Genomic DNA, 72,089 nt, shown 5'->3' on the forward strand with positions numbered 1-72,089 from the left:
AATCCTCTCCAGAAGCGGAAGACATCGCTGTCTCAGGACGAGTACTAGAGGCCCAAAGCTCCTTCGGACACAAGTTGAGGACGTCATGAGGAGTCAAGGGTCTGGTCTCAAGAGGAACACCGGGGTAAGTGGAGCTCCAGGTAGTCTGAATCAACTTGAAGATGAAGGGAGCATAAATTGGGCAATGAACTCCATAGGTAGCATTCACTAGCTCCTTCCACATGACACGAGAGACATCCAAACCCGCATCTGTGCCCTTCTCAGAGTGGCGCAATAGGAGCATATCCACAAGGTGCCCATGCACCATGTCCAAGTTGCCAAAGGGAGGAAAGAGAGTGTGCCGGAAGATGTGATGCATAATGTCAAAGAATGGCTTCAACTCCTTCTTGACTCCTTTATCTGTCTTAGTGATAATCATATGAGGCTTCAGCTCATCCTTGTGAGTAGGCCCCTCCTCATGGTGAGGACAAAGGCCAAGAGGCTTCCTCAGCCCCTCATCAGGATATCCCAGAAGCGCCATAAAAGCACTCCAAGTGGTCCACTACTGCCTGCCATTGGTCATCCAGATCAAAGTGCGCTCTGGGTTTGTGCCATACCATATGGTTGCAAATAACTGTGCAACCAACTCTACATCGAAATCATAGTGGAAGGTCATGAGGGGCACGATGTTGAGCTGATCACAGAGGGCACAAGCTTCTCCAAAGTATGCCAGGTACTTCTCCATGTGATCAAGGTTGATTGTCTTGGTCTTCAAAAACAGGTTCTACCTTCCCTTGATCCGATCAAATTACACTAGTGATTGGTCCTTGTTACAGAATGGTGATCCAACAAGAGAAGGATCCTGAGGAATGATATAGGGGTTTTGCTCACGGTATTGCCAATTAATACTCATTTTTCTTCAATTCAGCGGCCTCTTGATCGGTTCCTTCTTGACTTGGCATTGGATTTGCCCTTGTTCCTGGCAGACTAACGATGAGCAGGCGGTAGTGTGGGGGCAACTGATGACCCACAAGTATATGGTGTCAATTGTAGCCTTTTTGATAAGTAAGAGTGTCGAACCCAACGAGGATCAGAAGGAAATGACAAGTGGTTTTTAGCAAGGTAATGTCTGCAAGTGCAAAAATTGTAAGTAGCGGAGTAGTTTGATAGCAAGATAATTTGGAACGAGCAAGTAACGATAGTAGTAACAAAAGTGCAGCAAGGTAGCCCAATACTTTTGAAGCAAAGGACAGACCAAAACGATCTCTTATGATAAGCAAAGTGTTCTTGAGGGTAGATGGGAATTTCATCTAGTCACTTTCATCATGTTGGCTTTATTCGTGTTCACTACTTTGATAATTTGATATGTAGGTGGACCGGTGCTTAGGTGCTGTTCTTACTTGCAAAAACCTCCTACTTATGATTAACCCTCTCTCAAGCATCCGCAAGTACGAGAAAAGTATTAAGAATAAATTCTAACCATAGCATTAAACATTTGGATCCAATCGGTCCCTTACGGAATAGCGCATAAACTGGGGTTTAAGATTCTGTCACTCTCGCAACCCACCATCTAATAACTACTCCACAATGCATTCTCTTAGGCCCAAATATGGTGAAGTGTTGACGTTCACATGACACCACTAAGAGAATGACAACATACATATCATCAAAATATCGCACACATATCAAGTTCACATGATTACTTGCAACACGATTTCTCCCTTGACCTCAAGAACGAAAGTAACTACTCACAAATGATAATCATGCTCAAGATTAGAGGGGTATTAAATAGCATAATGGATCTGAACATATAATCTTCCACCAAATAAACCATATAGTAATCAACTACAAGATGTAATCAACACTACTAGTCACCCACAAGCACCAATCTATAGTTCCTGTACGAAGATTGAACACAAGAGATGAAATAGGGTTTGAGAGGAGTTCGTGCCGTTGAAGATGTTGATGAAGATAGCCCTCCCCAAGATGCAAGCGTTGTTGGTGATGATGATGATGATGATTTCCCCCTCCGGGAAGGAAGTTCCCCCGGCGGAATTGCTCTGCGGGAGGGAAAAAATGCTCCTGCCCAAGATCCGCCTCGAGGCGGCGGCACTTCGTCCCAAAAGTCCTCTCCTTATTTTTTTTTCTAGGTCAAAATGACTTATATACCAGAAGAGGGGCACTGGAGGTGGGCCGAGGAGGGCAGCACCCACCAGGGCGCGCCTGGGCCTCCTGGCGTTCCCAGGTGGGTTGTGCCCTCCTGGTGGCCCCCCTCTGGTACTTATTTGCTCCAATAATTTTAAATATTCCATAAAAAATCCTCGGGAAGTTTCAGCTCATTTGGAGTTGTATAGAATAGGTAGCTTGACATAGCTTTCTTAGGTCTAGATTTCCAGCTACCAGAATTCTCCCCCTTTGTGCATACCTTGCATATTATGACAGAAAAGGCATTAGAATTACTACAAAAATCATTATTATACAATAAAACAGCATAAATAACAGTAGGAAAACATGATGCAAAATGGAAGTATAAACTCCCCCAAGCTTAGACCTGCTTGTCCTCAAGCTAAAACCGAAATCAAAAAACATGACCACATGCATAGAGAGAGAGGTGTCAATAAAAACAATAATACGGACATAGCAGCATCACGTAACTTATTATAACAGCAACAAACTTTAACATAAAACTTTTATCATAGACTTATCATGTACAAGTGACAATTCATCATAGCATCGAAGTATAAAGCATAAACACTATTGGAAACCAACAAACTATGTTCTTAATCAACTTTGCAACTACAATTCGTCGCCTTTTCAGGAAGGGTCATGTATCGGGGACTTTAGGCAAGTACACATACTCAACCATCATTTAGTCTTCTATGATTGCTAACACTCACTGCGTACACATGAGCAAAATGTTTCAACCGGACACATAGAAAGATAGGGGCTTATAGTTTCGCCTCTCAACGCATTCACCTCAAGGGTGATGTCAACAATAATAACTCTTGCTACCCATATTCAACTGGACATATGTTCCTAGATCCTTCCTCACCACATGATGCTTGCCAAAGGAGAAAAATAGAAGGAATAGAGAGAAAAACTTTGACTCTTGCATGAAAGTAAATACATGAAAGTAAAAGATAGGCCCTTCGTAGAGGGAAGCAGAGGTTGCCATGCACTTTTTGTTTGTATGCTCAACCTCTTAGTGCAAGAGAACATCATGTTATATTGCCCATTGTGATGGCAACCTTTATTCTTCACCATTGCAAGTTCGTACTACGCTCAAGTTTCCCTTACACTAAATGATCTCACACTTTTAGAAGCAATTTTTATTGCCCTTTTTCACCGATGACAACTTACTTGAAGGATCTTACTCAATCCATAGGTAGGTATGGTGGACTCTCAAACAAGATTTGGGTTTAAGGGTTTTGGATGCACAAGTAGTATATCTACTTAGTGCGGAGTTTTTGGCTAGGAAAGATAGGGGCAAGCACCACATGTTGAAAGATCTATGACCATATAACTTCTATGTGAATATGAACAAACATGAATCATTAAGTTGTCTTGATACGTCTCCAACGTATCTATAATTTTTGATTGTTCCATGCTATTATATTACCCCTTTTGGATGTTTATGGGCTTTATTTTACACATTTATATCATTTTTGGGACTAACCTACTAACCGGAGGCCCAGCCCGTATTGATGTCTTTTTGCCTATTTCAGTATTTCGAAGAAAAGGAATATCAAACAGAGTCCAAATGGAATGAAACCTTCGGGGGCGTGATTTTTTGAATGAACGTGATCCGGAGAGCTTGGAGTGCAAGTCAAGAAGCAGCCGAGGGCTCCACGAGATAGGACGCTGCGCCCCCCTGTAGGGCGCGCCCCCTGTCTCGTGGGCCCCTCGGGCGGCCACCGACGTACTTCTTCCTCCTATATATACCTACGTACCCCGAAAACATCGAGGGGCACCACGAAACACAATTTCCACCACCGTAACCTTCTGTATCCACGAGATCCCATCTTGGAGCCTTCGTCGGCACTCTGCCGGAGGGGGAATCAACCACGGAGGGCCTCTACATCAACATCCTTGCCCCTCGGATGAGTTGTGAGTAGTTTACAACAGACCTACGGGTCCATATTTATTAGCTAGATGGCTTCTACTCTCTTTTTGGATCTCAATACAATGTTCTCCCCCTCTCTTGTGGAGATCTATTCGATGTAAACTCTTTTTGCCGTGTGTTTGTCGAGATCCGATGAATTGTGGGTTTATGGTCAAGTTTATCTATGAATAATATTTGAATCTTCTCTGAATTCTTTTATGTATGATTGAGTTATCTTTGCCAGTCTCTTCGAATTATCAGTTTGGTTTGGCCTACTAGATTGGTCTTCGTTGCCATGGGAGAAGTGCTTAGCTTTGGGTTCAGTCTTGCGGTGTCCTTACCCAGTGACAGAAAGGGTTGCAAGGCATGTATTGTATTGTTGCCATCGAGGATAGCAAGATGGGGTTTATACCATATTGCATTAGTTTATCCCTCTACATCATGTCATCTTGCTTAATGCGTTACTCTGTTCTTATGAACTTAATACTCTAGATGCATGCTGGATAGCGGTCGATGTGTGGAGTAATAGTAGTAGATGCAGGCAGGAGTCGGTCTACTTGTTATGGACATGATGCCTATATACACGATCATGCCTAGATAATCTCATAACTATGCACTTTTCTATCAATTGCTTGACAGTAATTTGTTCACCCACCGTAATACTTATGCTATCTTGAGAGAAGCCACTAGTTAAACCTATGGCCCCCGGGTCTATCTCTTATCATATTTGCTTTCAATCTACTTTTATTTGCATCTTTACTTTTTGCATCTATATTATAAAATACCAAAAATATATTTATCTTATCTTACTTCTTTATTAGATCTCACTTCCACAAGTGGTCGTAAAGGGATTGACAACCCCTTTATTGCGTTGGTTGCGAGTTCTCAGTTTGTTTGTGTAGGTGCGTGGGACTTTTGAGGAGCCTCCTATTGGATTGATACCTTGGTTCTCAAAACTAAGGGAAATACTTATGCTACACTTGCTGCATCACCCTCTCCTCTTCGAGGAAAACCAACGCAAGCTCCAGACTTAGCAAGAAGGATTTCTGGCGCCGTTGCCGGGGAGGTCTTCTCTCAAGTCAAGACATAACAAGTACCCATCACAAACCCATCTCCCTCGCATTTACATTATTTGCCATTTGCCTCTCGTTTTCCTCTCCCCCACTTCACCCCTGCCGTTTTATTTGCCCTCTCTTTCCCAATCTCCTTCTCTCTTTGCCTTTGCCTTTGTTTGCCGTTATGACTGAAATTGGGGAGATTATTGTCAATATGGACAACCATGATAACATGGAAAATTCTGATGCTCCGGCTGAAGAACCCCCTATCTTGCATACTAAAAAGTTTCGAATCGGTAGTGGTAACATCATTGGAAAAGGTGTTATTCAATATTTCTTTACTTGTGCCGGTGCTTTACCTTCCATGGGTGGTTCTATTCTTCATAAAACTAGTAGTCTTGTAGATGTCATTGCTATGCTAGTGGTTGAACTTGAAAGAAAAATTATGCATATGCATCCTTGCATACAAAGAATTTTCCTAGAATTCTCTAATATTGAGCATTCTTATGTTAAGCATGCTGTTACTATCTTTTTGGCTGACGAGTTTAGATTTATCATAAGAGAGGCCAAAGAAATCTTTGCGCACTATAGGGTGGACGCCGGTCTTCCTCCCATAGAGGTGATACTCTATGATCAAGAGGAATTTAGACGTTTTCAATCTTCGGACTATGTTGCTTTTAATGAAAACCTTAGAAAAAAGGTTCCTACCAATGTCTTGGTTGATTGCATTAACGAGCTTAATAATGATTTTTCCCTTCGAAACAATGAGCTAGGATACTCTCTTGAGTATAGGCTCACAAGATTTTGCCAAAAGAATGCTTTTAGTGATGAAGGGCCAAAGGAGGAACCCGTTCCTCCTGTGATTGATCTTGGGGACCTTTGTCCCACTAAATTTAGCCCTTTTGATTAATTTTTCTTGCCTCAAAGAAAACTTGCTGCCGAATGTAGAGAATATGAGATGAGCTTTCAAGATCTATCTTATTAGGGATAATTAATTTGGTGCCCTTAGTTGTGTCCCACTCGGCAGGTTTACCCCTAGTTTCCGAAAACACTTGTTCCTGCCCAAACCACTTTGCTCCTCTTATGCTTTTGCCCTTTGACCGTTTGACCATCACTTTGAAAACTTCATAAAAAATTCATACTAACTCAAAAAAATTCAAATAAGATATCAAAATGTTCAGAAAAGCATCACCTATATGTGCATGTCATTTTCATTCATGAAAAAAGTGTTGGCCAGTCCCCATCTTAGTTTTAGCTCAAATGATCTTAGCTTGAATAGTAAAATCTAAAAAAATTCTAAAAATTCTTAAAAAATTGGTGTGAAACTTTGACCAATGTTTTGAGTGCTTGCCAAGTTTCATGAGGGAATGAAATTCGTGGAAGTCGTGGCAAAAAAACAAAAATTAATGCTCCAAAATTTCATTTTTTTGCCATGACTTCCATGAATGTCATTTCCTTATGAAACTTGGCAAGCGCTCAAAATATTGGTCAAAGTTTGCCACCAAATTTTTTTAGAATTTTTAGAATTTTTTTAGATTTTAAATTTCATGCTAAGATCCTATGAGCTAAAACCGAGATGGGGACTGGCCACCACTTTTTTCATGAATGCAAATGACATGCACATATAGGTGATGCTTTTCTGAACATTTTGATATCTTATTTGAATTTTTTTTTGAGTTAGTATGAATTTTTTATGAAGTTTTCAAAGTGATGGTCAAACGGTCAAAGGGCAAAAGCATAAGAGGAGCAAAGTGGTTTGGGCAGGAACAAGTGTTTCCGGAAACTAGGGGTAAACCTGCCGAGTGTGACCCAACTAGGGGCATAAAATCAATTATCCCATCTTATTATTATGCCACTACTTAGATCTATCTTTGCTTTTATGCCTAGCTAGGGGCGTTAAACGACAGCGCTAGTTGGGACGCAACCCAATTTTCTTTATGTTTTTTTGTTTTTGCTCCTGTTTAGTAATAAATCTTGCATCTACCTTCTGTTTAGATGTGTTTTTATCTTTTAATTAGTGTTTGTGCCAAGTAGAACCTATAGGATAACCTACGATGATAGTTGATTTGATTCTGCTGGAAAACAGAAACTTTGCACGCACGAATATAATTTTGTTAAATCACATGAACGTGCTTTTGCGTTGATTCTTTTTGATGTTGTTCAATAAACAAATTGTCCAGGACTTCCTATTTTGGTAGGAATTTTAGAGTTACAGAAGTTTGTGTTAGTTACAGATTGCTACAGACTGTTCTGTTTTTGACAGATTCTATTTTTCGTGTGTTGTTTGCTTATTTCAATGCATCTATTCCTAGTAAATTAGTTTATAAACCATAAGGAAGTTGGAATACAGTAGGTTTAACACCAAAATGAATAAATAATGAGTTCATTGCAGTACCTTATGTGGTGGTTTCATTTTCTTTCACTAACGGAGCTTATAAGATTTCCTGTTGAGTTTTGTGTTGTGAAGTTTTCATGTTTTGGGTAAAGCTTTTATGGACTATGGAATAAGGAGTGGCAAGAGCCTAAGCTTGTGGATTCCCAAGGCACCCCAAGATATTCAAGAATATCCAAAAGCCTAAGCTTGGGGATGCCCCGGGAAGGCACTCCCTCTTTCGTCCTCGTCCATTGGTAACTTTACTTGGGGCTATATTTTTATTCGTCACATGATATGTGTTTTGCTTGGAGCGTCGTGTTTTATATTAGTCTTTGCTTTTTAGTTTACCACAATCATCCTTGCTGTACACACCTTTTGGTTAGAATTTTCTAGAATACTCTATGTGCTTCACTTATATGTTTTGAGCTTGATAGTTTTTGCTCTAGTGCTTCACTCATATCTTTTAGAGCACGGTGGTGTCTTAATTTTGAAGAAATTTCTCGTCTCTCATGATTCACTTATATTATTTTGAGAGTCTTTTAGAACAGCATGGTATTTGTTATGGTCATAAAGTTGGTCCTAGAATGATGAGCATCCAAGTTGAGTATAATAAAAACTATCATAGAAGGTGAATTGGATGATATGATCAATTTGATGCTTGATAATTGTTTTGAGATATGGAGGTAGTGATATTAAAGTTATGCTAGTTGAGTGATTATGAATTTAAAGAATACTTGTGTTGAAGTTTGTGATTCCCGTAGCATGCACGTATGGTGAACCGCTTTGTGATGAAGTTGGAGCACAATTTTATTTATTGATTGTCTTCCTTATGAGTGGCAGTTAGGGACGAGCGATGGTATTTTCCTACCAATCTATCCCCCTAAGAGCATGCGTGTAGTGCTTTGGTTTTTGATGACTTCTAAATTTTTGCAATAAGTGCATGAGTTCTTTTGATTAATGTTGAGTCCATGGATTATACGCACCCTTTCACCCTTCCATCATTGCTAGCCTCTCTCTTGTACTGTGCAACTTTCGCCGGTACCATACACCCACCATATACCTTCCTCAAAACAGCCACCATACCTACCTATTATGGCATTCCCATAGCCATTCCGAGATATATTGCCATGCAACTTTCTACCATTCCGTTCATATGACACGCATTACTTTTGTCATATTGCTCTATGCATGATCATGTAGTTGACATTGTATTTGTGGCAAGGCCACCTTCATAATTTCCATACATGTCACTCTTGATTCATTGTCGGTACACCGCCGGAGGCATTCATATAGAGTCATATCTTGTTCTAGCTTGTAGTTGTAAATCCATAAAAGTGTGATGATCTTCATTATGAGAGCATTGTCCTAGTGAGGAAAGGATGATGAAGACTATGATTCCCCCATAAGTCGGGATGAGACTTCGGACTTCAAAAAAAAGGCCAAAAAAGAAAAAAGGAATGCCAAAGAAAAAAAGGAAAAGAAAGAAAAAAATAAAATGAGAGAAAAAGAGAGAAGGGACAATGCTACTATCTCTTTTTCCACACTTGTGCTTCAAAATAGCACCACGATCTTCATGATAGAGAGTCTCATATGTGTCACTTTCATATACTAGTGGGAATTTTTCATTATAGAACTTGGCTTTTATATTCCAATGATGGGCTTCCTCAAAAGTGCCCTAGGTCATCGTGAGCAAGAAAGTTGGATGCACACCCACTTAGTTTCTTTTGCTGAGCTTTCATATATTTATAGCTCTGGTGCATCCGTTGCATGGCAATCCCTACTCACTCACATTGATATCTATTAATGGGCATCTCCATAGCCAGTTGATACGCCTAGTTGATGTGAGACTATCTTCTCCTTTTTTTGTCTTCTCCACAACCACCATTCTATTCCACATATAGTGCTATGACCATGGCTCACGCTCATGTATTGCATGCAAGTTGAAAAAGTTTGAGATTATTAAAGTATGAAACAATTGATTGGCTTGTCATCGGGGTTGTGCATGATTAAATACTTTGTGTGATGAAGATAGAGCAACAACCAGACTATATGATTTTGTAGGGATAACTTTCTTTGGCCATGTTATTTTGAGAAGACATGATTACTTTGATTAGTATGCTTGAAGTGTTACTATTTCTCTCATGTCAATATGAACTTTTATTTTGTATTCATTTGTATCTGAACATTCATGCCACAATAAAGAAAATTACATTATGAATTATGCTAGGTAGCATTCCACATCAAAAATTCTCTTTTTCTCATTTACCTACTCGAGGACGAGCAGGAATTAAGCTTGGGGATGCTTGATACGTCTCCAACGTATCTATAATTTTTTATTGTTCCATGCTATTATATTACCCTTTTTGGATGTTTATGGGATTTATTTTACACATTTATATCATTTTTGGGACTAACCTACTAACCGGAGGCCCAAGCTGTATTGCTGTTTTTTTTGCCTATTTCAGTATTTCGAAGAAAAGGAATATCAAACGGAGTCCAAACCGAATGAAACCTTCGGGAGCGTGATTTTTGGAACGAACATGATCCGGAGAGCTTGGAGTGCAAGTCAAGAAGTAGCCGAGGGCTCCACGAGATAGGAGGCCGCCCCCCCTAACCGTAACCTTCTGTATCCGTGAGATCCCATCTTGGAGCCTTCGCCGGCACTCCGCGGGAGGGGGAATCAACCACGGAGGGCCTCTACATCAACATCCTTGCCCCTCCTATGAGTTGTGAGTAGTTTACCACAGACCTATGGGTCCATAGTTATTAGCTAGATGGCTTCTTCTCTCTTTTTGGATCTGAATACAATGTTCTCCCCCTCTCTTGTGGAGATCTATTCGACGTAAACTCTTTCTGTGGTCTGTTTGTCAAGATCCGATGAATTGTGGGTTTATGATCAAGTTTATCTATGAATAATATTTGAATCTTCTCTGAATTCTTTTATGTATGATTGAGTTATCTTTGCAAGTCTCTTTGAATTATCAGTTTGGTTTGGCCTACTAGATTGGTCTTTCTTGCCATGGGAGAAGTGCTTAGCTTTGGGTTCAATCTTGCGGTGTCCTTACCAAGTGACAGAAAGGGTTGCAAGGCACGTATTGTATTGTTGCCATCGAGGATAACAAGATGGGGTTTATATCATATTGCATGAGTTTATCCCTCTATATCATGTCATCTTGCTTACTGCGTTACTCTGTTCTAATGAACTTAATACTCTAGATGCATGCTGGATAGCGGTCGATGTGTGGAGTAATAGTAGTAGACGCAGGTAGGAGTCGGTCTAGTTGTTATGGACGTGATGCCTATATACATGATCATGCCTAGATAATCTCATAACTATGCGTTTTTCTTTCAATTGCTCGACAGTAATTTGTTCACCCACCGTAATACTTATGCTATCTTGAGAGAAGCCACTAGTGAAACCTATGGCCCCCGGGTCTATCTCTTATCATATTTGCTTTCAATCTACTTTTAATTGCATCTTTACTTTTTGCATCTATATTATAAAATACCAAAAATATATTTATCTTATCTTACTATCTTTATTAGATCTCACTTTCGCAACTGGCCATGAAGGGATTGACAACCCCTTTATTGCGTTGGTTGTGAGTTCTCAGTTTGTTCGTGTAGGTGCGTGGGCCTTTTGAGGAGCCTCCTACTGGATTGATACCTTGGTTCTGAAAACTGAGGGAAATACTTACGCTACACTTGCTGCATCACCCTCTCCTCTTCGAGGAAAACCAACGCAAGCTCAAGACGTAACATGTCTTCCTTGTCCAACATCAACAATTTTGGCATATATATTTTGATGAGTGCTCACAATCATAAAAGATTTCCAGGATAGTATATTTATATGTGAATCTTCTCTTACCTTATTAATTATTTCATGAGTTGCATCATTGACTAATGCTATGTTTGTCAATCTACAATAAAATTTTCTACTTATACTTTTCCTTGTGAAATGTTATCACTTACCATAAGATTAGCATTTGATCTTTTTCTTTTATTTCCTTTCTTTTATTGAAACAAGGAAGTAAAGAAGGCAAAACTCAAACTAAACTTTATTATATATCTCGCACACGATTACAAAGATTGATCACTAAGCAAACTATTGAAAAGAAAGGATCGAACTAAACTTTTATTCATCTAATAGCAAAAGATAACCATGGATTGAACTAAGAAAGTAAAGGCAAAAGATAGTGGAGATGATACGATACCGGGGCACCTCCCCCAAGCTTGGCGAAAGACAAGGGGAGTGCCCATACCCGATACTCAGTTTTCTTTTGGTGGTGAAGAAGGAGGCGGAGGTGATGAAGTAGAAGGCTTGTCTTTCTTCCTTAGCTTACGCTTGAGGATGGAATTCTCATCTTTAAGTTCACGGATCTCCCACTCAAGCTCCAACACCTTTTTGCATAAATCTTGCTTATTTTCCTACAAGAGACGAAAAGGGATAAACTGGATCTTAGGCCTCTTTGCTTTGTTGGGGAGACTTGACTTCTTAAATTCAACGTGCATGTCCCTAGGTTGGGGCAATGGAACTTCACCCTCCTCCGAGCTCATCTCCTCCTTCCTCTCAGGATCATGGTCTTCTTCTTCCTCTGAAGTCCAGTCATAGTGCTCCACATCCCCATAATCCTTGGAGTTTGTGATATAATCTACAATGTAGCTCTCACCCTCTAAGTCTTGGGACGACATAATTCCAGATCTGACAGGAAAATAGAGAGAAAAAAACAGGAGATTTCTCTGCAATACGGAGGTCAACAGGTTCGGGACATATATAAAGATTTTTTTTATCTTGGGGAACAAGCATAATGGAAGAAAACGGAGTTCAAAAAGTACCCGAGGTGGTCACAACCCACCTGGCGCGCCATGCCAGGTGCGCGCTGGTGTGTCGTGCCCACCAGGTTCACTTTCCTGGAAGTTTCTTATTTTCCTAATTTTCTAATTATTCCCAAACTAACAAATAATATTTTTGTGGATTTTTCGGAGTCCGTTTACTTACCGTATAACATACCTCAATTTTTCATGATTCTGGAGTGTTCCAGAAGGTTTCCTTTATGTGTTCTTCCAGTGTCAAAGTTTGGATAATATTGCTTTCAACATTAATGGGTGCCCATTGACAACCTTCAGGTTAGTAACTTCGGCATTATTTATTTTGATAGATCCGGACCGGTAGACCTCCGTGATGACATATGGTCCTTCCCATTTGAAGAGGAGTTTTCCTGCAAAGAATCTGAAACGAGAGTTGTACAAAAGAACATATTCTCCAACTTTGAACTCACGCTTTTGGATTCTTTTGCCATGCCATCTTTTAACTTTTTCTTTGAATAACTTTGCATTTTCATAAGCCTAGGTTCTCCATTCATGTAATGAGCTAATATCAAATAGCCTCTTTTCACTAGCAAGTTTGAAATCATAATTGAGTTCTTTAATTGCCCAATATACTTTATGTTCTAACACAAGAGGCAAATGACAAGCTTCTCCATAGACCATTTTATATGGAGACATACCCATAGGATTTTTATAAGTTGTTCTATAAGCCCAGAGTGCATCATCTAATTTCTTAAACCAATTCTTCCGGGACCTATTGATAGTCTTTTGTAAGATTAGTTTTATTTCTCTATTGCTAAGTTCAACTTGACCACTAGACTGAGCATGATAAGGTGATGCAATTATATGGTTAACATCATACTTAGCAAGCATTTTACGGAAAGCACCATGAATTAAGTGTGAACCACCATCAATCATTAAATATCTAGGGATTCCAAACCTTGGGAAAATAACTTCCTTAAGCATTTCAATAGAGGTGTTGTGATCAGCACTACTGATTGGAATAGCTTCTACCCACTTTGTAACATAATTAACAGCAACCAAAATATGTGTATACCCATTAGAGGAAGGAAAATGTTCCATGAAATCAAATCCCCAAGCATCAAATTGTTCAACAGCAAGTGAATAATTCATAGGCATTTCTTGACTCTTACCAATATTACCTATTCTTTGTCATTAATCACAAGACGAGACAAACTTACGGACATCTTTGCAGAGAGTAGGCCAATAAAAACCAGATTGCAATACCTTATGAGCGGTTCTGTCTCCCGCGTGATGTCCTCCATCAGCTTTATATTGACATTTCCATAGGATTTGTTCCTGTTCATGCTCAGGTACACAACGTCTAATAATTCCAACTACTCCTTCTCTACAAAGATGTGGGTCATCCCAAAAGTAATGTCTTAAATCATAGAAGAATTTATTCTTTTGTTGGTATGCGAAGCTAGGTGGTATGTATTTAGCAACAATATAATTAGCATAGTCAGCATACCAAGGTGTACTATTAGAAACTTTTATTGCAGCTAGTTGTTCATCAGGAAAGCTATCATTAATAGGTTGTGGGTTATCAAGAATATTTTCAAGCCTAGACAAGTTATCAGCTACGTGGTACTCTGCTCCTTTCCTGTCAGTGATACGCAAGTCATATTCTTGTAGAAGAAGAACCCACCTAATGAGTCTAGGTTTAGCATCTTTCATTTCCATAAGATATTTTATAGCAGCATGATCAGTGTGAACAGTCACTATTGAATCAACAATGTAAAATCTGAATTTATCACAAGCAAACACCACTGCTAAGAATTCTTTTTTAGTAGTAGCATAGTTTCGTTGAGCACTGTCTAGAGTTTTACTAGCATAATGAATAACATTCAGTTTCTTATCAACTCTTTGTCCTAGAACAGCACCAACAACATAATCACTAGCATCACACATAATCTCAAAAGGCAAGTTCCAATCAGGTGGTTGAACACCATTGGAGTTTTGATTGGATCCTTCAATTTAAAAATAAGTTTGTATGAGTAAATACAGTGATACAAGAGCAAAGCAGTATGCGCGGTAGCAATGGAATCTTAAATTAAAACAGTTGTTCTTCAGGTTTAGGCACTTGTTCTACATGAAAAGAGTACAGTAAGACACAAGAATATAGTACTTAAAAATAGAAAATGAGCTCATAGACCATATTACATTCTTGGTTCGGGACCAGTACAGAACAAGGCGTTCCCAGTCATCGTCCAGTAAATGTGTCTCAGGAGAACGTAAGGGAATTTGATGAGTTTCTTTGCCGGTGAAGTACGTTTTCTTAAGGTAATTCTGATACTACCACCAAGCATTCTTGAAGATAGCAAAGGTATTAGCACAGGTTATCTCATCTTGAGTTTCCAAGTCGGTCCTTCTCTATAGAGAAAAATGGGAAAATTTGCTGTATTATAACCATCATGGAGGTAGGATGTATGGGACAAAGCAAAGTAATTGCAAGGAATAACATTACTTACACATAACTCCTGGACAAACACCTGCACCTGGCATTTTCCTTCATCTTTAGTATAATATTTCCAAGATGGGAAGATACGCACATAGGATTTAACAACAACAAATGTGATAGAAGCTAAACTATGACTAGCTAGTTGTGCTTCCTCCACAGGAATATGTGTACTAACTGGTGGAGTTGGGGTTCGCCGTGGTAGTACTGGCCCTTTGGGCACTGGAGCTGCCTTACTAACTGCTCTTGTTTGGGAGCTCTTTGGTGGAGATGGTGCTGTGTCAACAGGAATTGGTTTACTATCCGCTCGGGTTGGGGTTAGATTGTGTGTAGCTGGTTCTCTGTCCATCCCAGTAGGGGTATAATCCGTGAGAGTTTGGGTTATGTGTGGTATGGCTGGTTCTTGTGCATGTACAACCGGGGTGCTATCTCCACCAAGAGGTAGTACTGTTTTATTTGAAGACCGTGTTTTTAGTCCGCTAGATACTAGCATCACCTGCTCCAATTCAAATGGCTGATAAACAAGAAACATAGTTGAATGTACAGACATTGTATGAGAGAAAGATGCAATAGATAGTGTGGAATAAAGAGGGCATGAAATAGTTGACATGTATATTGTTTAACTAAAATGGATAGCATGACATAATTTCACATATATGATGTCTATCTAAACTGAATAGCATAGTATAACATAATTCAAAGATATGATGAATAACTAAACAGGATCGGATGACATAATTCACCTACATGTTATCTAAGTAATCAAGATCGCATGATTTAATTCACATATGTGATTTATATGCTAAACAGAGGGCATTCGATATGATGTCTGAACTAAGAACATGGTGTTGAATATTGTGTATATGATGTCTAAACTATGCAATGCAAGACACCATGTGCATGATATGAGCAGTATAACCATGCCAAGTTAGAGCATACACCTTGGTGGTGGAATAGGACTAGTCATCTGTCTCTAAATCCATCTCCGAGGAGCTATCGGGACCCAACAAGAGATCTGCTTTGACATGTAGCACTGTCTGCTCTGAAGGCCTTATTTTCACTCCAGATTTTTCCATCTCCCACCCAAATGGCTGATTCACAAGAAGAGTAGTTTAATGTACAAACATTGTCGAAAAATGGAAATGTAATGATGAAAAGGATGGGCAAGATATCATTAAAATATATGATGCCTGGTTAAACAGGATGGCATTGCACATTTCACATCTATTAGGGCTGGCTAAAAGACATGAGAGTGCTTAATTCCCATATATGATATAGAAACTAAACATGTGGCATTACAGAACATGTCTAAACTGAGAAGATGACATATATGATGTCAAAAGTAGGCACTGCAAGGCAACATATGCATGATATTACTAACATCGTCATGCCAAGGTAGATCAAACACCTTGGGGGTAAATAGGAGTGCTCAGCGGCGTGTGAATCTTCCTCAGAACAGATATCTTCCTCTGGATTAGAATCTCGAGAGGGGTGGGGAGGGTTTCCCATTGAACCCACCATGGAGCGATGTCTGCATGACATTGTATTGTGGCGCAAAACTCTTCTTTTTCTCTACATGTTCAGCATGACTGTGTACAATATCTGACATGCATACAAAAAAAATATGGTGAGATTATTTAAGGAGAGTATGCAGAAATTTAGAGTGATGGTAACAACCAGTGGATGGATCCAAAAATAATGATAGTAGGTTGATGATTGCTTTAATTTAATAAGAAGACAGATGATGATTGCTTTACTATTTGTTTACCACCCAAGATGAACAACATAGGCATACCCTAGGTGAACCAGATATTAGATAGAGATACTATTCATTGTTGCCTCGATATGTGCCCCACAACTAATTTAGAACACAAGTTTGAACATTAATTTGGACCCGACTTGGAGTCCAAGAGGTGAACATGATGATTTAGTAGCAGGTTATTTTAAGCAATGCATAACATAAGCAGAAACAAAAGAGTGTGACCTCTCTTGTGGACCCATGTACTCCTCAGGTTCATCTGCTGAATTGATGATGGTGATGTCATTGCGGTGGGTGCTAGCGGCAGGGAAGGAGATCTGAGGCGGCAAAAGACGGTCAGGAGTCGTGATGTTTGGTTTGGTGGATGCTTTTGTCAATGGAGCATCGCAGGTGAGGTGGACGACGTCGCAGTAGGAGCAGGACAAACCACACAAAGTTCCCTTCGACACCTACCTATAACTGAAGTAATTCTGTAAGGGCTCATTTGGCTTGCATGATTCTAAAAACACAGGGATAGGAAAAACATCGGAATAGGATAGTAATGCACATGGTAAACAGAGCATTTGTAAACACATGATTTCTGCCAACTTGGGTGTTTGGTTCACGTGAATTGGAAGAGCAGAGGAATGCAAAGAAACATGGCCAAAATAAAGTGAAACCATATGAAAGCGTGTACAGTTAGAATGTTATTCTGCCACTAATGCACTTGGTCTTGTTTTCATGCATAGGATTTTGAAAAGTAGGTCCAGATGGATGTTTTGCTCCATTCCTTTCAACAAAATGCATGAATAATTTAATAGTAGAGTGCCATAGGAAAATTCCCTATTGCTATGTTTTTCCGTTGAACCAAAATAGCCCTAATGGATCGACATGAATGTATAGTAATAAGTGATGCAACAAGTGTACAACCTCTTTGTCGTAGCCGTGCCGACCTCAGCATCATTGGGTTGGTCGCTGAAGCAGTTGAGGCAGAGGTGGCTGTCAGAGGTGTGGAGGAAGATCTGAGGAATCTGTAGACGGCGTCCAGGGCACTGCTCTATTGTGATGGATCATTCTGTCGTTGGAGCAGCTCCGGTGAGCCATAAGATGTCAAGGCTGAAGCAACACAAGATAGACATCGTCAATCTCAAGTGGGATTCTAATAGCATCTCCAATAGATGATGTAAAATAGATGTAAAATTTATATCACCAAAAACCACCTGACTACAACAGATGAGGTAAAAACTTTTGACTCTGAACTTAACTGTTGAAACTGAAATTTACTATGGAATTTGAATGTTACTTTCAAAACTGAACGCAATGGTAGCAGAGAGGCACTTGACATGTAGTTTAGGGAGAGCCTATAGTTCATCTTCTACCTGCACCCCTGAGCTGCCAGCCACCACCGGCCCCAGCGCAGCCTCGCCGCCCCAAAACAACTCCCCACCGCTGGTCCGCCGCCGCCCCGCCGCCCCGACCAGCCCTCTAGCCCCCCCACCCCCACCCTGAACCCTAAGATAGATAGTGGGGTACATCTCCGGCGAGCCCCCCTCCCCGCTACGGGTGGTTCTTCCTTAACTCTGGCGAGCCCCCCCCCCCACCCCCTGAAAATTGAATGACCCAAAGGTCGATTCAGTCGACTGAAGTGTAGCTAAATTGGAGCAGATCAGTAGCACGAACAAGGGGGAGAGCAGTAGCAGCAGCGCAAGCGAGCGAGCGAGAGCTGGAGCAGCAGCAGCTACGCGAGCGAGCGAGGGCCGGAGCAGCAGCAGCTAGGCGAGTGAGCGAGCGAGCGAGAGCCGGAACAGCAGCAGCAGTGCAAGCGAGCGAGCAAGAGCCGGAGCAGCAGCAGTAGATCCGACTGGTATGGACGCCGCTGCCGAAGGGGCCTCGCAGTGGGGGAGAGCCGCTATGGAGAAGTCGCACGCGGCGCCGACTTCAAGGTAGCCGCTCCATGGGGGTGCGGGATGGAGCATGATACGTCTTTGTCGTATCTATAATTTTTGATTGTTTCATGCCAATATTATTCAACTTCCATATACTTTTGGCAACTTTTCATACTATTTTTTGGGACTAACCTATTGATCCAGTGCCCAGTGCCAGTTCTTGTTTGTTGCATGTTTTATGTTTCGCAGAAACTCAATATTAAACGTAGTCGAAACAGGATAAAAACGGACGGAGAATTATTTTGGAATATTTGTGATTTTTGGGAGGAAGAATCAAAGCGAGATGATACCCTAGGTAGCCATGAGGGTGGCCCACACCACCACTCCAGGTGGGCATGCCCCCACCCTCGTGGGCCCCTCGTAAGGCGGTTGATGCTCTACTTTGGCCGCAAGAAAGCTATTTTTGGAAAAATGTATGGGCGAAGGTTTCAATCCAACCGGAGTTACGGATCTCCGGATATAAAAGAAACGGTGCGAGGGCAGAATCTGAGAACGGAGAAACAGAGAGAGATAGAGAGATAGATCCAATCTCGGAGGGGCTCTCGCCCCTCCCACGCCATGGGAGCCAAGTACCAGAAGGGAAACCCTTCTCCCATCTAGGGAGAAGGTCAAGGAAGAAGAAGAAGAAGGGGGGCTCTCTCCTCCTTGCTTCCGGTGGCGCCAGAATGCCGCCGGGGGCCCTCATCATCACCGCGATCTTCACCAACACCTCCATCAGCTTCACCAACATCTCCATCACCTTCCCCCATCTATATCTAGCGGTCCACTCTCCCGCAACCCGCTGTACCCTCTACTTGAACATGGTGCTTTATGCTTCATATTATTATCCAATGATGTGTTGCCATCCTATGATGTCTGAGTAGATTTCCGTTGTCCTATCGGTGATTGATGAATTGCTATGATTGGTTTAATTTGCTTCTGGTTATGTTGCTGTCCTATTGTGCCCTCCGTGTCGCGCAAGCATGAGGGATTCCCACTGTAGGGTGTTGCAATATGTTCATGATTCGCTTATAGTGGGTTGCTTGAGTGACAGAAGCATAAACCCGAGTAAGGGGGTTGTGCCGTATGGGATAAAGGGGACTTGATGCTTTAATGCTATGGTTGGGTTTTACCTTAATGATCTTTAGTAGTTGCGGATGCTTGCTAGAGTTCCAATAATAAGTGCATAAGATCCAAGAAGAGAAAGTATGTTAGCTCATGCCTCTAACACATAAAACTTGCTATCAGTCTAGTAAAGTAGTCAATTGCTTATGGACAATTTCACAACTCCTACCACCACTTTTCCACACTCGCTATATTTACTTTATTGCTTCTTTATCTAAACATCCCCTAGCTTTCATTTACGTGCTCTTTAATATCTTGCAAACATATCCAACAACACCTACAAAGTACTTCTAGTTTCATACTTGTTCTAGGTAAAGCGAACACTAAGCATGCGTAGAGTAGTATCAGTGGCAGATAGGACTTGGGAGAATATTTGTTCTACCTTTAGCTCCTCGTTGGGTTCGACACTCTTACAAATCAAAAGAGGCTACAATTATCCCTACACTTGTGGGTTATCAAGACCTTTTTCTGGCGCCGTTGCCGAGGAGTCATAGTGTGGGGTGAATATTCTCGTGTGTGCTTGTTTGATTTATCACTAAGTATTTTTTTTTATTTGCTGTTCTTAGTTGTTTTCTATCTTTAGTTATGGGTAGGAAACGCAAAATACGAAAAAATGGTTGTACCTTCTACACCAATGGTTGAAGAACCACTCAAAATCTATCACACTCCTGAAGCTTTTTACTTGGATCATCTTCGATCCCTTTGTGCTTGTGCTAAAACCCCAACTAGCTTAGTTGAGGGCAAATATTTAGATGAGCATGCTTGTTATGTGCAACACCATATATCTGAAAAAGGGAAACTTTTACTGGATCAAATGCATTGTTATTCTGGAAACCCTATGAAACACCTTCCCTACCAATGTGAGTTTATTGATAATCCAATCGTATCAACAAATTGAAGAATTTGTTGCTTTTAAGGGTGCTTATGAAATTGCTCCTTTGATTGAAAACTATGATGCCACTCTTTACAAATCTGAAAATTTTGCCATACTTGAATATTGTTATGATAATTATGCTTCTAATGCCTATGTTAAACCATATATTGAGGACTCCTCCGCTGTCCAAGAAGAGACTAATATTTTGTAGGAAGCTATGGAAGAAGAAATTGATGAAACTGTGAGCTCATTGGATGAAAAAGATGATGAGGAGAGCGAAGAACAAAAGGAGGAAGAGCGGATTAGCTACCCATGGCCACCTTCTAATGAGAGTAACCCTCCAACTCATACATTATTTAATGTCCCTTAATTCTTACCGAAGGATGATTGCTATGATGATTGTTATGATCCCATTGATTCTCTTGAAATATCCCTTTTTGATGATACTTGCTATGCTTGTGGCCAAGATGCCAATATGAATTATGCTTATGGAGATGAACTTGCTATAGTTCCTTATGTTAAACATGAAATTGTTGCTATTGCACCCACACATGATAGTCCTATTATCTTTTTGAATTCTCCCAACTACACTATATTGGAGAAGTTTGTGCTTATTAAGGATTATATTGATGGGTTGCCTTTTATCATTGCACATGATAATATTGATGAATATAATATGCATGTGCTTGCTGCCCCTACTTGCAATTATTATGAGAGAGGAACTATATCTCCACCTCTCTATGTTTCCAATATGATAAAATTGCAAGAAACTGCTTATACTATGCATTGGACTTTACTTGGTGTGCATGAATTGTTCTTTTATGACATGCTGATGCATAGGAAGAGAGTTAGACTTCGTTGTTGCTTGATATATGTTACTTTGTGCTCACTACTAAATTACAAATCATTGTTAATCAAAATTGGCTTTGATATACCTTGGGATCCGGGTGGATCCATTACTTGAGCACTATATGCCTAGCTTAATGGCTTTAAAGAAAGCGCTGCCAGGGAGACAACCCGGAAGTTTTAGAGAGTCATTTATTTCTGTTGTGTGCTTTCATATAGTTTAAAAATAAAAAATAAATAAAGAGGGGAACCCAAAACTTTTCAATAAGGAAAGTGAAAGTGAGAAAGACAAGCATTGTTCAAGTGGGAGCTAGCCTTGAACTTTGTTCATGCTCACAGAAACTTTGTGAATCTTGATTACAGAAACTTTTATTCAAAAATAATTATCCCCTTGTACAATTCCATTGTATTATAAAAATAATGTGCTAAGGTTTGCCTTTAGGATGTTTACAATGCTTGTTGGTTTGTACGGTGCAGGACAGAAACTTTGGCTGTAGTGCACGATTTTACGTTTTTTACTAGAACGTCAAATGGTTCTGATTCTTTTGGAATTGTCTTTATGTAAAATTGTTTATTTTTACTAATTTTTGTAGAATTGTTGGGGTAACAGAAGTATGGTGAATGTTCAGATTGCTACAGACTGTTCTGTTTTTGATGCATAGTTTGCTTGTTTAGATGAAACTATCAATTCCTATCAGTGGATTAAGCCATGAAAAAGTTATATTACAGTAGACACAATGAAAAAACAAAACATGAATTGGTTTGATACAGTACTTAGAGTAGTGATTTGCTTTATTATACTAACGGATCTTACCGAGTTTTCTGTTGAAGTTTTGTGTGGATGAAGTGTTTGATCGAGGAAGTCTCGATATGAGGAAAAGGAACAGAGGCAAGAGCTCAAGCTTGGGGATGCCCAAGGTACCCCAAGTAAATATTCAAGGAGAATCAAGCGTCTAAGCTTGGGGATGCCCCGGAAGGCATCCCCTCTTTCTTCAACATGTATCGGTACATTTTCATATTCGTCTCGTTCATGCGATATGTGCAAGTCTTGGAGCGTCTTTTGCATTTAGTTTTCATTTTTCTTTTGTGCACCATGCTGGTATGAGATAGTCCTTTGTTGATTTATAGAATGCTCATTGCACTTCACTTATATGTTTTGAATATGGCTTTATAGAATGCTTCATGTGCTTCACTTATATCATTTGAAGTTTGGATTGCCTGTTTTGCTTCACATAGAAAACCGCCATTTGTAGAATGCTCTTTTGCTTTACTTATATTTGTTAGAGTGTGGGAATATATTTTATAGAAAGAATTAATCTCTCTTGCTTCACTTATATCTATTTAGAGAGATGACAGGAATTGGTCATTCACATGGTTAGTCATAAAATCCTACATAAACTTATAGATCGCTGAATATGATATGTTTGATTCCTTGCAATAGTTTGCGATATAAAGGTGGTGACATTAGAGTCGTGCTAGTGGGTGACTGTGGATTAGTAGAAATACTTGTGTTGAGGTTTGTGATTCCCATAGCATGCACGTATGGTGAACCGTTTTGTGATGAAGTTGGAGCACAATTTTATTTATTGATTGTCTTCCTTATGAGTGGCGGTCAGAGACGAGCGATGGTATTTTCCTACCAATCTATCCCCCTAGGAGCATGTGCGTAGTACTTTGTTTCGATGGCTAATAGATTTTTGCAATAAGTATGTGAGTTCTTTATGACTAATGCTGAGTCCATGGATTATACGCACTCTCACCATTCCATCATTGCTAGCCTCTTTGGTATCGTGCATTGCCCTTTCTCACCTCAAGAGTTGGTGCAAACTTCGCCGGTGCATCCAAACCCCGTGATACGATACGCTCTATCACACATAAGCCTCCTTATATCTTCCTCAAAAGAGCCACCATACCTACCTATCATGGCTTTTCCATAGCCATTCCTAGATATATTGCCATGCAACTTCCATCATCCTCATATACATGACTTGAGTATTCATTATCATATTGCTTTGCATGATCGTAAGATAGATAGCATGATGTTTTCATGGCTTGTCCGTTTTTTGATGTCATTGCTACGCTAGATCATTGCACATCCCGGTACACCGCCGGAGGCATTCATATAGAGTCATATCTTTGTTCTAGATATCGAGTTGTAATATTGAGTTGTAAGTAAATAAAAGTGTGATGATCATCATTATTAGAGCATTGCCCCAGTGAGGAAAGGATGATGGAGACTATGATTCCCCAATAAGTCGGGATGAGACTTCGGACTTAATGAAAAAAGGCCAAAGAAGCCCAAATAAAAAAAAGGGGGCCAAAGAAGCCCACCAAAAAAGAGAGAGAAAATAAAAAAAATGAGAGAAAAAGAGAGAAGGGGCAATGTTACTATCCTTTTACCACACTTGTGCTTCACAGTAGCACCATGTTCTTCATAGAGAGAGTCTCCTATGCTTTCACTTTCATATACTAGTGGGAATTTTCATTATAGAACTTGGCTTGTATATTCCGATGATGGGCTTCCTCAAATGCCCGAGGTCTTCATGAGCAAGCAAGTTGGATGCACACCCACTTAGTTTTCAGTTTGAGCTTTCATACACTTATAGCTCTTAGTGCATCTGTTGCATGGAAATCCCTACTCAGTCACATTGATATCTATTGTAGGCATCTCCATAGCCCGTTGATACACCTAGTTGATGTGGGACTATCTTCTCCTTTTTGTCTTCTCCACAACCACTATTCTATTCCACATATAGTGCTATGTCCATAGCTAACGCTCATGTATTGCATGAAAGTTGAAAAAGTTTGAGATTACTAAAGTATGAAACAATTGCTTGGCTTCTCATCGGGTTTGTGCATGATAAAATACTTTGTGTGATGAAGATAAAGCAACAGCCAGACTATATGATTTATTAGGGATAATTTCTTCGGCCATGTCGTTTTGAAAAGACATGATTGCTTTATTGGTACGCTCGAAGTATTATTGTTTTTATGTCAAATGATAGACTATTGCTTTGAATCACTCATGTATTAATATTCATGCCATGATTAGATATATGATCAAGATTATGCTAGGTAGCATTCCACATCAAAAATTATCTTTTTTATCATTTACATACTCGAGGACGAGCAGGAATTAAGCTTGGGGATGCTGATTTGTCTCCGTCATATCTAGAATTTTTGATTGTTTCATGCCAATATTATTCAGCTTCCATATACTTTTGGCAACTTTTTATACTATTTTTTGGGACTAACATATTGATCCAGTGCCCAGTGCCAGTTCTTGTTTGTTGCATGATTTATGTTTCGCAAAAATCCAATATCAAATGGAGTCCAAACTGGACAAAAACGGCGGAGAATTATTTTGGAATATTTGTGATTTTTGGGTGGAAGAATCAACGCGAGACGGTGCCCGAGGTGCCCATGAGGGTGGCCCATGCCACAACTCCAGGTGGGCGCGCCCCCCACCCTCGTGGGCCCCTCGTAAGGCGGTTGATGCTCTACTTTGGCTGCAAGAAAGCTAATTTTTGGAAAAATATCTGGGCGAAGGTTTCAATCCAATCGGAGTTACGGATCTCCGGATATAAAAGAAACGGTGCCAGGGCAGAATCTGAGAACGTAGAAGCAGAGAGAGACAGAGAGATAGATCAAATCTCGGAGGGGCTCTCGCCCCTCCCACGCCATGGGAGCCAAGGACCAGAGGGGAAACCCTTCTCCCATCTAGGGAGAAAGTAAAGGAAGAAGAAGAAGAAGGGGGGCTCTCTCCCCCTTGCTTCCGGTGGTGCCGGAACGCCGTCGGGGGCCATCATCATCACTGCGATCTTCACCAACACCTCCATCATCTTCACCAACATCTCCATCACTGTCGGGGAAACTGATCCACCAACACCTATGGGGACCGGGCCCCTTTCGGTTCAGAGGGGGGCGAGGCCGCACAAAGAGCGGATCGAGGCAGTACACGTGAGCAGTTTTACCCAGCTTCGGGCCGCACGGATGCGTAAAACCCTACTGCTGCTTATTTGTGTGTATTGAATTCTTGCTCAGGAGCGATGGACGCTGCCAGACCGAGCGTGAGAGTGTTCCTGATGTTTCGAATGAGCCGAACCCCTTCTACGTTGCGCTTGGGCCTCCTTTTATACTTTCAAGGGGTCACCGACAGGTGGCAACGTAGACTAGAAGGGTAAAAATGGAAAAGGATGCGGTAGGTGCAGCTACCGCTACTGTGGACACAGTGCACCCTACCTAACTCTGACGGCAGGGGACAAGGTCATTGAATGCCCGTCTAAGTTGCCTAAACAGTGCAAAAAGTGACCGTTAGGAGCGCCGCCGTTTGCCACGATGGCCTTCTCTTCATCTCCGCTTGCCACCGCGTACCCCTGGCTGCACAGGCTCCCGCCACGCGCCCCTGAGGAAGCCTCATGGCGACACGCGGGTGGGTGCGCTGGAGCGTGGGTACAGAGTGGCAGCGGGCCCCCGGCAAGTACCTTGTCGGGGTCGTCGTCTTGTCGAGTCCAGAAGCTTGTCGCTCACCGGACCTTGCCGGGACGTGCGGTGCGTCGCGGCAAGTTTCTTGAAGTGCCGTGGTTGGCCTTCCCGGCAAGCTCCTCTTGCCGGGGCCTTGTCTCTTCCCGGCAAGATCCTCTTGCCGGGGCCTTGTCTCTTCATATTGAATACTTTGTTCTTGAATGGCTCCAAAGGAGCCCACGGAGGACTCTGGTGGTCGTACGGCAAGCCTTGCCGCGCGGCGCTGCAACTGCCCGTGCACAAGTTCGGGATACTAGGGTACCCCTACTCTAGTACACCGACAGGAGCCCCCGGGCCTGGGCCACACACGGTGCCGAGCGCTGTTGGGCCAGGCCCAAAACAGGGCAGGGCTCGTGCGGAGCCTGGATTATGTCGAATCTAACTCCGTATCCACCGCGCCCCCCGTAACGGCACGCGTCAATCGCGGGGTCGTGGGAGAGATCGTGGGTGGTTGTTTATTTGGAAGGCCGAAATGCCCGCCCCGTCCCTCTTTATAAGCAGGGGAAATAGGGGCACTTCCCCCACCTTCGCCCTTCGCTGCTGCAATCTTAGAAATCTCGGCCGCCCTCCTCCGCTTGCAGAGTTGAAAGAGGGCAGCGCTCCGCCCCCGTCGCTGCTGCCACCACCAGCACCGTCGATCTCCCCCACCGCCTCCGCCATGCCTCCGAAGCCCGGGAAGGGGAAGGCCACGAAGGCCGCGGCCGCGAAAGCTATGAAGTCGACCGAAGCGCAGCGGCTTGAGGCGCTGCGGAAGGAGCGGGCCACTTCCCCCCCCCCCCCCCCGCCCCCGAGCTCTCCGCGAAGGAGCTGAGGGAGTGGTACTATCTCTTCTGGTCGACGGAGATGCGGGCGCATCCGTGCACGAAGGTACTCTCCGCCGTCGCCTCGCAAGCAGCTCCAGTTGGCGGATATCCTTTCTTCGCCGTGTTCTTCTACTGCGGGCTCTGCCCGCCATTTTCTGATTTCTTTTGCGACATCATGAACACCTATGGACTCCATCTTCTTGACTTCACCCCCAACGCCGTTCTGACCATGGCAGTTTTCGCCCATGTATGCGAGAACTTTGTCGGAGTCCACCCCAATTAGCTCTCTTCCGCCATTTCTTTATGCCTCGTGTCGAGAGAGGGGAACCTCTTGCCGGCGGGATCGCCTGGATCTCGCGGGCTGGCAAGAAGGAGACCTATCTGGAGGGGGAGCTCCGCAGCAAGTGGGATGAGTGGAGAGCAGATTGGTGCTGGGTTGTAGAAGAGAGTCCGCAGCCGTTCACCGCCCTGCGCCAAGCCCCAGCAGTGCGTGGCAATGACTGGAGCGCTCTGTCCGTGGACGACGACAAGCTGAAGATCGCCACCACTCGGATATTGCGTCTCAGGCTTGCCGGGCTGACTGTAGGAGCTGTCGGCGCAGATTTCCTTTGCCGGCGCATCGCCCCTCTGTAGGCGAGGGGGAGACCCGCCTGGGAATTTGGAGGCCCGGCAGATATCATGAGGTTGCGCCCAGGCCTCAACTTCAATTTCACCGTCATAGAGTTGGACGGGATACTCAAGGAGATATTCAAGCACGACCCACAGCATCCCGAGTGGTTCAGGTTGCCGGCAGGTGTCGTTCCTCTGTGCAACAACTCCTAGCGCGACCGCATCTGCGCCATGATGCCGTTGTGTGATTCGCACGGGATCGCTCCAACTTGGCAAGAGCCTGCCGAAGACGTTGTGCAGCAGTTCTTTGACAGCCTAGTGGAAGTAGCGGTCAATGCTGACGACAAGAAGCTCCTCAGCCGCGACACCACCGATCAAGAGATGGAACGCATCGCCACCAGGGCGGAACAGGCGGCGGCAGCCGCAGCCGCGGGTGAATTTGGGTTCACGGTGGAGGAAGCGGACGCGGCATCTGCGATGAGTCTTGCTGAGCGGGAGTGGCCCCAAGACGAAGAAGAGCTTGCCGCGCCCAACGCCGAGTTGAGCGAGCCCGCCGAGGGTACGAGCGGCCCGCCATCTCCGGGGAGCTTGCCGGGAACAGGGCCCGGAACGCAGCCCCCAGTGCAGCCAAGAAGGCGCCTCCGCAGGGTCGGGGACGCAGCAGGGCGGCAAGCGGGTCAACAGCCGCAGCGCCGCGCGACGCGCTCCACCGCGGCAAGTACGGTTGCCGCGGGTGCGCCTCCCGCCGCAGTGGCAACTGGGGTGGGGTCATCTCGGGCTGGCGCCGCAATCCCCGCCAAGCGGACAAGGGATCCCACCCCTCCACCTTGTCGCGCCGGAGGTGGGCCGAGCTTCGACCTCTTCGCGCTCAGCTCGGACGAGGAAGAGGAAGAAGAGTAAGATTCCCTTGTTGTTCTTGTAGTTCTTCAACTTGCCATTCCTGGCCCAGAGGGCGGCGAAGAGGGCCAAGGCTCAGGTGGTGGTCATCGAGGACGAGCCCACTGCAACGACAGGAGGCGCGCCCGAGACCACTGTGACGCCCCCGATTTAATCGTACACTAATCAAGCACGCAAATGTGTACGATCAAGATCAGGGACTCACGGGAAGATATCACAACACAACTCTACAAATAAGATAAGTCATACAAGCATCATAATACAAGCCAGGGGCCTCGAGGGCTCGAATACAAGTGCTCGATCATAGACGAGTCAGCGGAAGCAATAATATCTGAGTACAGACATAAGTTAAACAAGTTGCCATAAGATGGCTAGCACAAACTGGGATACAGATCGAAAGAGGCGCAGGCCTCCTGCCTGGGATCCTCCTAACTTCTCCTGGACGTCATCAGCGGGAGCACGTAGTAGGCACCTCCAGTGAAGTAGGGGTCGTCGTCGACGGTGGCGTCTGGCTCCTGGACTCCATCATCTGGTTGCGACAACCAGAAAGAAGGGAAAGGGGAAAAAGGGGGGAGAAAGCAACCGTGAGTACTCATCCAAAGTACTCGCAAGCAAGGAACTACACTACATATGCAAGGGTATATGTGTAAGGAGGCATATCAGTGGACTGAACTGCAGAATGCCGGAATAAGAGGGGGATAGCTAATCCTGTCGAAGACTACGCTTCTGGCAGCCTCCGTCTTGCAGCATGTAGTAGAGAGTAGATTGAAGTCCTCCAAGTAGCATCTCCAAGTAGCAACTTCAAGTAGCATCGCATAGCATAATCCTACCCGGCGATCCTCTCCTCGTCGCCCTGCGGAAAAGCGATCACCGGGTTGTCTGTGGAACTTGGAAGGGTGTGTTTTATTAAGTATCCGGTTCTAGTTGTCATAAGGTCAAGGTACAACTCCAAGTCGTCCTGTTACCGAAGATCACGGCTATTCGAATAGATTAACTTCCCTGCAGGGGTGCACCACATAGCCCAACACGCTCGATCCCATTTGGCCGGACACACTTTTCTGGGTCATGCCCGGCCTCGGAAGATCAACACGTCGCAGCCCCACCTAGGCAAAACAGAGAGGCCAGCACGCCGGTCTAAACCTAAGCGCACAGGGGTCTGGGCCCATCGCCCATAGCACACCTGCACGTTGCGTACGCGGCCGAAAGCGGAACTAGCCCCCTTAATACAAGAGCAGGCTTACGTTCCAATCCGGCGCGCGCCGCTCCGTCGCTGACGTCTGAAGTGCTTCGGCTGATACCACGACGTCGGGATACCCATAACTACTCCCACGTAGATGGTTAGTGCGTATAGGCTCGTAGCCAGACTCAGATCAAATACCAAGATCTCGTTAAGCGTGTTAAGTTTCCGCGAACGCCGAACAGGGCCAGGCCCACCTGTCTCCTAGGTGGTCTCAACCTGCCCTGTCGCTCCGCCACAAAGTAACAGTCGGGGGCCGTCGGGAACCCAGGCCCACCTCTACCGGGATGGAGCCACCTGTCCCTTCAGCCCCCAGCTCCGAACAGTATCACAGGTAATGTAACAGTGTAAAGTATATAGTATATGCCCGTGATCACCTCCCGAAGTGATCACAGCCCAATAATATAGCATGGCAGACGGACAAGAGTGTAGGGCCACTGATGGAACACTAGCATCCTATACTAAGCATTTAGGATTGCGGGTAAGGTATCAATGACTGTAGCAGCAATGACAGGCTATGCATCAGAATAGGATTAACGGAAAGCAGTAACATGCTACGCTACTCTAATGCAAGCAGTATAGAGGAGAATAGGCGATATCTGGTGATCAAGGGGGGGGCTTGCCTGGTTGCTCTGGCAAGAGAGAGGGGTCGTCAACTCCGTAGTCGAACTGGGCAGCAGCAGCGTCGGCCTCGTAGTCTACCGGAGAGAAGAGGGGGAAGGAATAATGAATACAGAGCAAACAAAGCATCACAAAATATAACAAGGCAATACGCGGTGTTCGGTGTGCCCTAACGCGGTAGTAGGTGATACCGGTGAAGGGGGGAAAACATCCGGGAAAGTATTCCCGGTGTTTCGTGTTTTCGGGCAGAGGAGCCGGAGGGGGAAAGTTGCGGGTTCGATAGGTTAGGGGGGTGTGGTGGACGAACGGACTGCGTATCCGGAATCGTCTCGTCGTTCTGAGCAACTTTCATGTTGAAAATATTTTAATCCGAGTTACGGATTAAAAGATATGATTTTTAAAAGATTTTAACAATTTTGGAATTTAATTATTTATTTAATTAATTCGAAAAAATGTATTTATGACGTCAGCATGATGTCATGCTGACGTCAGCAGTCAACAGGGGTTGACTGAGTCAACCCTGACATGTGGGTCCAGTGGGACCCACCTGTCATTCACTAATTAAATTAATTAGGGTTTAGGTTAATCTAATTACAGTTTAATTAAACTTAACTAGTTAATTAATTTAATTAAACCGGATTAATTAACTTAATTAATTCATTAGTTAATTAATTAATTAATAATTAATTTTATTAATCATTTTTTTATTTTTATTTAATAATTTTATTTAATCATTTTTAATTTTATTAATTATATTTATCGTTTTTATTTATTTTATTATTTATTTATTATTATTATTATTTTTTAACAGAAACGTTCTGGGGTGGGGCCCCAAGGTCAGTGGCTCAGGGGGAGCCCCAATCGGGCGAACGGGCACCGGTCCCGGGCGCACCCGAGCGGGCACTCGCCCGTAGGGCGGGCCGAGGCCGCCGGGGCACCGACGGCGGGGCACGCCGGCGCGGCTAGCCGGGGCCATGGCGGGCGGAGGCGCGCGGGCGGCGCGGTGGCGCGGCCACGGGAGGAGGAGAGGGCGGACGAGGCGCGCCAAGGCACGGGGTCAGGGTGCCCCGGCCGGAGCGGGACGCGAGTGGGGAGAGGCCACGGCGGGCGCGGGTGGACGACGGCGGCAGCGCCCGCAGCAGATCAACACGAGGGGGCACGGGGCCAGCGGCGAGGCGCCGCAACAGGGGACGGGCGCGTGGGGTCATGGGGGCCGAGAGCACGGCGCGGGCGGCGCGCCGGCGTGGAGTTGCGGGACGCGGCCGGTCGCGGTGAGCGCGTCGTGGGGGGGGAAAGAGGAGGGGAGGCGAGGCTCACGGCGGGTCGTAGGGACTTGGCAGAGGGCTCGGGGAGGGTCGATGAGGCCCGTCGAGGGAGAGGACGAGGCGGCGGCCGTCCGGTGAGGGAGGTCCGGCGGAGAAGCTCCGGGCGGCGGCGACGGGGTCGGGGTTGACGCGTCCAGGTCGGGGACGAGGAAGTAGGCTGGCGAGGCTCTGGCGTCGAGGTGGTTGTGCAGCGGCGGGGCCGGGAGGAAGCAGAGGCCGGCCGGGGAGGAGGAGTGGACGGGGCGGCGTCGGGCGGCGTCGGCCTCCTCTGGACCCCGATCCAGACCGAGAGAGAGGAGGGGGCGTCGTGGGGAGATGGGGTGTGGGTGCGGGGAGTGCGGGAGGGGGCGAGTGGATAGGGTTAGGGTTCGGTGGGAGGGGGTTATGCAGAGGGGGGGGGGCGCCTGGGCCGGCCTGGGGGCCCGATGGCCAGCTGGGCCGAAGCCCAGTGGGGGGGGGGTTGCTTTCTCTTTTTTTTTTTTAACTTTTTATTATTTCCCTTTTTCCTTTTTGTTACTATTTATGTTAGTTTTATAAATTATAAAATTAGTTCCTAAAATTGCATTACTACTTATTCTAATGCCACAATAACTTGGGCGCCCAAACAATTTAGTTTAACATTTTATATATTATAAAACGAATTTAATTACTGGTTTTAGCTACTGTTTATTTACTTTAGAGCATTTAGCTATTTTATAAAAGTGTGGTTTCTCCACCATAATTACCTATGCAATATTTGGTTCACTCCGAACATTTTAGTTTTAATATTTGAAAACTTTTATTGTTTGCCTTGATTTTGAATTTGAATTTGAATCGGGTTCGAATCAACGTGAGTTTAATCACAGTAATGGAGGTGACGTGGCATCATTAGCTTGGGATTACTGTAGTCTAATTATCCGGGCGTCACAATTCTCCTCCACTACAAGAAATCTCGTCCCGAGATTTAAGCGGTGGAGTAAGGGGCGAAGGTGTTGGTAGCGAAAAACCTAACGAGTCTTCTCGGTCTTGGCTTCCCTTTCGAAGAGGTTGATCCCTTTCGTTGATGTCTTCATTTCACTGCTTCAAGTCACCATGATCAATTTGTCATCCTTTCTTCGGGATCTCCATCGTACTTACGAATAGGAAAGGGGCAGCTCTACAACGATAGGATGTTACAAGGGAAAATCTTCTGGGGGTTTCCCAAGTATGAACATATGAGTAATCTCTCGAGTTGAACAAATGAAACTCATCGAGAGCAAAGTAAAACGGTGCAATAAGAGGTTCCAGGTGGATAGATAGTTGCTCGAAGTCTGAACCAGAGTGAGAAAGGGTTTCAGAGCAGCGAGAATAAGTGTTGCGTCTGATACCAGATTAGAGCATTAGGAAGGTGGCCCGTGAATTAAATACGAAGCCAAGCGCGAGGAATAACTTCGACAACAGGGTGTATAGGAGAGTCAGGTTTCGATCCTATGGAACTGTGGGTTATGGGCCCACCAGGTGGGTTAAAAGTTGGAAGGGTGGAGACGTCTTGCGTGATCATGCAAGCAAGGCAAGGCAGAGGCTAGCCTGTCGATTATGTCGGCAACAACGACGGTACCAAGGGCGAGGGACGAAGAGAACCATTTTCCTGCTCGTCGAACGAGGCGGACCAATAGGCAAGGTTCTCGTCCATCGGTGGTTACCGGAATGTCATCAACAATAGTAATAGGGTCTTACTTACAGAGTGGTACAACGAGGTGCTTACCTAAGCAGGGGATTATCACTGCTTAGATTGAGGTGAAGAAGGGTCAAACAGACCCATGGAAAGGAAAATGTGATCATTAGGTTAAACAGAACAATGGAAAGGAAAAATGTGTTTAAACACATATTTCGGGGGTATATCCTTCCCAAGGATAAGCAGAGCATGATATCCATGATAGGATATAATGTAGAAAACCCTTTAGGTAAGGGGAGAGAAATTTTCATGACATTGCCCATACAACGGTGTTTGGGTAATTGAGCAAGAAACATTTAGCATTGGGCTTCAAATGGTCTTGTTGAAATTCGGAGTACCATAGACATGCTTCGAGATAGTATTGACATGGTCATCAGGTGAAGATCAGACTTTGGAAACACAAAGGATCCATCAGGAACTTGTAGAATAAGTCTTACAACTTCCTCAGGAAGAAAGGTTGTCCTTGCAAAAGAAATTATAACGATAGGTCCTCCACCCAGGGGGGGGGGTGCTAGGCATGACATCATGTTACCGGGTCACGTAGAGATCAATGTTACAACTCTTGGATATATGTCCCAACCATCATATCTGACCGAGATTCAGATCCGGTTGGTGTCAGGATACCTCAGACTTAGGATACCTGAGAAGAAAAGGTGCAACGCAAATTGACGAGATGACATTGTAAGATTCTCGGGGAAATGAACTATGAAGTGATTTCCGTTATCAAGAGTCCATCATTAACCCAAGGAGAGGACAAGGAGGTGTCTGGTGAACTCAACGGCAATTCACCGAGATTCCTAAAAGATGGGTGTCCACAACTAGTGAACAAGGAGATAATCATTTGGCGGATCAAATGATGTAATGATGTATGCTCGAGGGAAACATACACAACTGAACAATGATAGAAGGGTGTACCCAGGAATCTGGACTAGGTAGCACGATCAATGTTCGAATGATGATTCAATAAGTAATAAACTTTAATGCAATAGGGTTGCTAGAAGTTTAGAATTTACACCTCACAGACCATTTGTCGGTTTTCCGGTTAGAAACAACACGAGGACCAAGGAAAGAATGGTGATGTTAATAAGTATCACTTGTGTCAAGAATTCTTAAGGGTGGTGAATTTCTTGCCACACTCTTGACATGTAAAGGGTAATACTCCAAGGTAAAGAAGAACAGATGCTGGATAGCAAGGAACTCAAGGTATAACACAAAACACGACAAGTTTGTGTTGGAGGGAAGTCAATAAAGTGGTCGATGATAATACAGATCACCGAGGGCAAGGATGGTATTTCTCATCATGAATTCAATCGATATCCTGGAAGAGCTCATAATGCTCATGATGATCACGACACATTTGTCGCGAGAGTTCCTGAAGATGTAATCGATCGGCGACGACATCAAGTCAAAGTAATGATGAAGTGAAAGGTTATTGGAACCAAGGGTACGACACAACTCGAAACCAAGCTTGTTGTTCAAGGCGAAATGGTATGACGATGAGGATCGACGTAAGGTTAGTTCATCGTCGAAAATTGGTGCTCCGAGAATAAGGACCAGGTAGCACAGTTAGAATCGTCACGACAATGATATAGCCAAACAGGCTAGGAATGGCGTGATCGGGTACAAACTCGTACTTATAGAAGCTTACTGAAGAGTTGTTGAACCGAAGAGCGGACTCGGTTCAGTTATCGGTGTTTTTGAGTGTTCAATAACTCAGAGCCCGCGAAAAATTGGAATCAGTGGGAAGGTAGCACTTGATGAAGAACTCATAAGGAGTTATGCAGTTCCATGATAATCTCGAGATACCAGGGGGGTAATACTCGTCACAAGATCAAAGTAAAGGTGGGACTGGTGTATTGATCCATAGAAGACAATTGTTTTTAACTTGTCCAAGAAATGAGATCAAAGAAGAACAATCATGGTCGGAACCACGGTTGCAAAAGGCCAGATCCTAGATATAAGATGAACTTATACCAAAGGAATAATTTATTTAAAAGAAGCTTTAATGATAAGATCTACAACGTGTCCATGGGCATGAACACAAGTTCAAGGTCGACTCCCACTTCTCCAATGCATACCCTTTCATTCACTTCTCGCTTTCGATGAAGTTATAGCGTTGAAATCTTATCTGGCAAAATACCAGAAGAGTACGACTCGTGAAAACTTTCGAGTTCACACATATTAAGGAAGGCATAGGTTCAACCCATCTGGGCATCTTAGAATCATATACCAGAATCTTTAGAAGTAAATAACTCAAGCTCGAAGGCAAAGCATGGTTGAGAAAGCAGACGATACAATTTACCAAAGGCATTATGTATCCGAGAAAAGGCCCACAAGGTTATTGAATATGAAGGGTGTTGTCAGATAAAATCCAACAAGGGATCTGGTGGCCCACAAGGGATCTGACGTGAGCATCGGTACTCAACTAGAGGAAGAAGAGTGCAAGGAGATCAAATTATAGAAACAACTAACTAACTCAATTGTCAAATGCAAAGGAATTATGATTTCCAATTTAAGGGATCAGAAGCAATGCTCTGATTAGGGATGGATAAGTTGAATAGCCGTAGGGTACAATCAACGACAATTGGATTGGTCGAGAACCAATTCCAGTTAAAAGAATGGCAGCTCAGCCGGAAGGTAATTTATAAGGATCAATGACGTTTGCGGGTATTCGCAAACATATTGAGTCAACAGACTCAAAATGATAATGACAAGGAATGTCATTAAGACTACGAGACTTATGGGATTAACCATAATGCAAGCAAGCAAGAATTTCAAGAGCCAAAGGCTCTAGAGGATTTTCGGAAGATCAAATATTATTTTGAAGACTTTTGTGAAACACATGAACAACTGGGGATAAGCGGATACTCGACAAGTGCGAGAATTATCCATAGGGGTATTCAGGTGACAAGGAATTGCAAGACAGTAGGCACAAGATATTCTCGGATCAATAGAGAGAATTTCGGGGTATCTTGTAGTAACAAGATCAACTGGGAATAAAAGTAAGAACGTCAAGTGTATGTATTTATCCATAGGGATATTTCGATGGTAGGGAATTGCAAAAGCAACGGACACAAAGTCTCAAAAGAGTTTCGGCGAGTAACTTCGAAATCTTCTGGTGCAGTCGGCGATCACCTGGACTGAAGGGGCTCTCCGGGAGAAAGTATTTTCGAGAACCTAAAGTCAGATTTTAGTAGAAATCGTTTAACCCGAATAGAAGAGATGTCAGAGTCCCAGAGTAAAGGTCGAGGAGTAAAAGATCCTAATACCACCCAATGGCGACGTGGGCCCATGGGCCGCACAGCCATGTTAGTAAAAGTTTTGTAAAGTCTAGACTCGACTTCGGCCAAGGAGTTGGAAGGGGGATTCCTACAGGCAGTCGGCTCTGATACCAACTTGTGACGCCCCCGATTTAATCGTACACTAATCAAGCACGCAAATGTGTACGATCAAGATCAGGGACTCACGGGAAGATATCACAACACAACTCTACAAATAAGATAAGTCATACAAGCATCATAATACAAGCCAGGGGCCTCGAGGGCTCGAATACAAGTGCTCGATCATAGACGAGTCAGCGGAAGCAACAATATCTGAGTACAGACATAAGTTAAACAAGTTGCCATAAGATGGCTAGCACAAACTGGGATACAGATCGAAAGAGGCGCAGGCCTCCTGCCTGGGATCCTCCTAACTACTCCTGGTCGTCATCAGCGGGCAGCACGTAGTAGGCACCTCCAGTGAAGTAGGGGTCGTCGTCGACGGTGGCGTCTGGCTCCTGGACTCCAGCATCTGGTTGCGACAACCAGAAAGAAGGGAAAGGGGAAAAAGGGGGGAGAAAGCAACCGTGAGTACTCATCCAAAGTACTCGCAAGCAAGGAACTACACTACATATGCAAGGGTATATGTGTAAGGAGGCCATATCAGTGGACTGAACTGCAGAATGCCAGAATAAGAGGGGGATAGCTAATCCTGTCGAAGACTACGCTTCTGGCAGCCTCCGTCTTGCAGCATGTAGTAGAGAGTAGATTGAAGTCCTCCAAGTAGCATCTCCAAGTAGCAACTTCAAGTAGCATCGCATAGCATAATCCTACCCGGCGATCCTCTCCTCGTCGCCCTGCGGAAAAGCGATCACCGGGTTGTCTGTGGAACTTGGAAGGGTGTGTTTTATTAAGTATCCGGTTCTAGTTGTCATAAGGTCAAGGTACAACTCCAAGTCGTCCTGTTACCGAAGATCACGGCTATTCGAATAGATTAACTTCCCTGCAGGGGTGCACCACATAGCCCAACACGCTCGATCCCATTTGGCCGGACACACTTTTCTGGGTCATGCCCGGCCTCGGAAGATCAACACGTCGCAGCCCCACCTAGGCAAAACAGAGAGGCCAGCACGCCGGTCTAAACCTAAGCGCACAGGGGTCTGGGCCCATCGCCCATAGCACACCTGCACGTTGCGTACGCGGCCGAAAGCGGAACTAGCCCCTTAATACAAGAGCAGGCTTACGTTCCAATCCGGCGCGCGCCGCTCCGTCGCTGACGTCTGAAGTGCTTCGGCTGATACCACGACGTCGGGATACCCATAACTACTCCCACGTAGATGGTTAGTGCGTATAGGCTCGTAGCCAGACTCAGATCAAATACCAAGATCTCGTTAAGCGTGTTAAGTTTCCGCGAACGCCGAACAGGGCCAGGCCCACCTGTCTCCTAGGTGGTCTCAACCTGCCCTGTCGCTCCGCCACAAAGTAACAGTCGGGGGCCGTCGGGAACCCAGGCCCACCTCTACCGGGATGGAGCCACCTGTCCCTTCAGCCCCCAGCTCCGAACAGTATCACAGGTAATGTAACAGTGTAAAGTATATAGTATATGCCCGTGATCACCTCCCGAAGTGATCACAGCCCAATAATATAGCATGGCAGACGGACAAGAGTGTAGGGCCACTGATGGAACACTAGCATCCTATACTAAGCATTTAGGATTGCGGGTAAGGTATCAATGACTGTAGCAGCAATGACAGGCTATGCATCAGAATAGGATTAACGGAAAGCAGTAACATGCTACGCTACTCTAATGCAAGCAGTATAGAGGAGAATAGGCGATATCTGGTGATCAAGGGGGGGGCTTGCCTGGTTGCTCTGGCAAGAGAGAGGGGTCGTCAACTCCGTAGTCGAACTGGGCAGCAGCAGCGTCGGCCTCGTAGTCTACCGGAGAGAAGAGGGGGAAGGAATAATGAATACAGAGCAAACAAAGCATCACAAAATATAACAAGGCAATACGCGGTGTTCGGTGTGCCCTAACGCGGTAGTAGGTGATACCGGTGAAGGGGGAAAACATCCGGGAAAGTATTCCCGGTGTTTCGTGTTTTCGGGCAGAGGAGCCGGAGGGGGAAAGTTGCGGGTTCGATAGGTTAGGGGGGTGTGGCGGACGAACGGACTGCGTATCCGGAATCGTCTCGTCGTTCTGAGCAACTTTCATGTTGAAAATATTTTAATCCGAGTTACGGATTAAAAGATATGATTTTTAAAAGATTTTAACAATTTTGGAATTTAATTATTTATTTAATTAATTCGAAAAAATGTATTTATGACGTCAGCATGATGTCATGCTGACGTCAGCAGTCAACAGGGGTTGACTGAGTCAACCCTGACATGTGGGTCCAGTGGGACCCACCTGTCATTCACTAATTAAATTAATTAGGGTTTAGGTTAATCTAATTACAGTTTAATTAAACTTAACTAGTTAATTAATTTAATTAAACCGGATTAATTAACTTAATTAATTCATTAGTTAATTAATTAATTAATAATTAATTTTATTAATCATTTTTTTATTTTTATTTAATAATTTTATTTAATCATTTTTAATTTTATTAATTATATTTATCGTTTTTATTTATTTTATTATTTATTTATTATTATTATTATTATTTTTAACAGAAACGTTCTGGGGTGGGGCCCCAAGGTCAGTGGCTCAGGGGGAGCCCCAATCGGGCGAACGGGCACCGGTCCCGGGCGCACCCGAGCGGGCACTCGCCCGTAGGGCGGGCCGAGGCCGCCGGGGCACCGACGGCGGGGCACGCCGGCGCGGCTAGCCGGGGCCATGGCGGGCGGAGGCGCGCGGGCGGCGCGGTGGCGCGGCCACGGGAGGAGGAGAGGGCGGACGAGGCGCGCCAAGGCACGGGGTCAGGGTGCCCCGGCCGGAGCGGGACGCGAGTGGGGAGAGGCCACGGCGGGCGCGGGTGGACGACGGCGGCAGCGCCCGCAGCAGATCAACACGAGGGGGCACGGGGCCAGCGGCGAGGCGCCGCAACAGGGGACGGGCGCGTGGGGTCATGGGGGCCGAGAGCACGGCGCGGGCGGCGCGCCGGCGTGGAGTTGCGGGACGCGGCCGGTCGCGGTGAGCGCGTCGTGGGGGGGGAAGAGGAGGGGAGGCGAGGCTCACGGCGGGTCGTAGGGACTTGGCAGAGGGCTCGGGGAGGGTCGATGAGGCCCGTCGAGGGAGAGGACGAGGCGGCGGCCGTCCGGTGAGGGAGGTCCGGCGGAGAAGCTCCGGGCGGCGGCGACGGGGTCGGGGTTGACGCGTCCAGGTCGGGGACGAGGAAGTAGGCTGGCGAGGCTCTGGCGTCGAGGTGGTTGTGCAGCGGCGGGGCCGGGAGGAAGCAGAGGCCGGCCGGGGAGGAGGAGTGGACGGGGCGGCGGCGGGCGGCGTCGGCCTCCTCTGGACCCCGATCCAGACCGAGAGAGAGGAGGGGGCGTCGTGGGGAGATGGGGTGTGGGTGCGGGGAGTGCGGGAGGGGGCGAGTGGATAGGGTTAGGGTTCGGTGGGAGGGGGTTATGCAGAGGGGGGGGGGCGCCTGGGCCGGCCTGGGGGCCCGATGGCCAGCTGGGCCGAAGCCCAGTGGGGGGGGGTTGCTTTCTCTTTTTTTTTTAACTTTTTATTATTTCCCTTTTTCCTTTTTGTTACTATTTATGTTAGTTTTATAAATTATAAAATTAGTTCCTAAAATTGCATTACTACTTATTCTAATGCCACAATAACTTGGGCGCCCAAACAATTTAGTTTAACATTTTATATATTATAAAACAAATTTAATTACTGGTTTTAGCTACTGTTTATTTACTTTAGAGCATTTAGCTATTTTATAAAAGTGTGGTTTCTCCACCATAATTACCTATGCAATATTTGGTTCACTCCGAACATTTTAGTTTTAATATTTGAAAACTTTTATTGTTTGCTTGATTTTGAATTTGAATTTGAATCGGGTTCGAATCAACGTGAGTTTAATCACAGTAATGGAGGTGATGTGGCATCATTAGCTTGGGATTACTGTAGTCTAATTATCCGGGCGTCACAACCACCTTGCCGGATCCGGCCATCACTTCGCAGAGCAGCCCCCAGCGCAGCCCCCAGCGTAAGCATATGGTTTACTTTCTACTTCTGGGTGCGCGTGGTTGCTCTTTTCCTTTGTTGACATCTGATCACTGGTTTGTTTGTGCAGGAGCAGACCAGCTTCATCAGGAGGGCATGGTGATCTCCTCCGACTCGTCGTCTTCTTCGACTATGCCGCCAAGGGCGGACTCCCCGGCAAGGAAGCGTTCTCCGGCAAGGGAGGAGCCTCCGGCAAGGGAGGAGTCTCCGGCAAGGGACAGCGCTAACAATCCGTCGGTGGTGGAGCTTATGACAGCGGATCCCAGCACAGGTAATCCTTCCTGCCCGAAACTTTCTTTGTATTCTTCTGCTGATTTTTCTTCTTGAGTGCTTGTTTGACTTCTCATTCTTCTCCGGTCGTCAGGTCCACCCTCCGCGGATCCGATGGAGACCAAGGCGGGCGGCGGAGAGGACGCGCGCGGCAACACTGATGATGCCGCGGCCGCCGAAGACGGAGCTGGTGCCGATGTGCCTGCCGGTGAACAGGCCGCCAAGGCTGCCGCCGAGGAAGCTGGCGGGGGCTCTGGTGATCGCACTAACGGCCCTGAGGCCGTAGGAGCGTCAGGCGCTGCACCGACCGTCGATCCCTCCGCCGCTGCCGTAGCGTCAGGCTCTGAGGAGCCCCAGCCCGGCGCCTATCTGAAGGCTGGCGAGGGCATCTTCATCAAGCTCCCTTGGGCGTCAAGCTCCAGGGCGCCGGTGGAAGGAGAAGTTTTGGATGGGGAGGTGCTTGCCTCCGCCGGGTTGTCGATCGTTGACGCGCCGGGAAGCAGCAGTGACGAGCCCGAGGAGGAGCGGCTGCTGCGGAGGCTGCTGGCGCTCTATCGCGCCCGTCAAGTCAAGTTGGAGTCCCGGGAAGCGCTCGTCGCGAAAGCGAGCGTGGATATAGAGAAGCGCGTGGAGGAGCTCCGGGGTTTTCGCCAGGAAGCTCTCCGGGCCTTGGCGGAGGAGCGGGAGCAGCTTGCTGAAGAGCGGAAGGCCTTCCTCCTCGAGAAGGCCGAAGCTGAAGAGCAGCAGCGGCTCACCGGCGAGAAGCTGTACGCGCGAGAAGGCGAGCTGGCTCAGCGGAAAGTGAACCTCGACAGCCACGAGGAGGAGCTTGCCGCGCGCGAACGGGCACTTGGCGGGTCGCTCCAAGAGGCAAAGGATGCGGCTGCGGCTGCCGAGACCGCCAAGAAGGAATTGGAAGTAAAGGTGGCGCAGCTGGAGGCTGATCTGAAGGTGGGTGGCGAAGAGCTTGCCGCGCTCAAGCGGGAGCGCGAGAAGGACGCCCTTGCCCACGGTGAGCTGCAGGGCCAACTCTCCGAGAAGGGCAAAGAGCTGCGCGCCGCCAAGAATTCCAATGCTGATCTGGAGCTGAAGCTGGCCACCCTGACGGAGACGTTGGACGGCGCCAAGAAACGGGAGGCGGACTTGAAGAAGGACATCAAGGCCAACGAGGCGCTGCTAGCGAGGGCCGCCGAAACCCAGAATCTTCTCAGAGATACTGTGGCGCTCTGGACGGAGGGCCTCGTGAACATTGCTGCAGTCATCGAAGAGGAGCTGGTGCAATTGGGGGTGGAAGGCTTCGGGTACTCCTCCGACGAGAACCTCCAACCCAGCGCCAAGCTCACTCTGTTCTTCAAAGGCGTGGCGGCGGCGCTCCAGCAACTCCGGGAACGGATCCCAAAGCAGTTGGCCGACGAGTCACGCTCGATTTGTGCCGGAGTTCTGGAGAAGGTGCTGGTGAAGGTGGCCTTCCGCAATCCGGGCCTCAACCTCACCAACGTCCTCAAGAGGCTGCCGGCGGACGCTGATCTTGACGCACTTAAGGCCCTCGTCGCACCCATTGTGGACAGGGTGAACGAGGTCAAAAGGGTTGACGGCGGTCGCGTAGATTAGGCCGTCCGTTTTCTTCTTTTCTTGTCGCTGCCAGTCATGTCATGGGAACACTTTATTAGAGGCGCGACAAGTTATTTTTGTAATATAACTCTATCTTAGGCAAAAAATTGCTGTGTTACTTCCTTTACTCGACTCTTGGCTTTGTATGGTTCTGCCCTACGCTTTCTAGGGAAACTTGCCGGTGCAGGCACCCTTGCCGCGAGCGCCGAGTGCGGAACTTCAGCAGCCTGCTGGCGGGGTCGCTACCGACAAGCAACCTTGTCGCAACTAGTTGCAGCTCACTTAAGTTGTTGAGCGGACTCGAAACAAAGTAAGGGCGCAGCTAGCTACGAGTTGGTTCCTCCGCGCACAGGTTTTCCATACAAAGCACGGTCGTTCAAGGAAAATAACTCAAAAACTTAAAAAACTGATTGCTCAAACTTTAGCAACTTAGCTTTTCTGTCGTCTGCTTCCCGGCAAGGAGAAACTTTCTTGAACGGCCTGGTCCACACCATTATCTTCTCCTCCCCCCCCGGTAAACCTTGTGGGCGAGGGAACCTTCCTTCTTTTGAGAAAGAAACAGAGAAATAAAGTAATGATATGGAGCCTTGGGCTCGTTATCGCTTACCGGGGTCTGGTGCTGCACAAAGTGTCAGATAACATATGCGAAAAAGGATTATAGCATAAAAAAACTGACAAGATGTGCGGGGCACATGAACTTTACTGGTGCACGGGGTCTGCGCCCGGCTTTGTACAAAGGATTACATGCAACAGCGGCAAGACTTGTACAAAAGGTGGTTGCCGGAAAAGCTTCCGGCAACCGCGCCCTACGGGTAAAACTTACGAAGATGTTCTATGTTCCAGGAGTTGCTCACCGGAATGCCATCTTCGGTCTCAAGGCGGACAGCGCCGGGCCTAGTGACTCGTTTCACCCGATAAGGGCCTTCCCACTTCGGCGTCAACTTGTTGGAATTCTTGGCGGACTGAACACGCCGAAGAACAAGGTCGCCTTCCTCGAAGCTCTGGCTTTAACTTTGCGGCTATGGTAGCGACGCAAAGCTTGCTGGTAGCGAGCGGCTCGCACAGCAGCCTGAAGACGGTCTTCCTCAAGGAGCAGCGCGTCATCTTGGCGCAACTGCTCTTGCTCGAGCTCATCATAAGCGAGCACTCGAGGTGACCCGTAAACGAGTTCCGTGGGGAGAACTGCCTCTGCTCCGTAGACTAGAGCGAAGGGTGTCTGGCCAGTGGCTCGATTTGGCGTCGTCCTGATCGACCAAAGAACCACCGGCAGCTCCTCGATCCAGTTTCTTCCGCACTTGTGCAGCCTGTCGAAAGTTCTGGTCTTGAGGCCTCGCAGCACTTCAGCATTTGCCCTCTCCGCTTGACCGTTGCTTCTCGGATGAGCAACAGAAGCGAAGCAGACCTTGGCGCCAAGATCTTGGACGTACTGCATGAAGGTGCGGCTCGTAAATTGCGTGCCGTTGTCGGTGATGATCCTGTTAGGGATCCCGAAACGGCAAACAATCGACCTGAAGAACTTGACTGCTGACTGTGCTGTCACCTTCCTCACTGGTTCCACTTCCGGCCACTTTGTGAACTTGTCGATTGCGACGTACAAGAACTCAAAGCCCCCGACAGCTCGGGGAAAGGGGCCGAGGATGTCGAGCCCCCAGACCGAAAATGGCCAGGATAAAGGGATCGTCTGGAGAGCTTGAGCTGGCTGGTGTATCTGTTTGGAATGGAACTGGCACGCTTCACACTTGGTTACTTGTGCAGTTGCATCCTGGAGGGCTGTCGGCCAGAAGAAACCTTGTCGGAATGCTTTGCCGGCAAGTGCTCTTGCGCCAATGTGGTGACCACATATGCCTCCATGTATCTCTGCCAACAGCTGTTGTCCATCTTCCCGGCGAATGCACTTCAATTTCACACCGTTGAGTCTTATTCTGTACAGTGTGTTGTCGACAAACTTGTACATACTTGACTGCCGGGCTACTCTTTTCAGCTTCTTCTTGCTCTTCGGGAAGCTCTCCTGTCTGAAGGAAACGGACAATCTGCTGCGCCCATGCTGGAGCTTGTGGCTCGACAACAAGGACTAAAGGCATATCTGTTGCTGTGGGAACATCCGCTTCTACGGCAAGAACCTGCGGTTCGGCCGGAGCGTGATATTCCCCGGCAAGCTTGCCGGAGCAAAACTTGTCGGGAGCGTCTGCTTCAACGGAACAAACCAAGAGGTTCGCCGGAGCAGACTGCTCCTCAGCACTCTTGGCGTCGATCTTGGGGACCTTCTTGGCGGCGGCTTCGGGAAGCTCTGCCGGAAAGTAGTCATCAGAAACCAACTTCCTCTTCTTTCTCTGTCCAGTTGATGGTGTTACGGATGGTTGAGTCAGCTTGAGCACAAAATCCCTGGTTCCACAGGTAACTTTAGTGCTGCGCACTTTGACAGGCCGTCAGCAATATCGTTCTGAGCTCGTGGAACGTGTTCCATTTGCAGGCCGTCAAAGTGTGCTTCTAGCTTCCTTACTTCATCAACATATGCTTCCATCAACGGACTCTGATAGCTTTTGTTTACTTGGCGGACTACCAACTGCGAGTCACCCCTGACAATGAGCTTGTTGATCCCAAGGTCTGCCGCGATTCTGAGTCCGGCAAGCAAACCTTCATACTCTGCGGTATTGTTCGTTGCTTGCTCCTTGGGAAAATGCATCTGAACTACGTACTTGAGGTGCTCTCCGGTGGGTGCGATAAGCAGCACGCCTGCGCCGGCGCCTTGCAGCGAGAAGGCACCATCAAAGTACATCAGCCACTCTTTGCTTGTCTCCTTGACGGGGATGCTCGTCTCTGGAATTTCTTCGTCTGGGGTTGGCGTCCACTCTGCTATGAACTCTGCCAATGCCCTGCTTTGGATCGTTGCAGTGCTCTCAAACTTGAGGCCAAAGCTTGACAGTTCCAATGCCCACTCGACAATCCTGCCTGTTGCTTCTGGATTCTGCAGTATCCTCTTCAGCGGAAAGCGAGTGACAACTGTGATCTCGTGTGCCTGGAAGTAATGGCGCAGCTTTCTCGAGGCCATGAGAAGGCCGAAAAGCAATTTTTGCACACCAGAGTACCTCGACCTAGCCCCCTGGAGAAGGGAGCTGACAAAGTAAACTGGGCGCTGCACCATCTTCTTCTGCACCTCCTTGCACGTCTGCGCAGATTCATCTTTGTCGGGACCAGAGCTTGTCGGAGAAGCCCCCTGCTTGTCGCTGGATTCACTTGTCGCGGTCGCTGGCTCATCATCCGCCTCCCTCTCCGCTACTAACGCAGCACTAACCACTTGATTGGTTGCCGCTAGGTACAGCAGCAACTTCTCTTGTGGCTTAGGTGCGACAAGTATTGGAGTGGAGGACAGGTACCTCTTCAAGTCCTGCAGCGCATCCTCCGCTTCCGGAGTCCATTTCATTGGACCTGCCTTTTTCAATATTTTGAAAAACGGCAGGGCGCGCTCAGCAGACTTAGAGATAAACCTGCTGAGAGCAGCCACGCAACCGGCAAGCCTTCGCACATCCTTGACGCGCTTCGGTGCTTCAATCTGCTCGATGGCCTTGATCTTGTCGGGGTTGGCTTCAATTCCCCGCTGAGACACAAAGAACCCGAGAAGCTTGCCGGAAGGGACTCCAAACACGGACTTCTCGGGGTTGAGCTTGAGGTTGATCTTGCGCATATTTGCAAAAGTTTCTTCTAAATCTTGGATCAGGGTAGCCTTGTCCTTGCTCTTGACCACTATATCATCCATGTAGGCTTCCACATTTCTGTGTATCTGTGGCTCAAAAGCGACATGGACTACCCTTGCAAATGTTGAACCAGCATTCTTCAACCCAAAGGGCATCCGTACAAAACAGTATGTGCCGCAAGGGGTGATAAATGCGGTTTTTTCTTCATCCTCTTCTGCCATGAAGATCTGATGGTATCCTGAGTATGCATCAAGAAATGAAAGCAAATCACATCCAGCTATGGAGTCAACAATCTGGTCAATGCGCGGCAAGGGAAATGGATCTTTGGGACAAGCTTTATTAACATCAGTGAAGTCAATACAAAGTCTCCATTTCCCGTTAGCCTTGCGCACAACAACAGGATTGGCCAACCACGTGGGATGGAGCACTCCTCTGACAAGGCCTGCTGCTTCCAATTTCCTGATCTCTTCTGCAATGAACTCTTGGCGCTCCACTGCTTGCTTCCTGACTTTCTGCTTGACGGGCCGAGCATGAGGACAAACGGCTAGGTGGTGCTCAATTACTTTCCTGGGAACACCGGGGATATCAGACGGTTGCCATGCAAACACGTCGACATTCGCCCGCAGGAAAGCAATGAGCGCGCTTTCCTATTTGGGGTCAAGCGTGGCACTGATGGTGAAGGTACCACCAGTGCCGTCCTCCTTGGCGGACACCTTCTTAGTCTCAGGTGGAGCTGCCATTGCCTTCTTGCACTTGCCGGTGGAGCTCGATGGTGCGTCCTCGACGGTAGCGCAGCACTCCGAAGAGGTGCGCTTGCCGGAGTGGGCATCAGAGCTCTTGCCGGACTTTGTCTTCTTCTTCCCCCCGGGAGCTTCAGCGGCAAGTGTGTTGCGATCAGCTGCGGCTGCTGCTTCCCGGTAGATCTTGTCGGCGCAGATAAGGGCATCCTTCTTGTCGCCGGGGACAGAGATGACACTTATCGGGCCTGGCATCTTGAGCATGTTGTATGCATAGTGAGAGGCTGCCATAAACTTGGCGAGCGCTGGACGGCCAAGGATCCCATTGTAGGGCAATGGAAAATCGGCAACGTCAAATGTGACCCTCTCAGTTCTGAAATTCAGCTCGCTGCCAAATGTGACCGGCAGCGTGATCTTCCCCTTCGGCTTGCTCCTTCCCGGGTTGATTCCTTGGAATGTGCCGGTCTCTTCGAGCTCGCTGTCAGGGATCTGGAGTTTCTGAAGGACCGCGGAGGAGATCAGATTCAAGCCGGCCCCGCCGTCAACTAGCATCTTCGTGACCTTGAGGTTGCGGATAGTTGGTGAAACCAACATCGGCAAGCACCCGACCGCAGTTACGCGATCAGGGTGATCCTCAATGTCGAAGATGATAGGCGTGATGGACCATTTCAGAGGCTTGCGTGACTCTACGGATGGTTCCGCTGCATTAACCTCCCGCATCCACTGCTTGAGTTGGCGGTGCGAAGTATGCAGAGAAGTGCCACCATCAACGCACAGGACCTCTGTAGCTTTCTGAAATTCCTGCTCATCGGCCTCGTCATCATCCATGTCTTCGTCATCGTCGTCATCTTCATCCATGTCGCGGCCGCGGGGAGGCCTGTCTCCTTGCCGCTGCTTGGCCTTGCCGCGGCGTCCTCCTCGGCCGGGACGTTTCTTGCCGGATCCACCAGTTCCTTCCTGGGCCTTCTCCTTGTCGCGCCGCTCGTACTCAGCTTTCTGTTGCTCAACAAGCTGTTCGACTTTCTTGCAGTTCTGGAGATCGTGACCCTTGGTGCGGTGAATCTTACAATACCGCTTGCCGGAGCTGTCCTGCTTGTCGGCGGCCGCCACAGGCTGGGCCTCCTTGTCGGAGCCACCAGCTTTAGCTTCCTTGGCGCCACCTCCGTTGCCGGACTACTCGACAGCTAGCACTTCCTTGCCCTTTTTCCTTCTGTTGTTCCGCCGCCGGCCTTTCCTTGTCGGGGCGGCATCCTCACTGTCGGATCCTCCTGCTCCTGTACTCTCTCCGGGGAGCCTCCTCCCCTCTTCAGCGCGTGCACACTTGTCGGCCAGGGCGTAAAGCTCGCTGACGTCTCTGATCTTACACATCGCCATCTCCTCCCTCATCCTTCGGTTTCGCACGTTCTGATGGAACGCGCTGATGATCGCGGCGGGGTGGACGTCTGGGATGTTGTGTTGTACACGGCTGAATCTCTGAATGTACTTGCGCAGTGGCTCTCCTTCCTTCTGGGCGAGCAGATGAAGATCGCTCTCTTGGCCATGTGGCTTGTGGCCGCCTGTAAAGGCGCCGACAAACTGATGGCATAAATCTGCCCAAGAGGAGATGGAATTGTCCGGCAAGTGCATGAGCCAGGACCTGACGTTGGGCTTGAGTACCAGCGGGAAGTAGTTGGCAAGGATCTTGTCGTCCCGTCCCCCGGCAGCCTGCACCGCGATGGTGTAGATGCTGAGAAACTCCGACGGATGCGTCTTGCCGTCGTACTTCTCTGGTACGTCTGGTTTGAAATTCTTTGTGCTGGGCCACTGGACTTGCCGCAGCTCACGGGTGAACGCAGGACAACCTACCGCGTACGGCAGATCGCCTGGTTCCCCTGGCGCATGCATGTCAACAGAGGGCCCAGCGCGCTTGTCGGATTGACGTCGCGCTTCTCTTCGGCGCTCGATGCGGGTTCGAGCGTCTTCTTGTTGTCGTTCATGGAGAACTTGGCGCTGGTCGCGACGAGCTCGTGGGTCCGACGACGCGGTGGAGCCGCTGTCGGGGTGGACCCGGCGAGTCGGCGATTTTGGCCTTCGTAGTGGAGAGTGCATGGAAGTCGCACCTCCCCCGGTCTTGTTGCCATCGGCTCGCGTCCGGCTGTCCTGCCGCGGCAGCGAGGTGCTTGGTTGCCGCGCAGTGTCGCCGTTGGCGAAGCCGATGAGGCTCTGGATAGTGGCCCTCCATTCGTCGGTCTTGTCCGCCGTCGGAGGATAGTCTAGGAGCAGTTGAGCTCGCGCCAAGGCTTCTGCTGGAGTGGTGGGCGGCGGAGGTGAACGGTGCGAGGAGTGGGGCGTGCTCGGACTCCTAACCACGTTAGAAGGAGCAGTGCCCCGTCCAGGCGACCGTACTTCGCTCGAGCCAGCATGTTGACGTGCATGTTGGTCTTGAGCGCCACGAGAACCACCAGCTTGATCTTGGCCCAGCGGACGTATGGCGCTGCGAACGCCATGACGCTGCTGGTCCCGCGCCTCCTGAGAGGGGCGCGGTGCGCGCATGGACGCCGAGGTCTGTGCCGCCTTGTCCTTGGACTTGGCCGCACTGAGGGCTCCCTCGTCGACGCCCATTCTTCCGCCGGCGTCCACTCCACCACCCGTTTGCTCCGGAGGCGGTGAAAGCGACGCAGACGGAACAGCTGCCTCCGAATCCTTCTTCTTCGGTGGCATGTCGATGAAGACGATGAAGATTTAGCTCGCGTGCACGCCGGATCGGGTTCGCACAATCTCGACGCCCCCTACCTGGCGCGCCAAAGATGTCGGGGAAACTGATCCACCAACACCTATGGGGACCGGGCCCCTTTCGGTTCGGAGGGGGGCGGAGGCCGCACAAAGAGCGGATCGAGGCAGTACACGCGAGCAGTTTTACCCAGCTTCGGGCCGCACGGATGCGTAAAACCCTACTGCTGCTTGTTTGTGTGTATTGAATTCTTGCTCAGGAGCGATGGACGCTGCCAGACCGAGCGTGAGAGTGTTCCTGATGTTTCGAATGAGCCGAACCCCTTCTACGTTGCGCTTGGGCCTCCTTTTATACTTTCAAGGGGTCACCGACAGGTGGCAACGTAGACTAGAAGGGTAAAAATGGAAAAGGATGCGGTAGGTGCAGCTACCGCTACTGTGGACACAGTGCACCCTACCTAACTCTGACGGCAGGGGACAAGGTCATTGAATGCCCGTCTGAGTTGCCTAAACAGTGCAAAAAGTGACCGTTAGGAGCGCCACCGTTTGCCACGATGGCCTTCTCTTCATCTCCGCTTGCCACCGCGTACCCCTGGCTGCACAGGCTCCCGCCACGCGCCCCTGAGGAAGCCTCATGGCGACACGCGGGTGGGTGCGCTGGAGCGTGGGTACAGAGTGGCAGCGGGCCCCCGGCAAGTACCTTGTCGGGGTCGTCGTCTTGTCGAGTCCAGAAGCTTGTCGCTCACCGGACCTTGCCGGGACGTGCGGTGCGTCGCGGCAAGTTTCTTGAAGTGCCGTGGTTGGCCTTCCCGGCAAGCTCCTCTTGCCGGGGCCTTGTCTCTTCCCGGCAAGATCCTCTTGCCGGGGCCTTGTCTCTTCATCTTGAATACTTTGTTCTTGAATGGCTCCAAAGGAGCCCACAGAGGACTCTGGTGGTCGTCCGGCAAGCCTTGTCGCGCGGCGCTGCAACTGCCCGTGCACAAGTTCAGGATACTAGGGTACCCCTACTCTAGTACACCGACAATCACCTTCCCCCATATTTATCCATCGCTCCACTCTCCCGCAACCCGATGTACCCTCTACTTGAACATGGTGCTTTATGCTTCATATTATTATCCAATGATGTCTTGCCATCCTATGATGTCTGAGTAGATTTTCGTTGTCCTATCGGTGATTGATGAATTGCTATGATTGGTTTAATTTGCTTGTGGTTATGTTGCTGACCTATTGTGCCCTCTGTGTCGTGCAAGCTTGAGGGATTCCCGCTATAGGGTGTTGCAGTATGTTCATGATTCGCTTAAAGTGGGTTGCTTGAGTGACAGAAGCATAAACCCGAGTAAGGGGGTTGTGGCGTATGGGATAAAGGGACTTGATGATTTAATGCTATGGTTGGGTTTTACCTTAATGATCTTTAGTAGTTGCGGATGCTTGCTAGAGTTCCAATCATAAGTGCATATGATCCAAGAATAGAAAGTATGTTAGCTTATGCCTCTCCCACATAAAACTTGCTATCGGTCTAGTAAAGTAGTCAATTGCTGAGGGACAATTTCACAACTCCTACCACCACTTTTCCACACTCGCTATATTTACTTTATTGCTTCTTTATCTAAACATCCCCTAGCTTTTATTTACATGCTCTTTATTATCTTGCAAACCTATCCAACAACACCTACAAAGTACTTCTAGTTTCATACTTGTTCTAGGTAAAGCAAACACTAAGCGTGCGTAGAGTCGTATCGGTGGCAGATAAGACTTGAGAGAATATTTGTTCTACCTTTAGCTCCTCGTTGGGTTTGACACTGTTACTTATCGAAAGAGGCTACAATTATCCCCTACACTTGTGGGTTATCAGAACACCATCGGCGCTGGGAGGTCGAGTTAAGATGCGATGAGTGTACAACCTCTTTGATGGCGCCGAGTAGGAGTCGGAGAGGATGCTGCTGTTTCGATGGAGCAGGTTAAGGCGGCACTGTGGGGATGGAGCAGCCACAATAGACGAGGCGATCGTTGGAGTACCTCCTTGGAGGTGGAGGACGGGCCGGTAGATTTGGCGGGACGAGGAGATGGACGACGGATCCTCATCCGTGGAGGTGGATGAGGGATGTCGAGTTGTTGCGGTGGACGGCGACATCGGGGAAGAGGCTCTGGCTGGGAAGCGGTGAGGTGGCGGATGGAGGAGGGTGGGGTTTTGCCGCTGGAGCGGAGATGTTATGGCGGCCTGGGATTTCGAATGGCGAAAAGGAGGCGATGAGAGGGGGTGAAACATGACTTAGGGTCGCACTTGTCCAAAATGTAGGGTGTGTTACAAAAGTACCCCCACCGATTTGAACTAGCGGCCCTTTCAGCTCAGGGTTAGAAGGGGGATTTCGTGTGTCGGGATTTGGCAGCTGGAGGGAGTCTTCACGCGCGTTGTAATTTTGGGATAACAAGGCGCGGGTTGTGAAGGCGCCAGTTTTGGGAGCACGAATTTGGAATTTTCGGGATATAACAAGGCACGGGTTGAATTTTACTGACAAGCCTAACATGTAATATTGTACTTGTACGTACCAAATCAATTCGCACTTCTCTCAACCAAAAATAAATAAAAAAATAAAACTATTCACACCACACAAAGAGAGAGTCTTGCCCCGTTTTACTATACAAATGCTATTCAAAGCTACTCCCTCCTTCCATCTATATAGGGCCTAATGCGTTTTTCGATGCTAACTTTGACCAAATATTACAGCAATAATATATGACATGCAACTTACGAAAAGCACACTATTATATTCGTGTGTGAAAGGAGCTTTCAATGATATAATTTTCACATTGTGCATGTCATGTATTATTAATATTGTCAATAGTCAAAGGCGGTCTTCAAAAACGCATTACGCCCTATATAGATGGAAGGACGGAGTATGAATCCATGTTATGTCCAATTAAATTTTTTCGATGGCTGTATAATGCATGTAACCTACTCATACCAACATTTTAGTGCCTTCCAAATGTCTATACTACCTCTGCAATTCAAACTGAATTTAAATTCGTTTTTGTATTTCAATAAGAATCTACAATCATGATTGTTGCCAACTTCAACCATCATTCATGTATTACCTTAATAACACACCACATGATAACTGTAGAGATAGATATGAACTATCTGTACTATATGAACTCAAATTATATTTTTTGAATACACTTGATGTTGATTCCAAATAATAGTACATTCGATATACTAACTATATATTCATAATCTAAACCATGTTCCATACGTACACCGTGTTTATCACACAAAGTGTAGTGCCCCGTCCCCTACATTATGACGAGTATTTAGCCCTGAGCTGCAAAAGCCACACATTAGCCCAAATTATAATCAATATTCTATATATTATATGTAGTACTAGCAAGATGCCCATCCATTCCACAAAACATCAACATGATCAAGGGGAGGCCTAATTTGCAAATATGGAGAGGGGTGTGGGTATCTTTTTTCAAAGTTGCAATAGTTTCCTTCCTATCCGTCAGATATAAATCGGACGGCCTATATTGCAGGATGGTAGGCACACCATCATTAATAACTCTTTTTTATAAGACTAGAGATAAAATATATTATATGTAGTATAACATGTTCATAATCACACCATGTGTATCGCTGTTATATATATTCACACATGTGTCGGTTTAAAACACTATGATAAAATCTTCAAATATCGGAATTCACTTTTTATAATGAATTATGTTGTCTATTCGTCTTTTACACCCACACAATCCTCTTATCTTTGTAGCTAGCGCTAACTTTCTCTCGTGCATGCACACGCCCGCATTCCTCTCGCCCTCCCTCAGCATTCTCTAGCTCCATCGCGCAAATTCGTCTTTTCACTTTAGGTCGTTCACCCATGGTGTGTGTAGGCCCCCCCTCTCCTTCTTTACGGCACACATCGATCGATATGCCTCTCTAGCCAGGTGTTCCTAGCACAAACGCAAGCTTCCCCTCTTCTCTTATCATCGTCCATGCCTCACTCCCACCACTCTTTTCATCGATCTCGTACTCGCACACTCCTTCCCCCTTGATATATTATGCCTCTTGCACCACCTCCTAGATGCATCCCCCTTTCTCTATCCTTCTCCCCATGCCTTATTTGCTTCTAACACATACATGCATGTATACCGATCGATCTCCCAACATATACCTAGGTCGACTTTAACTATCCCCCCCCACCCATCGATCGATGTACTTCACAAGTTATGTCTCTCCTTTCTATGAAAAAGGATGATTAATCATCGTATGTAGTTACGTCTGCTTACCACAGCCATATTGTCCCCCCTCATCATTCGTGCATGCCTCCTGACCCGTCTCTCACACACACGTGCACAGACAGGCATCCATCCCCTGTCTTATTGGTTTTGCAGGCGTGCCCTCCGTTTGTCTAGCAAGCCTCTCCCACCATTTGTTAGAAGCAACTCCACTACCACCCCCTCCAACACTCTAGCTCTGTCTCTCTCCCAACCTTATTCCTCTCCTACACATATGCATGTATGCCGATCGATCTCCCTTAATACATGAGCTAGATCAATCTCCCTTAATACATGAGGTAGGCATCTCTCCTCCTCCACACATATACCAGCCATTGTACCTCTATAGTTAACTAGGCCTCCCCCCACAACACACTGATAGTCGAGCGCTGTAGGTAGGTATCCATGCCATAGAGACAAACTGCACATGTCCCCTCTCATGTTCTAGTAGGCCAGCCACTCTATATATTTGACGTGGGCACACACAAATTCGATGACACTCTTTATCGATCACGCACGCACGCACACACACACACACACACACACACATCATCCCTATCTTTGATTCTATGGATACCTAAAGCGGATGATAGCTCCACTCTCTTCTTGTGGATCACCCCCACTATATATATGATATATCCAGGACTCTATTTCACACACATTATATATGTTACATTTTTTGATTGACCCCCCCTAAAAAAACACTCACAAACCCACACACTATATCTCTCTACGTTTGTATCTCTCTCACACAACCCCACATAGGTAGTGTACATACACAAGAAGAGAATAGGTGCATGTACTCACGCTTCATGCCCATCCACACCCGCACGGGTACACGGTGGAGCTCATTTCTGTACGAAATGGAAGCCCACGTGCTAATTTGAACGCGTGTAGCGGTTGTTTACCTACGGAGGTCGTGTACCACGTGTGCACGAAACAAAATTTGACTTTATGCTTTGGCGTGTTATTTTTAAATAAAGTTATATCGCTCAACACACCTAGAATATAAAACGATTTTTATGGATAAAAAGGTAGTCCGCTCCACTATATACAATGGAGCCTGCCTGCCTGGGTTTGTCTCTCTTCAGAGTATCTCACACAAGGCTGCGGTAGCCTCTCTCTCTCTCTCTCTCACACACACACACCATTGGTCACTGTTCCGGCCGCATCCTGTCCGCCGGTGAAAAGGGAGGATGTGCATCGTTTCTCCGTTCGACGGCACCGAGGCAGCACGTCCCGATCTGCAGTACACACCGTTCTCTCTGACCAAGCTCCAGCGCGGTAGAGCCTAAGCCACGTGCTCGCTGCCGCAGTATGGGCAGATTCCGCCCGCCGGCGCACACCTAGTTACATCTCGACGACCTCCAGGTATCCCCTCCGGCCTTGCTCCACTGCCCGTCTTCCCACGTCGCTGCATGTGGAAAATCGTGCATGTGGATCTTCCATAGTTCTTTGCCCAAAACGTAGCTCGTCCGACGTACTTTCCATATTGCAATCTCATCCTCACACCGTTTTAGACAAACACAACCGTGTTGTTATCTTCCCTTAGGCCAAGGAATATGCTTCTTTTTTTTCATCGCATGTATCATCAACTGTTATTAGCCAGTAATTGTTTCCTTTCTACCTCTTTTTTGCAAACAGGGCTATCCATTTCACCTCGTTGCTATTGCGACCTTTTGGTGAACTGCACAAATCACTTTTTTTCTTAAGAGTGTTTTGTGCAGTTGTACTAAAATGTCACACGGGCAATGTGTCTACATTTCAATGTGACTGCATAAAGGGAGATTGGTTTTGCTCTATCCTCCTCATCCAACTATGAGCCTAATCTTCTCCAACCAGTTAGTCTTAAGAGAGACTGCAAAGGTGACCGGCTTCTATTTGTGTGTTTATTGTTTCATCAGCAGTCCTCTATTATTGTAATCACACTTAATATCTTTGGAACAGGGACGCTCAACTCTATTTTAGTGGAACTACACAAAATGATCAAAATGTTGCATGCTCCAGACAGCTACTTTTTTTTCCCAACATGCCTTGTTGATTTAGACAGAGCTGGGGGACGTTGCTTCAAATGAAAGTATGGATCCATTTTAATTTAACACTTTCTCACAACTTTGTCTTCAGTTGTGATGTAAATATTAGCTCTAATCTCCAGTATTATTTTTTTATTGTTTCCGAAAGAGCATCGATGGCAAGACACACGAAACAAAAGCTGAAAGCTTAGAGCATTGTATAATTTCATGTCGCTGGAAAATTATTTGCGTAGTACGTCAATTATGTAAACAAATGCTGGAAGCTTGATAGCATTGCCAGAAGCCTCTTCAGCATCCGGGTCCATGTGCCATGCACAAAGTTATACTCCTTCATTCCTAAATATTTGTCTTTTTACAAATTTCAAATGGACATATTTTAGAGTGTAGATTCACTCATTTTTCTTCGTATGTAGTCACTTGTGCTCTGGAGTATATTTAAGAACCGAGGGAGTAGTGCACAACCGCATGGGAGACTCAGCCCGGACGTTGCAGCGCATTAATAGTGAGTAATGAACAGTCAAATCATAAGCCCCACCTTTCCCACTGTAAGTTGCTCGGAAGAAGCAACCATCAATACACTCTTCATTGAATCCGCTCATACTACTCCATCCATCACTGTTGTAGAGCGCGCTTCAAAAAAATCTCTGGGACCAAGGCGACTAGCGATCGGCCTGAAAAATAGCATTGGTACTTATTGCATGGAGTCAATTACTAGAGGAAATAATGCATACACACATGAATTCAGTGCTTTCACCCTGGGTACACACATGCATGCATTGACTCCACTCCGTAGTACATCGAGAGAAAATTGTGGACTTGATTGCGGTTACCACACCCTAATTAATTATGCATTAAACCAAACGCGTCTAAAGTCTCTCTGGTGGTGGAAATGCATTGAGAGAAATGCATCATAATGAAGCGCACCCTGTAAACTGTGACGGAGGGAGGAGTAGTATGAAGGTGCAAAACCAAGTATGCGTATGGCCACTCGGTCAACGCACCTCCTCTTGGCATATCACTGACACCGGAGTGTGAGCAAAATGATCTTAATTGACGGCCAAATGGCCAGCCTGCCGTTCCTTGAGAGAGACGAGGAGCGAGAACACACAGACGGGCTCACACGGAGGCCAAGATATATTCGAGCATGTTTGATCGATATCATCATTACATGTTCGATGTTTTTTAATACTATATTATCGGGCTTCCGGTTTCTGCCCTTCCCCCGAATAAATGTGTACTTTATCAGAGATTAAAAAAATAAGAGTACAGACGCTCCACCATGCAGTTCTAGTAGTAGTACTACTCATACTACTATACCTTCCGCTTGCCTCTTCGCCTCTTCGTGAAGTCGAACAATGATGGTACTCTGCAAGTTGGGTACTACAGTGTATGCCTCTGGCAATCTGACACCGAATGAACTGATGCATGTCCACCGCCTAGGCGAGGGTACGTTGCATTAGTCAAATGGCGTAAGCGAGCTTTACCTTGTCCTGCAAGCTTCTCCTTGTTCTGCGAGTTGATGGGACACACAAAAAAATAGTGCTAGTCCATACTCCCTCCTTTCCGGTTAATATGGCTTAATCTTTTTTGCGGGTAACTGAGAGAGCTTTATTCATATATAAGCATTCTTAGGATGATCAGCCAAAACACTGGTCACTAGTAAGCGAGGTACCCCGCAAAAAAGAAGTAGGAAGCGAGGTGTTTCATCAAGCCAGCTCTCGGCCACATTCAAAGTGCAGCAAACACAGTTCGCGCAAAGATGTGTCCCAAGGTTTGCTGACCTGTTTACATGTTGAGTAACAAAAAAGAGGAAATATTACCGAGCGCTCCTATTTGTAAAAGGATACGAGCCAGAATTAAGCGAGAATTGTGGCGAGTGTTCCATGAAATCAACTTCCATTATCACATGCGAGAACCCTCGAAGAGAACCAAATCTGTTGAAGATTGCTTTATCACATTTTTAAAATTTAATAATAGTGCAAACGCTCCTCCATCCGGTTCCTAGTAGTATAGTACATACCTCTATAGACTATAGTAGTAGTACTAGTACTAGTAAACTTTGCACTTGGTTGTTCGCCTCTTCGGGAAGTCGAACAATAATAGTACTAGTATAGTATATGCTTCTGGCAATCTGACACCGAATTAACTGTTGCACGTCCACTGCCTGAGAGAGGGAGAGCTTGCATTAGTCAAAAGTTTCTCCTTGTCCTGCGAGCCACGGCGTGAAAGCTTCTCCTGTCCTGCAAGCTTCTCCTCGTTCGGCAAGCTGACGGGACACAATAAAGTAATGCTAGTCCATACTGCCTCCTCTCCGGTTAATATGGCTTAATTTCAAACGAGAGAAATACACTATCTGTCAGTTTATATTTGTAAAAATACGGTCAGCGGACTTCATAATACGCTCATTGCGCTCAATATATACATTTTCCAGTGTTTATACGGTCACTAGCTCACCCTGGCTGAGTATGTGTGTGCATGCATGCGTAGGTTGAGCACTTGAGCGTGACCGTGTGTGTTCCATCGTGTGCTCGGACATGCATGCATTAGGGCGTCGCTCGCATTTTTGCGTCCATGTGTACGTGTGACTGTTGCATGCATGCACGAGGTTGTAGTCCCTTACATGCAGATGTTCATAAGTCAATGCTTGGTCAAAATGTTGCATGCAAGGTTTAATCTTTCGTTGTTCACGCATGCATTCTCGATATTAATACGTTGGTAAAGACAATTGTTTTGAGGAAAACGAGCCCATGAATTGAGTAAAAAGGGGACCAATAAGCCAGGACGGAGGGAGTACCAGTAGTGAACCGGAAGGAGGGAGTAGGGACTAGTAGTATAGTACTACTACGTAACAACGTGCAGTAACAAAATTCCTCTATGCGTATCCTGTCTACGTGTCATGCAAGAAAATAGAGATAAGTTCAAGTGAGACTCAGGAACAGTCATACACGTAGGGGGTACATGTAGGGGCCACTAAGGAGCAGTCAAATCACAAATAAGTTAGTCGGAAGAAGCAACCATCATTTCACTCTTCAATGACACGTATGCAATATAAAATGGTTGATATGGAGAGAAAAAGAAAACCACTACATATACACTAGCAGGAGCCTAAGCTACAAGCCTGCTTGCTTGGGTTGCTCTCTTCACAAGCATAGAACGACGGTGGCCACACCGCTGGTCACATATCCGGCTTGATCCCGCAGCTGGGGGAAGGGAACAATATTCTACGTAGGCGCGATCGACATCGGCAAGGGAGAAAACCCACAGACGGTGCGTCCCAATCAGGGGTCACCGCGGTATGGGCTGATGCCGCATCCCAACCGCCCTTCTAGCTTGTGACACCCCCGATTCAATCATACACTAATCATGCACGCAAATGTGTATGATCAAGATCAGGGACTCACGGGAAGATATCACAACACAACTCTAAAAATAAAATAAGTCATACACGCATCATATTACAAGCCAGGGGCCTCGAGGGCTCGAATACAAGTGCTCGACACAAACGAGTCAGCAGAAGCAACAACATCTGAGTACAGATATAAGTTAAACAAGTTGCCATATGATGGCCAGCACAAACTGGGATACAGATCGAAAGAGGCGTAGGCCTCCTGCCTGGGATCTTCCGAAACTACTCCTGGTCGTCGTTAGCGGCCTGCACGTAGTAGTAGGCACCTCCAGTGTAGTAGGAGTCGTCGTCGATGGTGGTGTCTGGCTCCTGGGCTCCAGCATCTGGTTGCGACAACTAGGAAGAAAGGAAAGGGGGGAAAAGGGGGAGAAAGAAACCGTGAGTACTCATCCAAAGTACTCGCAAGCAAGGATCTACACTACATATGCAAGTGTATATGTGTAAAGAGGCAATATCGGTGGACTGAACTGCAGAATGCCAGAATAAGAGGGGGATAGCTAGTTCTATCGAAGACTACGCTTCTGTCAGCCTCCGTCTTGCACCATGTATAAGAGAGTAGATTGAAGTCCTCCAAGTAGCATCACATAGCATAATCCTACTCGGTGATCCTCCCCTCGTCGCCCTGTGGGAAATCCATCACCTGGTTGTCTCTGGAACTTGTCTGGGTGTGTTTTATTAAGTATTCGGTTCTAGTTGTCATAAGGTCACGGTACAACTCCGGGTCGTCCTTTTACCGAGGGACACGGCTATTCGAATAGATAAACTTCCCTGCAGGGGTGCACCACATAACCCAACACGCTCGATCCCATTTGGTCAGACACACTTTCTTGGGTCATGCCCGGCCTCGAAAGATCAACACGTCACAGCCCCACCTAGGCACAACAAAGAGGTCAGCACACCGGTCTAAATCCTATGGCACAGGGGTCTGGGCCCATCGCCCATTGCACACCTACACGTTGCGAGGGCGGCCGGAAGCAGACCTAGCCTCCCTAATACAAGAGCAGGCGTTCCAGTCCAATCCGGTGCGCGCCACTCAGTCGCTGATGTCACGAAGGCTTCGGCTGATACCACGACGTCCAGTGCCCATAACTGTTCCCGCGTAGTTGGTTAGTGTCTATAGGCCAGTGGCCAGACTCAGATCAAATACCAAGATCTCGTTAAGTGTGTTATTATGAAGTAATCGTGAACGCCGACCAGGGCCAGGCCCACCTCTCTCCTAGGTGGTCTCCACCTGCCTTGTCGCTCCGTCACAAAGTAACAGTTGGGGGCCGTCGGGAACCTAGGCCCACCTCTACCGGGATGGAGCCACCTGTCCCTTCAGCCCCTACATCGGAATCACTTGCGGGTACTCAACGAGCTGACCCGACTTTAGTCACCATCTGTATAGTATATGTATGTATAGTATATACCCGTGATCACCTCCCGAGTGATCACGGCCCGATAGTATAGCATGGCAGACTGATAGGAATGTAGGGCCACTAATGGTAAACTAGCATCCTATACTAAGCATTTAGGATTGTAGGTTAGGTATGAAAAGATGTAGCAACAATGACATGCTATGCAACAGAATAGGATTAATCAAAACAGTAACATGCTACACTACTCTAATGGAAGCAGTAGAGGGTAGAATAGGCGATATCTGGTGATCAAAGGGGGGCTTGCCTGGTTGCTCTGGCAAGAAGGAGGGGTCATCAACTCCGTAGTCGAACTGGGGGCGCCGGTAGTCTTGAGTTCTACCGGAAAGAAGTAATGGAGGGGGAACATAATAAATAACAGAGCAATCAAAGCATCACAAAGTGTAACATAGCAATACGCGGTGCTAGAGGTGACCTAACGCAGTAGTAGGTGATACCGACGAAGGAGGAAACATCCGGGAAAGTATCCCCAGTGTTTCACGTTTCCGGACAGATTAACCGGAGGTGAAATGTTGCTAGTTCGCGATGCTAGGGATGTGTGGCGGATGAACGGGCTGCTTATTTGGATTCGTCTCGTTGTTCTGAGCAACTTTCATGTATAAAGTATTTTCATTCGAGCTACGGTTTATTTTATATGATTATTCGAACTTTAAAAGATTTTCTGAATTTTTAGGATTTTTATTTTTAATTCGAAATTAAAACAGCAAAATACTTTTGTCACCTAGTGTTACTCCAGCCTATGAGTATTAAAGTGGGCCCATGCGGTTGGGTTGACCCAGTCAAAGGTTGAATAGTCAAAGAGTGAATAGTGTAAGCGGGTTCCACGTGTCATTGACTATGGTCATTTAGGCTTTAATTAAATTATATTAGCTAATAGTGGGGTCTACTGTCATTGGCTAGTAGTTAAACTAACTAGTGATTAGCCCCCCAAGATAATTTGCAAGGGCCGACCAGTGGTGGCTGTGCACGCACAAAGCACAAAGCTTGTGCTCGGCCATGGCCTCAGCCAAGGCCATTAGTAGCAGCAGCCAGCGGCTTGGAGCATCAGCTAGCAGCGGCAACAGGAGGAAGCAGCATCATCTAGGAGCAGCAGCGACGACAAGCACCAACGAAGGAAGCAGAGTAGCAACAGCAAGGTAGCAACAGCTAGCGGAAGTAGCACAAGAGCAGCAGGTACAGGCAGCGGGCGGACGCGCGAGCGTGGGCAGGCGCAGGGGCGCGTCCAGGAGCAGATGGGTGAGGCCACGTGTAGGCAGGTTCACGCGGAGGCGTGGCCGGGCACAACCGGTCGCTTCTAGAGGCCAGCGAGCGAGGGAACGGGCATGCCTATGCGAGCATAAGTAGGTAGAAGGCAGCAGCAACACGCACCAGCAATAGAGGAGCGGCATCGCACATGTATGCGGACACTGAACTTTTGCCATGGTGGACACAGCTCATGGGACGGCCAAAAACGGAACGGATCGAACTGGAGAAGAGGGGGAATCGGACGAGGAGCTCACCGCGGAGGCACACGGAGGCCCGTTGGTGGCTTAGGAGCTGCGGAGGCGACGGATCGATCAAGAGCAGTGGCGACGACCGAGGAAGAAGATGGCGTTGATCCGGTCGATGTAGTGGCCTCCCGGCCTCAATCTGGCGCGTAGTCGACGCGGCGGACAGGGAAGGCACTGCTGGAAAGGTCCCAGCCCGTGGGGACGACAGGGAGCATGCGGACGAGGAGAACCATGGTGTCGATGTCTCGGCAGTGCATGAGGAAGAACGAGGCAGCGAGCGGGAGGAGAAGTGGCGAGGCTAGAGTTCTCCAGGGGAGGTTTGGGTGGCCTTATCCATCCATGCGACCGAGGGATCGCCGACGCGTGCACATCGCCGGCTATGGCGCCGGTGGATGAGCGCCACACCCCGTGAACAGGAGGGAGGAGAGGCTCGGCTGGGCTGGGTCATTTTGCCTAATGGGCCACAGTGCCCAGTAGATTAAGTTTCCCTTTTTTTGGTTTCCATTTATTTCCCTTTTTCATTTATGTATTCTTTTCTATTTTAATTTTTTCCCAAATCGTTTTAGTTTTGTAAAATATTCAATTAGCCCCTAAAATAGTAACATTAATTATACCACTGCCACAATAACTTTGGCACCTAGCTAAAATAGATTAGTATTTTATAAAATATAATAGGGGTATATTTAATTGTTTTTGCTACTGTGTTCATCACTTTAGGGTATTTTATTGTTTTATAAAGATGTTGTTTCTCCACCAATATTATCCATGATTTATTTGTTACATTAAGAAAATTTTAGTTTTGACTTTTGAAAACTTTAATTGTTTGACTTGATTTTGAATTTGAATTTTGAATCGGTTTTTGAACTAACCCAAGATTAACTACAGTGACAGAGGTGACGTGGCATCATTAACAGGGATTACCGTAGCCTACTTATCCGGGCGTCACAATTCTCCTCCACTACAAGAAATCTCGTCCCGAGATTTAAGAGGTAGTGAAAGGGGGAAAGGTTTTGGTTACGAATCTAGCGGGTCTTCTCATCCTGGCATGCTCTTTGCGGAGAAGTTGACCCCGGTCGTTGATGTCTTTATTTCTCTACTTCAGGTCATCTTGACAAAGTCGCATCCTTTCTTCAGGGTCTGTCTCGTACTTTCAAATAGGTAAGGGGCGGTTCGACAATGATAGAATGCTATAAGGGTTAACCATCAGGGGTTACCCATGAATGAACACAGGGGTATCTCTCGAGTTGGTCAAGTGAAACACACCGAGAGCCAAGCAAGAAGGTATAGTAAGAAGTATCAAGCGGATAGGCAATCGTTCGATTCCCAATTAGAAGGTGAAAGGGTTTTAGGGGACGAGAATAAGTATTGCGTCTGATACCAGAATAGATCACTAGGAAGGTGACCTGTCAATTACATACGTAGCCAGGCTCAAGGAATAACTTTGGTAATAGGGTGTACAGGAGAGTCAGGTTTCGATCCTGTGGAACTGTGGGTTATGGGCCCACCATGTGGGTTAAAATAAGGAAGGGCATTGACATCTGGCACGGTCATGATAGTAAGGCATGTCAGAGAATAACCGGTCAGTTATGTTGACTGCATCGTTGGTACCAAGGGCGAGGGACGAAGAGAACCATTTTCCTGCTCGTTGAATGAGGTGGACCAATAGGCCAAGTTCTCGTCCATCGGTGGTTACCGGAATGCTATCGACAAATGCAACAGGGTCTTACTGACATAGTTGTACACCAAGGTGTTTACAAAAGCAGAAGAACATTACTACTTAGATCATATGGATCACAAGGAAGGTTAAACAAATTAATGGAAAGGAAAATGTGTTTAAACACATATTTCAGGTGTATATCCTTCCCAAGGACAAGTAGAGCATGATATCCATGACAGGATATAATGTAGAAAAACCTTTAGGTAAGGGTAGAGAAATTTTATGACATTACCCATGCAATGGTGTTCGAATAATTGAGCAAGAAACATTTAGCATTGGGCTTCAAATGTTCTTGTTGAAAATCGGAGTACCATAGACATGCTTCGAGATAGCATTGACATGGTCCTCAGGTGAAGATCAAACTTTGGAAACACAAAGGATTCATCGAAAACAACTTATAGGATAAGTCTTACCATTTCCTCATGGAAGAATGGATAGGCTTGCTGAAAAGGATTCTATAACAATAAGGCCTCGGTCCAGGTGTGCTAGGCATGACATCACCTTACCGGATCATATAAAGACCAATGTTATAACTCTTGGAAATATGTCCCAACCATCATATCTGACAGAGATTCAGATCTGATTGGTGTCAAAATCCTCAGACTCGGGATGCCTGAGAAGAAAAGGTACAACACAAATTGACAAGATAACATTGTAAAAATTCTCGGGAAATGAACTATGGAAGGGAGTTCCGAAACAAGAGTTCATCAGTAAACCAAGGAGAGGAGGAGGAGGTGGCTGATGGGCTCAGCGACAATTCATTGAGAATTACAAACGGATGGATTTCCGCAATAATGTGAACAAGAATATGACACTTGTCAATTCAAATGATTTAATGTTGTATGCTCGAGGGAAAACATACACCATCAATCATTAGTTGAAAGGTGTGCCCGATATATGGCCTTAGGCAACAAGATCAACGTTAGAATGATGATTCAATAACCAACAGTCTAAGAATGAACTGTCGATTGTTAACTTCGAAGCAATAGGGTTGCTAGAAGTACATAACTCAAGTAACATCGTTAGCATATTGGTATCCCGGTGAAAAACAACACGGGGACCAAGGAAGAATGGTGATGGTGAGAAGTATCATCATACCGAGGATTGCTAAGAGGTGGAGCAATCCCCACAACATTCTCGACATAAAAGACAGTAATACTTCAAGGCAGAACACAACACTAGCTGGAGAGCAAGTTGTACTCATAATGTGGAAAAGTTCGCGATGAAAGGAAGTCAAGGGTGTTGTCGATGATAATAAAAATCATCGAGGGCAAGGAGGGTATTTCTCATCATTTACACAGTTGACATCTCGGAAGAAGTCAAAGTGTTGAAGGTGATCCTACACATTTGCCGGGAGGTTTCAATAGGATGCAATCAAACAACAACGACAACAAGCAAGGAAATGACAAACTGGCAAGTTATAGGATCAATATATAAGACGCAAGCTCGGAACCAAAGTTGCCTTTCAATACAAGCAACATGATGTTGAAAGATCGACGAAAGTCGTGCTCACACACTGAAGAATTTGTGCACCAGAGAAGGATGAGGTAGCACAGTCAAAGATAGCAAGACCATGATGCAGCCAATAGTCTAGGAATGACCAGATTGAGTTCAGAGTTTCCTAGTAAAAATACTAGGGGTATTTGATTGGTAGTGCGGAATAATTTCACTAGTCGGTGTCCTCGGTTGACAACAACCCAGAATCTGTAGAGTGATTACGACAAGGAAAGACATTACTTCAACAAAGTTAGTAAGATGTGGTGCAATGGCAAGACATCTCCGAGATGCCAGGGGGTAATACTTGAAGGTAGAACATTGTAGAAGTAGAACCAGGTCATTGACCTATGACAGTAGATACTTCAACCTTGCCAAAAATAGACGAGGTACTGGAATGGATTCCCATCAGATATATCAGATCAGGACAGAATGGTCGGAACCATAACTGTAAGGAATCAATTTCAAGAATACTGAAAGAATCATACAGCTGGATAATCATTTTGCAAGAAGCTTCTGAGACGGTCTACATCATTTTCATGGGCATGAACACAAAGTTCAAGGTCAACTCCCACTTCTTTAATGCATATCATTTCATTCACCTCTCACTTTGATATAACTGTAATGTTAGAATTTTTATCTGGTAGAACACCGGAAGAGTATGACTTGTGAAAACTTTCGGGTTCTCATGCACTAGGGGAAGGCATAGGTTTAACCCATCGGGCATCCTAGTAACATATACCACAAGTTTCAAAAGTAAATACACAAGCTCGAAAGTAGAGCATGGTTGGCCAAGTAGAGGATACAATTTACCAAAGGCAATATATACCCGTGGAAAGGCCCATAAGGTTATTGAATATGAAGGACGATGTCGGATGAAATCCAACTATGGATCAGGCGATCCACAACGGAGCTGATGAGAGTATCGGTATTGAATCAGAGGAAGAAGGAATGCACGGGCATCAGATTATAGAACATCTGAATAATTCGATGCTTAGATAACAAAGGAATTATGATTTCCAAAACAAGGGATCATAAGCAGATGCTCTGATCAAGGATGGATAAGTTGGATAGACCAGAGGCACAATTGACAACAAATAGTTTGGTCCAGAACCAGCTCATGTTCAGAATGACGTCTGAGCCGGAAAGATAATTTAGAAGGGTTGATTCATGATTGTGTGCATTCGCACACATGTTGAATCAATAGGATCGAAATGACAGTGTCAAAAGATACTAGTGAATATTGCTAGTGATATGGGAGCATCCATAATGTAAGCATACAAGTATTTGCAGAGCAATAGTTTGAAGAGGATGCTCAGAAGGTCGGATAGTATTTCAGAGTATCTTATGAAGCATACAAACAACTGGGGATGAACGGATACTCAATAAGTGCAAGGAATTTTCAATAAGGGTATTCATGTGGTAAAGAACTGCAACGCAGTAAGCTTAAAGGATTTTCGGAACAACGGAGAGCAATTTAAGGCATCTTGTAATAACAAGAGCAACTGAGGATGAAGGAATGAATGACAATTGTAGGTAGTTATCCATAAGGGTATATTTGTGGTAGGGGATTGTAAGGTCGACGGGCAGAAGGTTCTCGGAAAAACCTCGAAGAGTATCTTCGGAATCTTCCGGTGCAGCAAGCTATCATCTGGAGGGAGGGGCTCTCCGGGAGAAAGTATTTTCGAGAACCTAAAGGTAGTCTTTTTAGCAAAATCATTTAACCCGAATAGAGGAGAGATAAGAGTCCCAGAGTATAGGCCGAGGAATAAAAGATCCTAATACAACCCAATGGTGACGTGGGTCCGTAAGACACACAGCCATGTTAGTAAAAGTTTTGCATTGACTAGACTCAACTTCGGCCAAGGAGTGTGGAAGGTGGATTCCTACAGGCAGTCGGCTCTGATACCAACTTGTGATGCTCCCGATTCAATCATACACTAATCATGCATGCAAATGTGTATGATCAAGATCAGGGACTCACAGGAAGATATCACAACACAACTCTAAAAATAAAATAAGTCATACAAGCATCATATTACAAGCCAGGGGCCTCGAGGGCTTGAATACAAGGGCTCGACACAAACGAGTTAGCGGAAGCTACAATATCTGAGTACATCCATAAGTTAAACAAGTTGCCATAAGATGGCTAGCACAAACTGGGATACAGATCGAAAGAGGCGCATGCCTCCTGCCTGGGATCCTCCTAAACTACTCCTGGTCGTCGTCAGCGGCCTGCACATAGTAGTAGGCACCTCCGGTGTAGTAGGAGTCATCGTTGACGGTGGCGTCTGGCTCCTGGGCTCCAGCATCTGCTTGCGACAACTAGGAAGAAAGGAAAGGGGGGAAAGGGGGGAGAAAAGCAATCGTGAGTACTCATCCAAAGTACTCGCAAGCAAGGATCTACACTACATATGCAAGGGTATATGTGTAAAGAGGCAATATCGGTGGATTGAACTGCAGAATGCCAGAATAAGAGGGGGATAGCTAGTCCTATCGAAGACTACGCTTCTGGCAGCCTCCGTCTTGCACCATGTAGAAGAGAGTAAATTGAAGTCCTCCAAGTAGCATCGCATAGCATAATCCTACCCGGCGATCCTCCCCTCGTTGCCCTGTGGGAAAGCCATCACCGGGTTGTCTCTGGAACTTGTCTGGGTGTGTTTTATTAAGTATCCGGTTCTAGTTGTCATAAGGTCAAGGTACAACTCTGGGTCGTCCTTTTACCGAGGGACATGGCTATTCAAATAGATAATCTTCTCTACAGGGGTGCACCACATAACCCAACACGCTCGATCCCATTTGGCCGGACACACTTTCTTGGGTCATGCCCGGCCTCGGAAGATCAACACGTCGCAGCCCCACCTAGGCAAAACAGAGAAGTCAGCATGCCGGTCTAAATCCTATGGCGCAGGGGTCTGGGCCCATCGCCCATTGCATACCTGCACGTTGTGAGGGCGGCAGGAAGCAGACCTAGCCTACCTAATACAAGAGCAGGTGTTCTAGTCCAATCCGGCGCGCGCCGCTCAGTCGTAGACATCACGAAGGCTTCGGCTGATACCACGACGTCGAGTGCCCATAACTGTTCCCGCGTGCGTATAGGCCAGTGGCGAGACTCGGATCAAATACCAAGATCTCGTTAAGTGTGTTATTATGAAGTAATCGCAAACGCCGACCAGGGTCGGGCCCACCTCTCTCCTAGGTGGTCTCAACCTACCCTGTCGCTCCTCCACAAAGTAACAGTCGGGGGCCGTCGGGAACCCAGGCCCACCTCTACCGGGATGGAGCCACCTGCCCCTTCAGCCCCCACATCGGAATCACTTGCGGGTACTCAACGAGCTGACTCGACTTTAGTTACCATCTGTATAGTATATGTATGTATAGTATATAGCCGTGATCTCCTCCCGAGTGATCACGGCCCGATAGTATAGCATGGCAGACTGACAAGAATGTAGGGCCACTAATGGTAAACTAGCATCCTATACTAAGCCTTTAGGATTGGAGGTAAGGTATCAACAGATGTAGCAACAATGACAGGCTATGCAACAGAATAGGATTAATCGAAACAGTAACATGCTACACTACTCTAATGCAAGCAGTAGAGGGTAGAATAGGTGATATCTGGTGATCAAAGGGGGGCCTTTCCTGGTTGCTCTGGCAAGAAGGAGGGGTCGTCAACTCCGTAGTTGAACTAGGGGCGCCAGCAGTCTCGAGTTCTACCAGAAAGAAGTAATGGAGGGGGAACATAATAAATAACAGAGCAATCAAAGCAGCACAAAGCATAACATGGCAATACGCGGTGCTAGAGGTGACCTAACGCAGTAGTAGGTGATACCGACAAAGGAGGAAACATCCGGGAAAGTATCCCCAGTGTTTTGCGTTTCCGGACAGATGAATCGGAGGTGAAATGTTGCATGTTCGCTATGCTAGGGATGTGTGGCGGATGAACGGACTGCTTATTCAGATTCGTCTCGTCGTTCTGAGTAACTTTCATGTATAAAGTATTTTCATCCGAACTACGGTTTATTTTATATGATTATTCGAAGTTTAAAAGATTTTTTAAATTTTCAGGATTATTATTTTTAATTCGAAATTAAAACAGCAAAATACTTTTGTCACCTAGTGTTACTCCAGCCTATGAGTATTACAGTGGGCCCATGGGGTTGGGTTGACCCAGTCAAAGGTTGAATAGTCAAAGAGTGAATAGTGTAAGCGGGTTCCACATGTCATTGACTATGGTCATTTAGACTTCAATTAAATTATATTAACTAATAGTGGGGGCTACTGTCATTGGCTAGTAGTTAAACTAACTAGTGATTAGCCCCCCAAGCTAATTTGCAAGGGCCGGCCAGTGGTGGCTGTGCACGCAGAAAGCACAAAGCTTGTGCTCGGCCATGGCCTCAGCCAAGGCCATTAGTAGAAGCAGCCAGCGGCTTGGAGCATCAGCTAGCAGCGGCAATAGGAGGAAGCAGCAGCATCTAGGAGCAGCAGCAAAGGCAAGCACCAACGAAGGAAGCAGAGTAGCAGCAGCAAGGTAGCAACAGCCAGCGGCAGTAGCACAAGAGCAGCAGGTACATGCAGCGGGTGGACGCGCGAGCGTGGGCAGGCGCAGGGGCGCGTCCAGGAGCAGATGAGTGAGGCCACGCGTAGGCCGGTGCACGCGGAGGCGTGGCCGGGCACAACCGGTTGCTTCCAGAGGCCAGCGAGCGAGGGCATAGGCGTGCCGATGCAAGCAGCAGTAGGTAGAAGGCAGCAGCAACATGCACCAGCAACAGAGGAGCAGCCGCGCACATGTACGCGGACACTGAACTTTTGCCATGGTGGACAAAGCTCACGGGACGGCCACCAACGGAATGGATCGAACCGGAGAAGAGGGGGAATCGGACAAGGAGCTCACCGCGGAGGCACACGGAGGCCCATTGGTGGCTTAGGAGCTGCAAAGGCGATGGATCGATGAAGAGCAGTGGCGACGACCGAGGAAGAAGATGGCATCGATCCGGTCGATGTGGTGGCCTCCCGACCTCAATCCGGCGGCGTAGTAGACGCGACGGACAGCTAAGGCGCTGCTGGAAAGGTTCCAGCCCGCGGGGATGACAGGGAGCATGCGGACGAGGAGAACCATGGCGTCGATGGCTCGTTAGTGCATGAGGAAGAAGGATGCAGCGAGCGAGAGGAAAAGTGGCGAGGCTAGGGTTCTCTAGGGGGATTTGGGTGGCCTTATCCATCCACGCGACCGAGGGATCGCCGACGCATGCACATCGCTGGCTATGGCGTCGGTGGATGAGCGCCACGCCCTCCCGTGAACAGGAGGGAGGAGAGGCTCGGCTGGGCTGGGTCATTTTGCCTAATGGGCCACAGTGCCCAGTAGATTAAGTTTCCCTTTTTTTTGGTTTCCATTAATTTCCCTTTTTCATTTATGTATTCTTTTCTATTTTAATTTTTCCCAAATCGTTTTAGTTTTGTAAAATATTCAATTAGCCCCTAAAATAGTAACATTAATTATACCACTGTCACAATAACTTTGGCACCTAGCTAAAATAGATTAGTATTTTATAAAATATAACAGGGGTATAATTAATTGTTTTTGCTACTGTTTTCATCACTTTAGGGTATTTAATTGTTTTATAAAGATGTTGTTTCTCCACCAATATTATCCATGATTTATTTGACACATTAAGAACATTTTAATTTTGACTTTTGAAAACTTTAATTGTTTGACTTGATTTTGAATTTGAATTTTGAATCGGTTTTTGAACTAACCCGAGATTAACAACAATGACAGAGGTGACGTGGCATCATTAACGAGGATTACTGTAGCCTACTTATCCGGGCGTCACATAGCTACAGCCCGACGTCCCAGGTAGTACATCTTCCTTTTGGAGCCGGTTTGCTCCACTGCCGCAGCTCCCCACGTAGCTCCATCTCCATGTCGATCTTTCTACTTCTACCGGCTTCTACTTGTGATGAGTTTATGTCTCATGAACTAGTGCCAGTACTATTGTTCTAATCACACTTCTTCAATATCTTTGCCATCAGGGATGCTCAGCTCGATTTTAGTGGAACTGCAAAAAAGTATCGTATGATCTGAGGGTGCCCGCCGTCTTTCCTTCGACAGGTTCTACCTAGCCAAGATATTAAATCATGTTTAGGGTTTCTGGTTTAAGTTGTAGTGACCCCATCAGTAGTTTTTATTTCGTACACGCTCTGATAACTTTTGTCTTTAGTTGTGAAGTAAATATTGGCTATGATATGTGAATCATTGTGATGCATCAGCATGCGTGTTAGTTTTCCTTTGTATTTGATGGAATGTTGTAATGGGGCAACCTTGGAGTAGGAATGAAAATGGAGTGAAAAGTTTCCGTTTTTCAAGAGAAAAAATGGAAACAGAGAGAAACCAATGTTTTGTTTCGTTGGATCGCGCAATCGAGCAAAACCAATGTTTAAATCATGCCTGCCGCGTTTTTGTCTCACCCTCCTCCACGGCTCGACTCCACACGGTCGCTCGGCATATCACTCACCGCAAACCGAGTATACGATAACTTTCCGCCTGCTTGTTGATGGATCGCGCCATGGAGTACTAGCACTACTGGAAGTGATTGATGAGTTGGGGGAGGACATCTAGCTGTAGCACGGACTCCCAATAACTTTTTACATGCATGTTGTGGCTGGCTATGGAGACCTTTGAACGCAGAGCAGTCGTGTGCACCAGGAAGCGGCGCGGGCGACGCTCTCTCGGCCGGCGCACCGCTTCAATGCCGGCGCCAGTGAGAGGTCGCCTCCGCTCTAGC

This window comes from Triticum aestivum, chromosome 4B (assembly GCF_018294505.1).
Source record: "Triticum aestivum cultivar Chinese Spring chromosome 4B, IWGSC CS RefSeq v2.1, whole genome shotgun sequence".
NCBI lineage: Eukaryota > Viridiplantae > Streptophyta > Magnoliopsida > Poales > Poaceae > Triticum > Triticum aestivum.